This window comes from Somniosus microcephalus, unplaced genomic scaffold (assembly GCF_052327205.1).
Source record: "Somniosus microcephalus isolate GS21.2 unplaced genomic scaffold, FLI_Smic_1.0 unresolved_chr8, whole genome shotgun sequence".
Lineage (NCBI taxonomy): Eukaryota > Metazoa > Chordata > Chondrichthyes > Squaliformes > Somniosidae > Somniosus > Somniosus microcephalus.
This window is the reverse complement of record NW_028225186.1, coordinates 20597563-20669234: the sequence shown is the minus strand read 5'-3', so window position 1 is coordinate 20669234 and position 71672 is coordinate 20597563.

Below are 71672 nucleotides of genomic sequence, written 5' to 3'. Positions count from 1 at the left end.
TTCAAAGAGGTAGGTTTAAGGAGCGTCTTAAAGGAGGAAAGAGCGGTAGCGAGGTGGAAAGATTTAGCTAAGTAATTCCAGAGCTTAGGACCCAAACAGCAGAAGGCACGGCCACCAATGGTTGAGCGATTAAAATCAGGGGTGTTCAAGAGGGTAGAATTAGAGGAGCACAGATACCTCAGAGGGTTGTGCGGCTGAATGAGATTTCAGAGATATGAAGGGACGAGGCCAGGGAGCGGATTTCAAAACAAGGATGACGATATTTGAATTGAGGTGCTGCTTAACCGGGAGCCAATGTAGGTCCGCGAGCACAGGGGTGATGAATGAACAGGACTTGGTGCGAGTTAGGACAAGGGCAGCAGTGTTTTGGATGACCTCAAGTTTACATAGGGTGTAATGTGGGAGGCCAGCCAGGAGTGTGTTGGAATATTCAATTCGAGAGGTAACAACGGCATGGATGAGGGAGTCAGCAGCTGATGAGCTGAGGCAAGGGCGGAGACAGGCGACATTGTGGAGGTGGAAGTAGGCGGTCCTTGTTATGCTGTGGATATGTGGCCAGAAGCTCATTTCAGGGTCAAATATGGCACCAAGGTTGTGAATAGTGTGGCTCAGCCTCAGACAGATGTTAGCGAGAGGGATGGAGCTGGTGCCTAGGGAATGCAGATTGTGACGGGGACCGAAACCAATGGCTTCGTAATTCCCAGTATTTAATTGGAGAACATTTTTAAGGAATCCAAGGGAACTCCCTTTCGACTGTATACCACTGTGCCGCCAACTCTGTTTGTTCTGAAATTCAAGTGCGACAAGATACACCCAGGGACAGTGATGGAGGATTCTTGGACGTAGGCTGACAGGTGTGATTCTGTCGGAATGACTGTGTCAGTCTGTAGCTTGAATAGTCTCTGGGGCAGCGCTACTAATTGTGGCATATTTCCCCAGGTGTTAGTGAGGAGGACTTTGCAGGGTTCACTTCCGAATCTGGTGCTGAGGTCGATGCCACGTGGTCCATCTGCTTTAATTCCTGTTGTTTTTCCTAGCAGTTTTGTTACGACTGAATGGCTTGCTAGGCCATTCCAGAGGACACTTAAGCATCAACCACGTTTCTGTATGTCTGGAGTCAAATACAGGCCAGGCCTGATAAGGACGACAGATTTCTTTCCCTGAAGGACATTAGTGAACCATAGAAACATGGAAGATCTGAGCAGGAGAAGGCCATTCGGCCCCTCGAGCCTGCTCCGTCATTCAATGCGATCATGGCTGATCATCCAAATTCAGTACTCGGTCCCTGCTTTCTCCTCATACCCCTTGATCCCCTTAGCCTTAAGAAATATATCCAACTCCTTCTTGAATATATTTAATATATTGGCCTCTACTGCCTTCTGTGGTAGAGAATTCCACAGGTTCACCACTCTCTGGGTGAAGAAATTCCTCCTGATTTCTGTTCTAAATGGCCTACCCCTTATCCTTAGAATATGACCCCTGGTTCTGGACTCCCCGACCATCGGGAACATCCTTCCATCATCTAGTCTGACCAGTCATGTCAGAATGTTATAAATATTAATGAGATCCCCTCTCATTATTCTAAACTCCAGCGAGTACAAGCCCAATCGACACAATCTCTCCTCATACGTCATTCCTGCCATCCCAGGTATCAGCCTGGTGAATATTCGCTGAACTCCTTCCATAGCAAGAACATACTTCCTCAGATAATGGGACAAAACCTGCACACAATGCTCAAGATGTTGTCTCAACATGGCCCTGTATAACTGCAGCAAGTTCCTGTACTCAAACCCTCTCGCTACGAAGGCCAACATGCCATTTGCCTTCTTAAACGCCTGCTGCACTTGCATGCTTACCTTCAGTGAATGGTGCACAAGTACACCCAGGTATCCTTGCACTTCCCCTTCTCCCAATCTATTGCCATTCAGCCATTGCCTTCGTGTTTTTGCCCCCAAAGTGGATAAGCTCGCATTTATCCACGTGATGTTGCATCTGCCATGCTTTTGCCCAATCACCCAACCTGTCCAAATCATCATGGAGTTTCTCAGCATCCTCCTCACAGCACACACGCCCACCCAGCTTTGCGTCGTCTTCAAATTTGGAGATATTACATCTAGTTCCCTTGACTAGATCATTCATATATATTGTGAATAGCTGGGGCCCAAGGCCCGATCCCTGCGGTACCCCACTAGTCACTGCCTGCCACTCGGAAAAAGACCCGTTTATTACAACTATTTGCTTTCTGTCTGCCAACCAGTTCTCTATCCATCAATACCTTGCCCCCAACCCAATGTGTCTTAACTTTATACGCTAATCTCTTATGCGGGACCTTATCGAAAGCCTTCTGAAAGTCCAAATACACCACATCCACTGGTTCTCCCATATCTATTTTACCAGTTACACCCTCAAAAAAGATGGATTTTAGTTGCAATCCTGTAGGTCCATGGTCACCATTAATGATACTAGCTTTTTATTCCAGATTTATTTAATTAACTGAATTTAAATTCCACAGCTGCAGTGGTGGGATTTTAACTCATGTCTCCGGATCATTATTCCAGACCTCTGGATACAGGGACCAGCTTCTATTGCTGGATGGAACATCAACACATCAACTCTCAGGGAAATCTGATCTCTTTGACGCTTTTGTGTTTGTTCGGGTATTTTCCTTGTTTTTTTCCCTTCCAGTTATACTGGTGGCGATTGTGATCCTGTGTCGAGGAAAGTGCGATCTCTCCAAATGCATCACTCGCCACCTGGTGGCCATGGCAGCGGCCGATTTCCTGGTCGTTCTCTCCGATGTGATATTGTTTAGGGTCTGTTATTATTATGCCGGTTCTTTACTGGATTCCACTCCCATATGTTGACTCAATGAATTCCTGCGTTATGGAGCCACGGCGGTATCGGTCTGGTTAACGGTCGCATTCACCTTTGATCGGTTTGTAACTATATGCTGGCAAAGCCTAAAAACAAGATATTGCACCGAGAGAACGGCGGCCGTGGTGATCGGCACGGTGACTGGGCTGGCCTGTCTAGAGTGTGTCCCCTGGTACTTTCGGTTTGAACCTCGCTTTGTCATTAATAACGTCCCCTGGTGATGCAGCACGGCACTTAACTTGTACATTACCCTCTCGTGGACCGTGTTCAAACTCTTTCACCGCATTCTGGTTCCTTGTGTCCCCTTCGTTCTGATATTGCTGCTCAATTCTCTGACCGTCAGATACATTTTAGCGGCCAGTCGAGTCCGCAGGGGCCTGCGGGGCCGCAGCAATGGAGAGGATCATAAAGATCCAGGGATGGAGAACTGAAGGAAGTCGATGATTTTACTCTTCACCATATCGGGCAGCTTTATAGTGCTCTGGATGACAGACATGGTGGTGTTTTATCTCTATCAGCGAATTAGCAAGCTGAATTATTACACTGCGTATGACCCAGCCTATATTACGGCCTCTGCAGGAGCAATGCTGCAGCTCCTCAGCTCCTGCACCAACACCTGTATCTATGTAGTGACCCAGAGTAAATTCAGAGAGGAGCTGAAGAACGCCGCAAAATACCCACTCAGTCTCATTGTGAAATTCATTAGATAAGCAACTGAAGCTCTTTCAGAATCAGAAACCCATTTCGGGTCCCTCCCCCCACACAAACTCCATGGCTTCTGAATGGGAATCGCTACCTTATCCCCATCGTCACTGAGCATTCACTATCAGTAAAGGTCACAATATCGGGTAAAGCAGGTGTGAACAAAACAAGCACAAGACTGAGATTAGGCGGACTGTTCATTTAATTGTCAAGATATTTCAATAAAGGAAAGAATAAAAAGCAAACAGCCAAAATCGTCGACTCTAAAATCAAACGTATAATAGTGACGGATGTTAGCACAAGTGAAACCTTCATCCCGGCTGTGCTCCTCCCAGTCAGGCAGTGGTCTGCAGTTAGGCCCTGCTCACTGCTTGAGTTAACGTTCAGGGGGAAGTTAGCCGATTCAGCGATGCAGTATTGCAGTTTAACATAAGAACATATGAACATAAGAAATAGGAGCAGGAGTCGGCCAATCGGCCCCTCGAGCCTGCTCCACCATTCAATAAGATCATGGCTGATCTGATCCTAACCTCAAATCTTCTATCACTCTCCATCCACCCGAACCCATGTGATCTCCCGGGAGAGGCGAAAAACCAGATAAAAGACCCAATGGCCAATTTGGGAGAAAAAAATCTGGGAAATTCCTCTCCGACCCATCTCGGCGACCGACATTCTTCCAGGAGAGCACTCTGTCTCTATATTTTCTACAGTACTTACCTTCTGTAAAGGCGATCTCCACCCCAGCCAGGAACAGGAATAAAACGATCTACTGAAATCTAACACTGAATTAGAACACAGTAGGAGCAGAACCAGGCTACACGGCCCCTGGGCCCACTCCACTACCCATAGGGCCATGATCATTCCGAACCTAGACTCATGTCCAATTTCCTGCACGCTCCCCGTAACCCTTAATCCCTTTACTTCTAGGAAACTATCTATTTCTGTTTTAAATTTATTTAATGATGTAGCTTCCACAGTTTTCTGGGGCAGCAAATTCCACAAACCGACCACCCTCTGAGTGAAGAAGTTTCTCCTCATCTCAGTTTTGAAAGAGCAGCCCCTTATTCTAAGATTATGCCCCTAGTTTTAGTTTCACCCATCATTGGGAACATCCTCACCGCATCCACCCGATCAAGCCCCTTCACAATCTTATATGTTTCAATAAGATCGCCTCTCATTCTTCTGAACTCCAAAGAGTAGAGTCCCAATCTACTCAAACCTCTCCTCATATGACCACCCCCTCATCCCCGGGATTAACCGAGTGAACCTTCTTTGTACTGACTCGAGACTGTATGCAGTATTCCAGGTGCGGTCTCACCAATACCTTGTACAACTGCAGCAATACCTCCCTGTTTTTATATTCCATCCCCCTAGCAATAAAGCCAACATTCCATTGGCCTTCTTGATCACTTGCTGCACCTGCATACTAACTTTTTGAGTTTCGCGCACCAGGACCCCCAGATCCCTTTGTACAACAGTACTTTCCAGTTTCCTGCCATTAAGATAATAACTTGTTCTATGATTTTTCCTGCCAAAATGCATAACCTCACACTTTCCAGTATTGTATTCCATCTGCCAAATCTCTGCCCACTTACTTAGCCTGTCTATGTCCCTTTGCAGGTTTTTTATGTCCTTCTCACTCATGACTTTCCGTCCCATCTTTGTATCATCTGTCCCAGTTTAGCCTCTCTTTGCCCAGTGTGCCTCAGAATGGATCGGCCTGGAGTTGATTCCTCTGCTCTAAACGCTCGCGTTCTACCCTCTCTCTCTCGTTATAGGCCTCTCGCTGAACCAGTACACGCCATTCAAAGCTGTAACTTAGTAGAATGCATCTACAACTCTCTGCTGCCTGGCTGGCTGGGGAGCCTGAAATTTGGGACCAAGTGCTTGCAGAGATATTTCTTTTTAAATCCAGCGAAACCGTTCAAAATCATGCAAGGTTTAGTTAGAGTAAATGAGGAGAAACTGTTACCACTGGCAGAAGGATCGGTAAACTGAGGACACCGATTTCAGGTAAGCGGGAATAGAACCTGAGGTAAGATGAGGAGATATTCCTTTATTCAGCGAGTTGTTGTGTTCTGCAATTCAGTGCCTGAAATTGGGGTGGAAACAGGATCAATAGTTACTGTCAAAAGGAAATTTTAGATATACATCAAAAGGAAACATTTGCAGGGGATTAGGACTAATTGGAGAGATCATTCAGAGTGCCAGCACAGGTGCGATGGGCCGATTGGCCTTCTTCGCTGCTGTGACATTTTATGATTCTACTAGTGACATCTTTCTGATACTGCCGGTCATCACAGGTCAAAGGGATAACCAACTGACGTTCTCTACACAGGAAAACATGCTTTGTGTGAAACTCATGGATTTGCGATTACTTCAAGTGTTTATCATTCTACTTAATTCCAGGAGCCCAGCATTATATCACAAGGAGAGAGTTTGTTGTCGAACTGCAAGTGGCAAAGCATCTCTGAGGCCTCGTTTGTGAATTCGAACAAGCTCCCACAACCAGCAAAGTCAAAATGGCCAGATGATCTGATTTTGATATAGAGTCATAGAATCATAACGGCACAGAGGGCGGCCATTCGGCCCATCGAGTCCGTGACGGTTCTCTGTAGAACAATCCAGACAGTCCCATTCCCACGCTCTATCCCTGTAGCCCTGCAAGTTTAATTCCCTCAAGTGCCTATCCAGTCTCCCCGTGAAAACATTGAGTGCGTCCTCTTCCACCACTTCCATCAGCAGCGAGGGCAAGGTCCTCACCACTTGCTGCATAAAAAGGTTTATCCTCACATCCCCCTGAATCTCCTGCACAAAGCCTTAAATCTCTGTCCCCTAGTCATTGTACATCAATTAGTGTGAACCGCCTCTCCCCATCCAGCCATCCAAACCCCTCATAATCTTTTACATCTCTCTCAAAACAACCCACAATCTCCTTTTATCTAATTAAAATCTATCTAGCTTCTCCAACCTGTCCTTGTAGCTAAGATCCCACACCACCCGAATTATTCTTGTAAACCTCATCTACACCCTCTAAAGTGACTTCACATCCTTCCTAAATTGTGGTGACCAGAACTCGATGCAGTACTCCAGTTGTGCTCTTACCAGCGTTTTATAAAGTTTCAGCATAACTTCTCCACTTCTGTACTCAATACCTCTGTTTTTGAAGCCCAAGATGCCATATGCTTTGCTAACCTCTCTCAATACTTCCGGCCTCATTCAGGAACTTATGCACATTAACTCCCAAGTCCCTCTGTCCCTGCACACTCTTAAAAACTGTGCCATTAAGGATATATTGCCTTTCCCTGTTCCTTCTGCAAAAATGCATCGCCTCGCACTTCTCTGTATTAAATTCCATATGTCACTTTTCTGTCCAATGTGCTAGCCGTTCTATGCCCTGTTGCAGTCGATTGGTATCGTCCTCACTGTTTGCCACACACCCAAGTTTGGTGTAATCGGCAAATTTAGAAATTCTACACGGAGTTCCAATATCCAGGTTATTTATATATATCAAAAAAGCAGTGGAACCAGCACTGATCTCTGGGGAACACCACTGTCTAACATCATCCAGTCTGAAAGCAGCCATTTACTCGCTGCTTTCTGTCCTTAAGCACATTTCTTAACCAAGCTGCCACTGACCCACCTATTCCATGAGCCACAATTTTGCTAATCATCCTTCCTTGTGGTGCTTTCTCAACTGCTTTCCGAAAACCTATGTAGACAACATGCTTTGCATTCCCTTCATCAATCCTCCCTGTTAATTTATGAAAACATTCAATTAGATTAGTCAAACCTTATCTGCCTTTTACAAATCCGTGATTACACTCCTTAATTAACTTAAATCTTTGCAAGTGCCCGTTAATTTTTTCCTTGATTATTGTTTATAAAACTATACCCAGCACTTCTTTATATTGACCACTTGTAGTTACTAGGATTGTCCTTACACCCTTTCTTGAACAATGGTGTCACATTTGCCACTTTCCAATCATCAGGCACAACCACCACCCCGGCATCTGGGGAAGATTGGAAAATTATGGCATGCCTTTCCACTATCTCCTCCCACAATTCCCTTAACAATCTGGGATGCAAGCCATCTGAACCAGGCGACTTATCCACTCTAAAATACCCAGTCTTTCTAGTAAATTCTGTCTATCAATTTTCACCCCTTCCCATGCTTACAACTTTTCCACTTCTACCGATATTTTGTCAGCATCCACCTCCTTAGTGAACACCGATGCAAAGTATCCATTGAGTATTCTAGCCTTGCCCTGTTCCTCTAAGCATATATTGCTTTATTTGTCCCTATTAGGCCGCACCTCGCCTCTTACTACCCGTTTTCATTTACTGTTTACATGCCGATAGAGTAATTTTGGGATCCCTTTTATGTTAACCGTCATTCTACTCTCATATTCTCCCTTTGCCAATCTTATTTTTTGTCTTCCTTCCCCGCTCAACTTATTGTATTTTGTCTGGTTCTCCCTTGAAGATTATAGATGCAGGGAGGTATAGTGGCTAGGACACCGGGGATAAATCCCCAACTTTTTTTCGAATTATTGCCATGGGATTTTTGACGTCCTGCTGAGAGAGCATACTTTGGTTTAAAGTCTCATCTGAAAGACGGTACCTCCAACAATGCAGCAATCCCTCAGCACTGCACTGGAGTGTCAGCCCAGATTTATATGCGCAAGTCCCTGGAATGGGACTGTAAACCAACAACCTTCTAACAAAGAGGCGAGTTTGCTACCAGCTGAGCCAAAGTTGTCACTGTTTGTTCTCTAATGTTCCTTCAGTAGAACGATCAAACTGTGAGATGTGGCAAGAGTCACCGAGGGTGCAGCTTCAGGCCTTACATCGAGGAGCAGTCAGCATCCGAGTGGATTGTGGGTCTCCAGAATAGGAGAGCTGGCAGCGACAGTCAAGGTGGAAAATCTTCTGGTGCTTTCCAAATTTCTAACTGTCAATCTGAACAGTGTGTGGATCCAGCTTGTTCGGTGAAAAACATTACTTCATATCAATTTCATACTGAGAGTACCAGATGTTTTGTAGAATCGTTTATATAGATGGTGAGTTGTACTTGTTTTAATGCCTTATAAATGATATAACTGTGGAATCTATATATTAAAAACGAAGCGTATCCTCAGTGGCACTAATGTGTATGGACTGTTTCATTGATGGTTTGGAACATAAGACAGAAATATATGCTGACTTTGTTCCCCATGATTCGGTGTTGGGACCAATGATCTTTCTGATATATAGTAATGACCTGGACCTGTGTACACGGGGCATAATTTCAAAATGTGCAGATGACACGAAAGTGGGAAGTGTAGTAAACAAGGAGGAGGTTGGTAACAAACTTCAGGAGGACACAGCCAGTCTGGTGAAACACGCAGACACATGGAAGATGAAAATTAACGCAGAGATATATGAAGTGGAATATTTCGGTATGAGGAATGAGGAGAGGCCATAATAACTAAAGGGTACAATTTTAATAGGGGTGCATGAACAGAGAGACAAGAGAGTGAAGGTACACAAACCTTTGAAGGTGGTCGGGCAAGCTGAGAAGGCGGTTAAAAATGTATTCATGATTCATGTCTTAATTAATAGAGGAATAGATTACCAAGCAAAGGAAGTAATACTAAACGTTTATAAAAGACTGGAGGAACCTCAGTTGGAGTATTCTGTCCAATTCTGCACACCACACTTCAGAAAGGATGTGAAGGTGTTAGAGACGGTGCAGTAAAAATTGACTAGAATGGTTCCAGGGATGAGGGATTTCAGTTAGACTCCGGAGATGCTGCGGTTGTTCTCCTTTGAGCAGACGAGGTTGTGAGGAAATTTGATAGAGGTTTTGACAGCCATGAACAGCTTTGAGAGAGTTAATAAGGAGAAACTCTATTCATTGGCAGAAGGCTTGGTAACGAGATTTAAGGTGATGAGGAAAAGAAGCAACGTTGACATGAGGAAACTTTCTTTTTTGCACAGCGAGCTATGATCGGGAATGCGCTGTCTGAAAGTTTGGCGGCAGCAGATGCAATAGTAACTTTCAAAACATAATTGCATGTCTGTGGCCATAGACGTGACTCCAGGATGGTATGGTGTCTCCCTGGTGACAGGGTCAAGGATGTCACTGAGTGGCTGCAGGAAACTCTGATGGGAGAGTGTGAACAGCCAGATGTCGTTGTCCATTTCGGTACCAACGAATTAGACAGAAAGAGGGATGAGGTCCTGAAAACAGAGTATAGGGTGCTAGAAGAGATATCAAAAAGCAGGACCTCAAAGTTAGTAATTTCCGGATTACTCCCGGTACCACGTTCTAGTGAGTATAGGAATATAAGGATAGGAAAGAAAATGCTTGGTGGAGAGATGGTGCAGGAGGGAGGGGTTTAGATTCCTGGGTCATTGGGATCGGTGGGGTAGTTGGGATCTGTACAAGCTGTACGGGTTACAGCTCATCAGAGCTGGGACTGATATTCTCACGGGAGGGATTGTTAGTGCTGTTGGACAGGGTTTAAACTAGCTAGGCAGGGGAATGGCACCAGCATAAAGGAGTTGAAAAGAGAAAAAGGGTGCATAAAAGAGTGAGTCTGTTGGATAGGACTAGATTAGAAAAGAGTCCGAGAACCGTAAGTTGTACCATATTAGATAGGAGCAGACTAACAATTACTATGAAAAAATCAAAAATGTGTTTAGAATGCATAGACATGAATCACAAAGTGGGGTGAATAAAGTTGGTGAGCTACAAGCACAATTAGCGATGAGGCAATATGATGTCGTGGCAATAACGGGAAAATGGCTTAAAAACGGTGAGGACTTAATATTCAAGGGTACAAGGTCTTCAGAAAAGATAGGGCAGGAAAAATGGGAGATGGGGGGAATTTCTGATTAAGGAAGACATTGTAATATTTGAAAGAGAGGAATTTCTTGATGTTCCCAGGACAGCATCCATTTGTTTAGAAGTGAGTAGAAAAAATGTATGATCACGACATTGGGTGTATTCTATGAGCCTCGAAATAGTGAGAGGGAGGTAGAGGAGCAAATCTGCAGGTAAATCGCCTAGATATTCAAGAGCTGTAGAGTGGTGAAATTGGGGGACTATAATAAACCAAATGTCTATTGGGATATTACTCGGGTAAAGGGAAAGTAGGGGGGAGGAAATTCTTAAATGTATTCAGCACAATTACCTTGAACTGGATGTTCTTGGCCCATCCAGGGAGAACACTTGTGCACGTATCATAAGATTTGGATTAGTAATGGAGAGGAGCAAGGAACAATCTAGAGTGCAACTTCTAAACTGGAATAGTGCTAACTTCAATGGGATGCGAAACGGTCTAGCCATGGGTACAATGGAACTAAAGGCTGACAGGAAAAAATGTAGCGGAACAATGGGTGGTCTTTAAGGAGGAGATGTTCCAACTTCAGGCTAGGCACATTACAACAAGAGAGAACGGTAAGGCAATCAAAGCAAGGGCTCCTTGGATGACGAGGGAGATAGAGAAAGATGATGAAACAAAAAAGAGGGTTTATGATGCATGGCAGGTGAATTCTTCAAGGGAGAACCAGACCAAATGCAATAAGTTGAGAGGGAAAGTGAAGATTAAAATAACATTGTCAAAGAGAGAATATGAGAGTAGAATGGCGGTAATTAAAGTGACCCCAAAATCTTCTGCTGGCATGTAAACTGTAAGCAGGTACTAATGGGCGGGGTGGGGCCTATTACAGACAAAGAAGGTGATGCATGCTTAGAGGTGCAGGGCAAGTCTAGAATACTCAAGGATTACTTTTATCGATGTTTACTAAGGAGATGGATGCTGACAAAATATCGCTAGAAATGGAAAAGAGGGAAGCAATGGAGTGGGGGTAAATTAATAGACAGGACATACTAGAAAGGCTGGGTGTGCTTAGATTGGATAGGTCGCCTGGTCCAGAGAGCTTGCATCCCAGGTTACTAAGGGAATTGGGGGAGGAGATAGCAGAAGGGCTTGCAATAAATTTACGATCTTCCCTAGATGCGGGGGAGGTGCCTGAGGATTGGAAAGTGGCAAAAGTGACACCATTGTTCAAGAAAGCGTGCAAGAACTATACTAATAACTACAAGCCATTCAGTTTAATATTAGTGTTGGGTAAATTTTTAGCAACAATAATCAAGGAAAAAGTTACCAGGCACTTGGAGAGGTTTAATCTAATAAAGCAGAGCCATGCGGATTTGTAAAAGGCAGATCGTGTTTGACTAAGCTAATTGAACTGTATGATGAAGTATCAGGGAGGATTGAAGAAGGGAATGTAATGGTTGTTGTTTACAAATTATCACATGGAAGGCTGGTTAGCAAAATTCAGGCTTATGGAATAGGTGTGTCAGTGGCAGCATAGATAAGGAACTGGTTTAAGGTCAGAAAACAGCGAGTTGTGGTAAATGACTACTTTTCAGACTGGAGGGTAGTAGACATTAGTGTTCCCTAAGGTTCAGTGTTGGTGCCACTGCTTTTTTGATATATATAAATAACTGTGTATTGGAACACAGTGTAGGGTTTCTACATGAACGTATGAATCCAAACCTGGGCGTTTGGCAAACAGTGAGGATGATACAAATCGACCGCTACAAGACATACAGTCTAGCAGTATGTGCAGACAAGTGCAGATGCAATGTTATACAGAGAAGTGTGTGGTGATTCATACTGGCAGAAGGACCAGGGAGAGGTAATATATATTTAATGGCATAGTTTTAAATAGTGTGCAGGGACAAAGGGATAAAACTAGATATTTATTTGCATAGTTCCCTGAAGGTAGCAGGACACTCACGAGAGTTTGGCGGTTCTAAAGGTGAGCGGGTGCCCAGCAGAGCGCGAGAGTTCAGCGCTACTAATGGTGAGCGGGAGCCCAGGAGAGCGCGAGATTTCAGCGCTACTAATGGTGAGCGGGAGCCCAGGAGAGCACGAGAGTTCAGCGCTACTAATGGGGAGCGGGAGCCCAGGAGAGCGCGAGAGTTCAGCGCTACTAATGGGGAGCGGGAGCTCAGGAGAGCGCGAGAGTTCAGCGCTAGTAATGGTGAGCGGGAGCCCAGGAGAGCGTGAGAGTTCAGCGCTACTAATGGTGAGCGGGAGCCCAGGAGAGCGTGAGAGTTCACAGCTACTAAAACTGAAAACCTTTAACTGGACAGTAAGTTCCAGGAGACAGTCACACCCACTAGAGTAATTACTTCCAATTTAGCCCATGGTCAGGGACAGCAGGGCGTGACTACAATCGAGGCAGGTATTGCGATCCATTAGGTAGTGATGAAGGAGCTTCAGCCCTTGGCCTGGTCTAACAGGTACGAGATACTTGCTCCAAGTGTGTGGACGAGGCTGAGACTGCAAGGATGATGAGCAATCTGACCACAGCACCGTGGTACATGGAGACATTCAAGTGGGGGAATAAAAAGAAATGTTGTACTGATATGGGATAGTATAGTTAGAGGAATAGACACTGTTCTCTGCAGCCGAGAGAGTGAGTTCCAAAGGCAGTGTTGCTCGCCAGTTTGCAGCATTAAGGCTATCTCCTCTGGGCTGGAGAGAAACTTGGAGTGGAAGGGGGAGCATCCAGTTGTCATGATTCACGTAAGCACCAATGAGATAGGTAGGACGAAGAAAGAAGTTCTGCTGAGAGAGTATCAGCAGCTAGGGGCTGAATTAAAAAGCAGAATCACAGCGAATATTTCTCTGGATTATTACCTGAGCCACGAGAGAATCTGCACAGGGTAAGTAAGATCAGAGAAATGAACAAGTGGTTCAATGAATGGTGTGGGAGAAATGGGTTTGGATTTGTGGGGCACTGGCACCAGTACTGGGATAAAAGGCAGCTATTCTGTTAGGACGGGCTTCACTTCAACCATCTAGAGTCCTGGAGAATCGAATAGGGCAGTAGAGAGAGCTTTAAAATAAATAGTGGGGTTGGGGTAGGATCCAGGGGAACGGAAATTTAAAAAGTCAATGAGAATTGAGAAAGCAATGGAGGAGGATAGAGATGGGAAATATAATAACCAGATTGTGACAGGAAGGGACAGATTGTTTAAACATAAGAGCGCAACAAAAAATGAGGCCAAGACAAGGAGAAATGGTAATAAAGACAAAGTTCAAAGATTTATATCTGAATGCATGCAGCATTCCTAACAATATATGGTAGCAAAATACAGCGGATGCTGGAAATCCGAAATAAGAACAGAAAATGCTGGAAAAAATCAGCCGGCCAGGCAACATTCGTGGAGAGAGAAATAGAGTCAACGTTCCTGGTCGAAACCGTTCTACAGAAAAATATAGATGAGTTGACTGCAGAAATAGATCTTATTGAAACATATCAAAAAAAACAAGGTGCCACACAAAATATTAAAAAAAACCTGATCGCCGTTACAGAGTCGTGGTTGCAAGGTGATAACATAAGAATATAAGATATAAGAAATAGGAGCAGGAGTAGGCCAATCGGCCCCTCGAGCCTGCTCCGCCATTCAATAAGATCATGGCTGATCTGATCCTAACCGCCAATCTACTATCACTGAACCATCTCCTGAAACTAACAGAATTAGACACACGAAATAGGAGCAGGCTACTTGGCCCCTGGGCCCACTCCGCTACACACAGGGCCATAACCGATCCGAACCTAGACTCATGTCCAAATTCCTGCCCGTTCCCCATAACCCTTTATTCCCTTTACTTCTAGGAAACTGTCTATTTCTGTTTTAAATTTATGTAATGATGTAGCTTCTACAGCTTTTTGGGGCAGCATATTCCATGGACCTACCACCCTCTGAGTGAAGTAGTTCCTCCTCATCTTAGTTTTGAAAGAGCAGCCCCTTATTCTAAGACTATGCCCCCTAGTTCTAGTTTCACCCATCATCGGGAACATCCTCCCCGCATCCACCCGATCCAACCCCTTCACAATCTTATATGTTTCAATAAGATCGCCTCTCATTCTTCTGAACTCCAATGAGTAGAGTCCCAATCTACTCAACCTCTCCTCACATGTCCATCCCCTCATCCCCGGGATTAACCGAGTGAACCTTCTTTGTACTGACTCGAGAGCAAGTATGTCTTTTCTTAAGTATGGACACCAAAACTGTATGCAGTATTCCAGGTGCAGTCTCACCAATACCTTGTACAACTGAAACAATACCTCCCTATTTTTATATTCTATCCCCCTAGCAATGAACGCCAACATTCCATTGGCCTTCTTAATCACTTGCTGCATCTGCATACTAACCTTTTGAGTTTCGTGCACCAGGACCCCCAGATGCCTTTGTACTTCAGTACTTTCCAGTTTCTTGCCATTAAGATAATAACTTACTCTACGATTTTTCCTGCCAAAGTGCATAACCTCACACTTTCCAGTAGTGTATTCCATGTGCCAAATCTCTGCCCACTTATTTAGCCTTTCTATGTCCCCTTGTAGGTTTTTATGTCCTCCTCACTCACTACTTTCCCTCCCATCTTAGTATCATCTGCAAACTTTGATATGTTACACTCGGTCCCCTCCTCCAAATCGTTAATATAGATTGTAAAGAGTTGGGGACACAGCACTGACCCCTGTGGAACACCACTAGTTACTGATTGCCAGTCCGAGAATGAACCATTTATCCCAACTCTATGCTTTCTGTTAGATAGCCAATCCTCTATCCATGCCAAAACATTACCCCCATCCCGTGATTTTTTATCTTAAGCAATAATATTTTGTGTGGCACCTTGTCAAATGCCTTTTGGAAGTCTAAATACACTACGTCCACTGGTTCCCCTTTATCCACCCTATATGTTACTTCCTCAAAGAACTCCAGCAAATTTGTCAAACATGACTTCCCCTTCATAAAACCATGCTGACTTTGTCCTATTAAATTATGATTATCCAAATGTCCTGTTACTGTCTCCTTAATAATGGACTCCAATATTTTACCTACCACAGATGTTAGGCTAACCGGTCTATAGTTTCCAGCCTTCTGTCTGCTGCCCTTTTTAAGTAAGGGTGTTACATTAGCATTACATTAGATTCCAGGGAGTTTTGGAAAATTATTACCAAAGCATCCACAATCCCTACCGCCACTTCCCTCAAGACCCTAGGATGTAAGCCATCAGGTCCAGGTGATTTATCTGCCTTGAGTCCCATTATTTTACCGAGTACCACTTCCTTAGTGATTTTGATCGTGTTTAGCTCCTCCCCCCCTATAGCCCCCTGTTTGTCCAGTGTCTTCTACTGTAAAGACTGATCCAAAATATTCATTCAGTGTTTTTGCCATCTCCATATTTCCCACCATTAAGAATTCAGTATAGCCACTTTTGGGGCGGTAAAGTCGGGCGGGCGCTAAAGTTTGCGCCCGCCGGAAAGTGGAGGCGACTTCACCGATATTCAGTAGCTTTGGCCAAGGAGTTTGCTCGAGCGCTAAAACTGGCGTTGCATGCCTATCTTTAGGCACTAAGCCGGCGGTGCAGACTGATACTGCTGAGGCCGGGCGCAGCGCAGGTGCGGTCATGTTTTGATTGAAAGCAGACACCCTGGCGCCGGCCAGCTCTTAAAGGGGGAAGGGTCGACTTGGACTGCTGCCATGCCCTGGATACTGCAGCCCTCCAGCTAGGCCTAAACACTGCTGCTGGAGAGAAATAGCGCCAGCAAGGATGCAGTGGGCCCGTGAGCGAGCGCAGCGCTTCTCTGCCCATGATTTAAAGGTGTTGGTTAGGGCTTTGGAGAAGAGAAGCCATATCTTGTTCCTGGACAGTGGCAAGAAGCCTCCCAAGAGGCTGTACAGGAGAGCCTGGAGGGAAATCGCGCAGAGGGTCACAGCCAACAGCGATGTCCCCAGGACTGCTGACCAATGCCGGTAAAAGTTTAACGACCTCACTCGGGTTGTCAGGGTGAGTACCCTTTCCAGTGTCCTCCTCATCCTTGCATGTGCACCTCACATTATGGGCAAAGGGACCTCAAAGGCCTAATGGCCAGCCCTCATCCAGCAGCTCTGGCACTGGCATGAACATCAATTGCACTTTCTGCACTTAACACACTGGCCAAGCTATTCGACCATGGGAGGCAGTGCACACAACCACAGGGCACCACACTGGCCAAGCTATTCGACCATGGGAGGCAGTGCACACAACAACAGGGCACCACACTGTACTTAGAAGCCGTCCTTTCTCTTGCAGGCCAAGATGGCCCAGAATCTGAAGAGCTGGACTGACACCGGGGGAGGCCGTGCCCAGTTCCAGCAGCTCAGTGACCTGGAGGAGCACGTGGGTCGACTCATGGGTGCCCGGGTGATTGGCCCCGTTGCAATTGGAGATGCCGACCCTGTGCTGGGCCCCAATGGTAAGGACATGACCGTTTGGACCTCTCTCGTTCCCCGAGCGCTTCAGATCTACATCCTTTGCCACTGTCCGACCAATGCGCAGAATGCCACCACTCATGCCTCCCTCGCTGACGCCCTGTCCTCACTCTAAAGCTACTCTTGTGCCTTCCTGCTTTCAGCTGGTGAGGAGGAGGTCCCTGAAGCTGCGAGTGTCAGTCCCTCGGAAGAGGAGGACGAGGAGGAGCAAGAGGAAGGCGGCACATCGGGGGAACCCTCATCCGTGCCAGGGGATGGCAATGGAGGGGACACATCTTCCCTGGAGGAGGGCCAGGGGGAAGTGTTGCAGGGGGGTGTAGCTTCTGTGCCCAGTGGCGTGCAGCCACCCGGGAAGGGTCGGGCAGCTCGGCGGCCTTCTCCCCAGAGGGGGGAAGTGTTGCAGGGGGGTGTAGCTCCTGGGCCCAGTGGCATGCAGCCACGCGGGAAGGGTCGGGCAGCTCGGCGGCCTTCTCCCCAGAGGGGGAGTCCGGCCTCCAGTCAAGAGACGGTCCTCGCCCAGGAGGTGCGCCTCTTTGATCAAATGTCCGCAGACTCGGGTCGTCGGCACACCGAGTTCATGGGGGTTGTGGCACGGTTGCCTGAGGCCATTGAGTCCCTGGCTCATAGTGTGGCCGATTTCGGGGCCTCACAGGCCAGGGGTTTCGAACAACTCGTGGCAGCACAGGCCAGGGGTCTCGAACAATTCGGGGCATCACAGGACGCTAGTCGGGCACAATTCGGGGCATCACAGGACGCGAGTCGATCCGAATTCAGGGCATCACAGGACGCGAGTCGGGCCGAATTCAGGGCAGCACAGGCAGCGAGTGGAGAGATGATCAGTGGTGCCGTGCAGTCACTGGCTGGTCTGATGCGGGCACAGACCAGGGCAGTACGGGCACTCACTGCTGCCACACTCGCTGTGTCATGCACGCATCACCAGGGCACCCGCCGTGCTGCTGCAGCACAGCGGTCTGGCCTTCACCAGATTGCTGTGCTTGCTGCAGTGCCAGCCCGGCCGAGTGCCAGTGCCTCTGGCGACCAGCGAGCGCCTGGCATCAGCCAGCTTGCCCCCATTGCTGCAGCCGCCACTGCCACTCCCCCAGCAAAGCTGTGACGAGCTGCTGGAGAGACTGATGCTGCCCAGCCACAGCTGCAGCAGTCAGCAGCCGGCCCCTCGAGGGCCGGAGCTCGTCTAGGCCGACCCCCAAGGGCATCTGCCATCACGCAATGTGCCCCTCAGGAGCCTTCCCCCAGCCTTGCAACACCCACAGGGCCCAGGTTGAGGCGGAGCAGCAGGTCGGCCAGGGGCCGGAAAAGCCTGCACAAGGACTCGCCCTCTCGGCAAACCAAGTAGAGTGTGTTGCCAAATGTTTTTTTATATGGGGGTGGTTGTGTTCTCTATGGGGGGGGTTTCTTTTGGTAAGGCCGAGGATGAAGGCCATTTGGATGGACAAGTTTTGTTATTCCTCCCCAGGTTGTGGGAGTGAGATATGTTTTTGACTGTTTTTTGGGGGTGTTGTCTTTTTTTGGGTTTCATGTGGGAAGGGCCCTGAGTTTGTTGAATAAAGCTTTTTATTTATTCAGCTTGTCCATGTGTGATGTTTCAAGTGGTTGTTGCGTTAACCGGCTGAGGGCTTGCGGAGCAGCTGCATTCATGTGCCTTCATTGCCGCAAGCCATTCCCTGACAGGGGGCCTAGAAGTGTCGTTCAATAAGCCACCGACGGATGGCCCTTGGACCTTGTGGCTCCCTCCTGGGCTGGTACTCCTCCTCCTCCTCCTCCTCCTCCTCATGGTCCTCCTGCTCGTCCTCCTGAGGTGGTGGTCCAACGTGAGGTGGCAGTGCCTGAGTCCTGCAGATAGCCAGGTTGTGCAGCATGCAGCAAACGACGATGAACTGGGAGACTCTATCCGGCGAATACTGGAGAGATCCGCCGGAGCGATCCAGGCAGCGTAACCATTGCTTGAGGACACCAATCGTTTGCTCTATGATGTTCCTTGTGGCTTGATGGTTTTCATTGTAGGCCTCCTCAGCAGGGGTCCTGGGCGCGTGGAGCGGGGTCATGAGCCATGTACACATAGGATAGCCTTTGTCCCCGATAAGCCATCCTCTTAGGGGAGGCTGTGCCTGGAACATGTCAGCCACAGTATTCTGGCGCAGGATAAATGCATCGTGGCTGCTGCCTGGAAAGCGGGCATTGAGAGTAGGATGCGCTGCCTGTGGTCACACACCAGCTGTACATTGAGGGAATGGTAGCCCTTCCGGTTGTGGTAATCCTTGGCATTGTTGATAGGTGCCCGCATAGCCACATGCGTGCAGTCAATGGCGCCCTGCACCATGGGGAAGTCGGCGATCCTCGCAAATCCGACTGCACGCTGCTCCTGCCTCTCCAGGGTCATGGGGAAGGAGATGAATTGATGTCTCCTTGTGAAAAGGGCATCACAGGAGGATCACAATCTGCGAGCAGAGTGTGATCCCCCAGCCTGGAGAATGTATAGAGGGGCACAGGAGGATCACAAGCTGTGAGCAGAGTATGAACCCCCAGCCTGGAGAATGTACGGACGGACACAGGAGGATCACAAGATGCGAGCAGAGTATGATCGCCCAGCCTGGAGAATGTATAGAGGAGCACAGGAGGATCACAAGCTGCGAGCAGAGTGTGATCCCCCAGCCTGGAGAATGTATAGAGGGTCACAGGAGGATCACAAGCTGCGAGCAGAGTGCGATCCCCCAGCCTGGAGAATGTATAGAGGGTCACAGGAGGATCACAAGCTGCGAGCAGAGTGCGATCCCCCAGCCTGGAGAATGTATAGAGGGGCACAAGAGGATCACAAACTGCGAGCAGAGTGTGATCCCCCAGCCTGGAGAATGTATAGAGGTGCACAGGAGGATCACAAGCTGCGAGCAGAGTATGATGCCCCAGCCTGGAGAATGTATAGAGGGACACAGGAGGATCACAAGCTGCGAGCAGAGTGTGGTCCCACAGCCTGGAGAATGTATAAAGTGGCACAGGAGGATCACAAGCTGCGAGCAGAGTCTGATGCCCCAGCCTGGGGAATGTATAGAGGGACACAGGACGATCACAAGTTGCGAGCAGAGTGCGGTCCCCCAGCCTGGCGAATGTATAGAGGGACACAGGAGGATCACAAGCTGCGAGCAGAGTGCGATCCCCCAGCCTGGAGAATGTATAGAGGGGCACAAGAGGATCACAAACTGCGAGCAGAGTATGATCCCCCAGCCTGGAGAATGTATGGAGGGGCACAGGAGGAGCACAAGCTGCGAGCAGAGTGTGACCCCCCAGCCTGGAGAATGTATAAAGGGGCACAGGAGGATCACAAGCTGCGAGCAGAGTGTGATCCCCCAGCCTGGAGAATGTATAGAGGGACACAGGAGGATCACAAGCTGCGAGCAGAGTATGATGCCCCAGCCTGGAGAATGTATAGAGGGACACAGGAGGATCACAAGCTGCGAGCAGAGTGTGGTCCCACAGCCTGGAGAATGTATAAAGTGGCACAGGAGGATCACAAGCTGCGAGCAGAGTCTGATGCCCCAGCCTGGAGGATGTATAGAGGGACACAGGACGATCAAAAGCTGCGAGCAGAGTGTGGTCCCCCAGCCTGGAGAATGTATAGAGGGACACAGGAGGATCACAAACTGCGAGCAGAGTATGATCCCCCAGCCTGGAGAATGTACGGACAGACACAGGAGGATCACAAGATGCGAGCAGAGTGTGATCGCCCAGCCTCGAGAATGTATGGAGGGACACAGGACGCTCACAAGCTGCGAGCAGAGTGTGGTCCCCCAGCCTGGAGAATGTATAGAGGGACACAGGAGGATCACAAGCTGCGAACAGAGTATGATCCCCCAGCCTGGAGAATGTATAGAGGGATACAGGAGGATCACAAGCTGCGAGCAGAGTTTGATCCCCCAGCCTGGAGAATGTACGGACGGACACAGGAGGATCACAAGATGCGAGCAGAGTATGATCGCCCAGCCTGGAGAATGTATGGAGGGGCACAGAATGATCACAAGCTGCGAGCAGTGTGTGATCCCCCAGCCTGGAGAATGTATAGAGAGTCACAGGAGGATCACAAGCTGCGAGCAGAGTGCGATCCCCCAGCCTGGAGAATGTAGAGAGGGGCACAGGAGGATCACAAGCTGCGAGCAGAGTTTGATCCCCCAGCCTGGAGAATGTATAGAGGGACACAGGAGGATCACAAGCTGCGAGCAGAGTATGATCCCCCAGCCTGGAGAATGTATAGAGTGTCACAGGAGGATCACAAGCTGCGAGCAGAGTTTGATCCCGCAGCCTGGAGAATGTATAGAGGGGCACAGGAGGATCACAAGCTGCGAGCAGAGTGTGACACCCCAGCCTGGAGAATGTATAAAGGGGCACAGGAGGATCACAAGCTGCGAGCAGAGTGTGATCCCCCAGCCTGGAGAATGTATAGAGGGACACAGGTGAATCACAAGCTGCGAGCAGAGTATGATGCCCCAGCCTGGAGAATGTATAGAGGGACACAGGAGGATCACAAGCTGCGAGCAGAGTGTGGTCCCCCAGCCTGGAGAATGTATAGAGGGACACAGGAGGATCACAAGCTGCGAGCAGTGTATGATCCCCCAGCCTGGAGAATGTACAGAGGGACACAGGAGGATCACAAGCTGCGAGCAGTGTGTGATCCCCGAGCCAGGAGAATGTATAGAGGGACACAGGAGGATCACAAGCTGCGAGCAGAGTGTGATCCCCGAGCCAGGAGAATGTATAGAGGGACACAGGAGGAACACAAGCTGCGAGCCGAGAATGATCCACCAGCCTGGAGAATGTATAGTGTGACACAGGAGGATCACAAGCTGTGATCAGAGTGTGAACCCCAGCCTGGAGAATGTATAGAGGGGCACAGGAGGATCACAAGCTGCGAGCAGAGTGTGATCCCCCAGCCTGGAGAATGTATAGAGTGTCACCGGAGGATCACAAGCTGCAAGCAGAGTGTGATCCCCCAGCCAGGAGTATGTATAGAGGGGCACAGGAGGATCACAAGCTGCGAGCAGAGTATGATCCCCCAGCCTGGAGAATGTATAGAGGGACACAGGAGGATCACAAGCTGCGACCAGTGTGTGATCCCCCAGCCAGGAGAATGTATAGAGGGTCACCGGAGGGTCACAAGCTGCGAGCAGAGTGTGATCCCCCAGCCTGGAGAATGTATAGAGTGACACAGGAGGATCACAAGCTGCGAGCAGAGTGTGATCCTCCAGCCTGGAGAATGTATAGAGTGTCACAGGAGGTTCACAATCTGCGAGCACAGTGTGATCCCCCAGCCTGGAGAATGTATAGAGTGTCACAGGAGGATGACAAGCTGCGAGCAGAGTGTGATCCCCCAGCCTGGAGAATGTATAGAGGGACACAGGAGGATCACAAGCTGCGAGCAGAGTATGATCCTCCAGCCTGGAGAATGTATAGAGTGTCACAGGAGGTTCACAATCTGCGAGCAGAGTATGATCCCCCAGCCTGGAGAATGTATAGAGGGACACAGGAGGATCACAAGCTGCGAGCAGAGTTTGATCCCCCAGCCTGGAGAATGTATAGAGGGACACAGGAGGATCACCAGCTGCGGGCAGAGTGTGATCTGCAAGCCTGGAGAATGTAGAGAGGGTCACAGGAGGATCACAAGCTGCGAGCAGAGTGTGTTCCCCCAGCCTGGAGAATGTAGAGAGGGTCACAGGAGGATCACAAGCTGCGAGCAGAGTGTGAGCCCCCAGCCTGGAGAATGTAGAGAGGGTCACAGGAGGATCACAAGCTGCGAGCAGTGTGTGATCCCCCAGCCTGGAGAATGTATAGAGTGACACAGGAGGATCCCAAGCTGTGATCAGAGTGTGAACCCCAGCCTGGAGAATGTATAGAGGGACACAGTAGGATCACAATTTGTGGGAAACTATATAATCCCTGATTTGGGAAAGTATAAATGTGCACATGGGTATCCTAGCCTGGGTGACAGTATGATATCGAATTGGAGAATATATCGAAGGGCACAAGGGGATCCTAGGCTTTGCCCACCGTTTGATCTTAGACTGTAGAAAGTAGAGAGAGGTTAAAGGGGATCCCAGCCTGGGGGCACAGTGTAATCTCAGACTGTAGAAAGTACAGAGAGGCTAAAGGGGATCCAGCCTGGGGGCACAGTATAATCTCAGACTGGAGAAAGTACAGAGAGGCTAAAGGGGATCCAGCCTGGGGGCACAGTATAATCTCAGACTGGAGAAAGTACAGAGAGGCTAAAGGGGATCCAGCCTGGGGGCACAGTATAATCTCAGACTGGAGAAAGTACAGAGAGGCTAAAGGGGATCCAGCCTGGGGGCACAGTATAATCTCAGACTGGAGAAAGTACAGAGAGGTTAAAGGGGATCCAGCCTGCGGGCACAGTATAATCTCAGACTGGAGAATGTACAGAGGGGTTAAAGGGGATCCAGCCTGGGGGCACAGTATAATCTCAGACTGGAGAAAGTACAGAGAGGCTAAAGGGGATCCCAGCCTGCGGGCACAGTGTAATCTCAGACTGGAGAAAGTACAGAGGGGTTAAAGGGGATCCAGCCTGGGGGCACAGTGTAATCTCAGACTGGAGAAAGTACAGAGAGGTTAAAGGGGATCCCAGCCTGGGGGCACAGTGTAATCTCAGGCTGGAGAAAGTACAGAGAGGTTAAAGGGGATCCCAGCCTGGGGGCGCAGTGTAATCTCAGACTGGAGAAAGTACAGAGGGGTTAAAGGGGATCCCAGCCTGGGGGCACAGTATAATCTCAGACTGGAGAATGTACAGAGGGGTTAAAGGGGATCCAGCCTGGGGGCACAGTGTAATCTCAGACTGGAGAAAGTACAGAGGGGTTAAAGGGGATCCCAGCCTGGGGGCGCAGTGTAATCTCAGACTGGAGAAAGTACAGAGAGGTTAAAGGGGATCCCAGCCTGCGGGCACAGTGTAATCTCAGGCTGGAGAAAGTACAGAGGGGTTAAAGGGGATCCAGCCTGCGGGCACAGTGTAATCTCAGACTGGAGAAAGTACAGAGAGGCTAAAGGGGATCCCAGCCTGGGGGCGCAGTGTAATCTCAGACTGGAGAAAGTACAGAGGGGTTAAAGGGGATCCCAGCCTGGGGGCACAGTATAATCTCAGACTGGAGAATGTACAGAGGGGTTAAAGGGGATCCAGCCTGGGGGCACAGTGTAATCTCAGACTGGAGAAAGTACAGAGAGGCTAAAGGGGATCCCAGCCTGCGGGCACAGTGTAATCTCAGACTGGAGAAAGTACAGAGGGGTTAAAGGGGATCCAGCCTGGGGGCACAGTATAATCTCAGACTGGAGAATGTACAGAGGGGTTAAAGGGGATCCAGCCTGGGGGCACAGTGTAATCTCAGACTGGAGAATGTACAGAGGGGTTAAAGGGGATCCAGCCTGGGGGCACAGTATAATCTCAGACTGGAGAAAGTACAGAGAGGCTAAAGGGGATCCAGCCTGGGGGCACAGTGTAATCTCAGGCTGGAGAAAGTACAGAGAGGTTAAAGGGGATCCAGCCTGGGGGCACAGTGTAATCTCAGGCTGGAGAAAGTACAGAGAGGTTAAAGGGGATCCAGCCTGGGGGCACAGTGTAATCTCAGACTGGAGAAAGTACAGAGAGGCTAAAGAGGATCCCAGCCTGGGGGCACAGTGTAATCTCAGGCTGGAGAAAGTACAGAGAGGCTAAAGAGGATCCCAGCCTGCGGGCACAGTGTAATCTCAGACTGGAGAAAGTACAGAGAGGTTAAAGGGGATCCAGCCTGGGGGCACAGTGTAATCTCAGACTGGAGAAAGTACAGAGAGGCTAAAGGGGATCCAGCCTGGGGGCACAGTGTAATCTCAGACTGGAGAAAGTACAGAGAGGTTAAAGGGGATCCAGCCTGGGGGCACAGTGTAATCTCAGACTGGAGAAAGTACAGAGGGGTTAAAGGGGATCCAGCCTGGGGGCACAGTGTAATCTCAGACTGGAGAAAGTACAGAGAGGTTAAAGGGGATCCAGCCTGGGGGCACAGTGTAATCTCAGACTGGAGAAAGTACAGAGGGGTTAAAGGGGATCCAGCCTGGGGGCACAGTATAATCTCAGACTGGAGAAAGTACAGAGGGGCTAAAGGGGATCCAGCCTGGGGGCACAGTGTAATCTCAGACTGGAGAAAGTACAGAGAGGCTAAAGGGGATCCAGCCTGGGGGCACAGTGTAATCTCAGACTGGAGAAAGTACAGAGAGGCTAAAGGGGATCCAGCCTGGGGGCACAGTGTAATCTCAGACTGGAGAAAGTACAGAGAGGCTAAAGGGGATCCAGCCTGGGGGCACAGTGTAATCTCAGACTGGAGAAAGTACAGAGAGGCTAAAGGGGATCCAGCCTGGGGGCACAGTGTAATCTCAGGCTGGAGAAAGTACAGAGAGGCTAAAGGGGATCCAGCCTGGGGGCACAGTGTAATCTCAGGCTGGAGAAAGTACAGAGAGGCTAAAGGGGATCCAGCCTGGGGGCACAGTGTAATCTCAGGCTGGAGAAAGTACAGAGAGGCTAAAGGGGATCCAGCCTGGGGGCGCAGTGTAATCTCAGACTGGAGAAAGTACAGAGAGGCTAAAGGGGATCCAGCCTGGGGGCACAGTGTAATCTCAGGCTGGAGAAAGTACAGAGAGGCTAAAGGGGATCCAGCCTGGGGGCGCAGTGTAATCTCAGGCTGGAGAAAGTACAGAGAGGTTAAAGGGGATCCAGCCTGGGGGCACAGTGTAATCTCAGGCTGGAGAAAGTACAGAGAGGCTAAAGGGGATCCCAGCCTGGGGGCACAGTGTAATCTCAGGCTGGAGAAAGTACAGAGAGGTTAAAGGGGATCCAGCCTGGGGGCACAGTGTAATCTCAGGCTGGAGAAAGTACAGAGAGGCTAAAGGGGATCCCAGCCTGGGGGCACAGTGTAATCTCAGACTGGAGAAAGTACAGAGAGGCTAAAGGGGATCCCAGCCTGGGGGCACAGTGTAATCTCAGACTGGAGAAAGTACAGGGAGAATACTGAGGGTCTAAGCCTGCGGGTGCATCATAATGTCAGACTGGAGAAAGTATAGAGGGGCTATAGAGGATCCCAGCCTGCGGGCACAACATAATCTCTGTCTGGAGAAAGTACAGAGAGGCTAAAGGGGATCCCAGCCTGGGGGCACAGTATAATCTCAGACTGGAGAAAGTATAATGGGGCAGCATTTGCACGAACAGATAAGGTTCCACACCGGACAGTGCCACAGGGCGAGGGTTAGGGTTAGAGGGCCTTTCCCAGGTACCGTAATGTGAGAACGGAGCTAGAAGGATCACCCCACATAGCGGAGTGTGAGAGCAGGGCTAGAAGGACCTCCCCAGATACTGATGTGTGAGAACAGGATTACACAGACCTCCCAAGATAGTGTATTGTTAGAGCAGCGTTAGAGGCACTTCCACAAATTCCATAGTGTCTGAGCGGGTCTAGGACGAACTCCCCAGATAGTGGAGTGTGAGAACAGGACTAGAATTACCTCCCCAGATATTGGATTGTGTGAACGGGATTAGATTTACCTCCCCTGACAGTGCAGTGTACGAGCGGAGATAGAGCGAACTCCACAGATGCCATAGTGTGTGGGCGGTGCGAGAAGGATCTCCGCAGATACCGGAGTGTGTGAGCGGTGTTGGAAGAATATCCCCAGATACCGGAGTGTGAGAGTGGGGTGAAAGCAGCTGCCACAGATACTGGAGTGTGAAAAATGTCTTTGCGCAGCTTTTGCTAATTCAGCAATTGAAAACTCGGGTACAGGAGCCTTTCCAGATACAAAATGAGAAGAAGTACAACTTTGGCTGCGGACAGTGAGTTGGGCCGATAGAAAATGTTGAAAGGGTTGTCGGCACCTCCAAAGATACCAGATTGTTAAAGTCATGGAGTCATAGAGTTATATAGCACAGAAAGAGGCCCTTCGTCCCATCGCGTCAACGCCGGCCATCAAGTCTGTCTAATCTAATCTAATTTTCCAGCATTTGGTCCGTAGCCTTGTATGCTATGGCATTGCAAGTGCTCATCCAAATGCTTCTTGAATGTAGTGAGGGTTCCTGCCTCTACCACCCTTTCAGGCAGTGAGTTACAGATTCCAACCACCCTCTGGGTGAAAAAGATTTCCCTCAAATCCTCTCTAAACCTCCTGCCCCTTTCCTTCAATCTATGCTCCCTTGTTATTGTACCCTCTACTAAGGGGAAATGTTCCTTTCTATCTACCCTATCTATGCCCCTCATAATTTTGTACACCTCAATCAGGTCACCCCTCAGCCTTCTCTGCTCCAAGGAAAACAACCCCAGCCTGTCCAGTCTTTCCTCATAGCTGAAGCGCTCCAGCCCAGGTAACATCCTGGTAAATCTCGTCTGCACCCTCTCCAAAGCAATCACATTCTTCCTATAGTGTGGCGACCAGAACTGCACACAGTACTCCAGCTGTGGCCTTACCAGCGTTTTGTACAGCTCCATCATAACCTCCCTGCTATTATATTCTATGCCTCGGCTAATGAAGGCAAGTATCCCATATGCCTTTTTAACCACATTTTCCACCTGTTCTGCTGTCTTCAGGGATCTATGTACATGCACACTAATGTCCCTCTGATCCTCTGTCTTTCCTAGGTTCTTTCCATTCATTGTGTATTCCCTTGCCTTGTTAGACCATCCAAAATGCATCACCTCACACTTTTCAGGGTTAAATTCCATTTGCCACTGTTCCGCCCATCTGACCAACCCATCTATATCGTTCTGTAGCCTGAGGCTTCCCTCCTCCCTATTTACCACCCCAGCAACTTTGGTGTCATCTTATTGATCATACCTGTGCCGGAGCAGATGTGTCTGTTTAGGAGCTCGCTGTGTCTGCGAAAGGCGCTGTTTGCGTCTGTGAAGGAGCATACATGGTTTGTGTAAGAGTTGTCCCGTTCTGCGTAGGAGCTGTTTGGATTTGTCTAGGTGCTGCCTGAGCCCGTGTCGGACCTGTAAGGGTCTATTTAGGAGCTGTCTAATCTAACTTAGCAGCGGCTGTGTCTGTGTCATTGCATTTTGGGTTTGCGTCGAACATGTCCGTTTTGTGTATGAATTTCTGGATCTATGCAGGTGCTGCTGGGCCTCTGTGGGATCTGCCTGGCTCTGTTGAATGAGCTTTCTGAGTATGAGAATGGAGCTGTCTGGGACTTTCTAGGAGCAGTCTGAGCCTTTCTGGGAACTTTCTGGTCCCGTGTACAACAATCCTTCTCTATGAAAGAGGTCCTGGGCCGGTATAGTTGCTCCCTGGATCTGTGTAGGAGAGTCTGTGACTGTCTTGCAGACCCTGGTGTCAAGGTTGGAGCTGTCTGAGTCCATGTAGCAGCTGCCTAGGTCTGTGTAGGATCAGCTGGATCTATTTAGTAGCTTCCTGTGTTTGTGTAGGAGCTTAAGGGGTCTTTAAAATGAGCTCATTGAGTTTTTTTAGATGCAGTATGGTTCTGTGTAGTTGTCTGGGTCTTTGCAGGAACTTTCTGAGTTTCAGTAGAAGCTGTTTATGTTTGTGTCAAGGAGCTGTCTAGGTCTGTAAAAGTAGCTGTTTGGGCCTGTGAACATAGCTGTCTGGGTATGTTTAGGACCGGTCTAGCTCAGTGTAGCAGGGGCTGAGTCTGTTTTGATGCCCCCTGCACCTGTGAAGGAGCCATCTGGGTTCGTGTAGGACCTGTCTCGTTCTGTGGGAGATGTCTGGCTGGATGCAGGAAATGCTTACTTCTTTATGTGAGCTCCTGTGTCTGTATAGATGCATCTTGTGTCTGTGAAAGGAACGGGCTGTGTCTGTGTGTGTGGGAGCTGTGTAGGCCTATCTAATAACTGTCTGGCTCTTTCCAGCAGGTTTCTAGCTCTGTGTAGAAGCTGTCTGTGACTGATTAGGAGCTCTCTGACGCTGTGGCAGCAGCTGTCTGGGTCTGTGGAGAAGCTGTACTGGTCAGAAAAATGCATTGTCTGTGACTTTCTAGATGCTGTCTCGGTCTGCGTTCGTGTGGTCTCTGTCATTATAGCAGTTTATTGGGGTTGTGCAGGAAATGTCTGTTTCTGTTTAAGATCTCGCTGGGTCTGTGACAGTTGTTGAATGTTATCTGTTGAAACTGATCTGTTTAAGTAGCTGTTTGGGATTGTATTGAGGTGTGGGTTTGTGCATGACCTGTCTGGATCTGTTTTGGAGCAGTCTAGGACGGTGTAGAATCTGCTGCACCTGTCTTGGAGCTCCCAGTGTCTGTGCAGGAGATCCCTGTCTCTATATAGGTGCTCACTGTGTCAGTGTAGTACCAAATTGTGTCAGAATAGGAGCTCCCTGTGTGAGTGTAGGAGAACCCTGTGTCAGTGCAGGAGATAACTGTGTCAGTGTAGGAGCTCCCTGTGTAAGAGCTGGACCTCACTGTGTCTGTGTAGGAGATTCCTGTGTCTGTGTAGGAACTATGGCCTAGAAATTCAGTTGTTTGCACCAGCCGCGAGCGCCTTAGTAGGAGGAGATGTGGGGCGCTAGGTGGCTAGTGGCCGTGCGCTGCACGATCTGCGCCTCTCTCCAACTTCAGTAAAGATTTAGCGAAGGCGCAAAACCTTTGCATGCGCTCAGCTGCGCGCACAGATCCTGACATCATTTCATCATGCAACGCCCTTTGTGCGCCCCAAACCGGAAATTCAGTGGTGCCGGCCTATTGCGCGCCTGGCGCCCCTAGCGACTGGTGGAGGGGAATGGTTCCCAGTCGCTGCGGGGCGCGGGGGGCGCTAATTAAAGGGCACTCCTCCTGCAGTAGAAATGGCAGCCATTTTGCAACACTCCTTCTTTGTGAGAGACGGTTCTTTGCAGAGAGGCAAAGGTAGAGAGCTTTCTGGTTTGGCTCAACACTCGCACAGGTACTTGTGGCTTCAGGCCACAGCTTTGCACTTGTCTTTAACTTCAGAGCCATAGCATTGATTGGAAACATATAGGGCCAGAAATTCGCGGCCAAAGGCGTGAGTGCGCTCGGGGTACTCACGCATCTGGCCATTGGAAATGCCGGCGTTCAGCATGAACAGCGCATGCGGGGAACGCCGGCATTTCCAGACCTCGAGCGCGTGCAACTGCACAGGCAGCGCTTGCGCAGTGAACTTCGTAGATTTCATTCATGAAATCCGTGAGGGTAAGTCCTCAGAAGTTACACTTGAAAAAAGCAAGTGTAAAGTGGTTCATTGGCTGCGGAGGAAGAAACATTTTATCATGGAGCTTCTGAAATGCAATATTTTTGTTTGGGAAAGGGAGGGAAGTTATTTAAGAAATTTTAAGTAAGTTTTAAAGTTAAAAATTTTTTTATTAAAAGGGTTTTCAGAACGGTAGGTAGAAGGAGCAATTGTGGCTGTGTGAATGGAATTTGAGAGTGAGTTATGTATGTATGTCCACATATATTCCTTTACGTATATGTATGTATGTTTTATATTCCTTTACTAATGTGTATGAATGTATGTTTTTAATTATGATTTTCCAATAAGTTACTTTCTCTGAAAGTCATAATTAAATAATACATTCATACACATAAGTAAAGGAATATATACATAACACGCAAAGGAATATATACAGACATACATACTTTCAGAAACTCCACGATAAGAAATAACTTCCTCCGCAGCCTCTGGAGCAACTGTACCCATGCTTTTTTCATGTGTAAGTTGTAAGGACTTGAACTCACTGAAAGCAGTAATGAAAGCGGCGAATTATACTGCGCACGCGCTGCCTGTGCAGTCGCACGCGTTCTGCCTCTGAACCCCTTCGTTCAGAGGACAGGAAATGCCGGTTTTCCCCAAAAGCACTGTGCATGCTGAAAACCGGCATTTCATCCGGCCAGATGCGTAAGTACCCCGACCGTACTCGCGCAGTTGGAAGGGAATTACTGGGCCAACATTTATCATGTCAATAAAATGAAAAATTTAACAATTGCACGACTTGCCCCCTTGCATGTGCGACTGAGGGTCCAAGGAGGTGCATTGCGCAAGAGGTCATTATCGTACGTATCCTCACACTGTTCCCTTTGGGGAACTGTATGAAGTGGTGGAAGGATTATGGCCGTGATTAACGCTCATTCCGTGACCGTAACCATTTTTGAACCAGCCATTAGGGTGGTTAGTCCTATGGTGGGAGGGTTTTACGACCTCCCACAACCCATCTGAGGGGGCAGGGCCACCAACACCCACGGACGCAAGTATCCCGCTGGATGTCCACCCAGAATTTAAAGTTGGAACTTCGACTCCACTTGCCGGGACTGTCTGGAGTGGGGTTCAAAACCCTACTCCTTCTGGCCCAGCGGCGGGGATGCTTACTGCTATGCAAAAGGCCCACTCCGCACAAAAGGTGACACCCATATGTTTCCTGTGCCTTTTCCCTCCCCGTGACTGGAGCCCTATGCTGCCATTTCACGTTGCTAATCAGATTGGGCCTTTGTCATAGCGGTAGGATCCCCGCCGCTGGGCCAGATCAGGGTAGGGTTTCGAACCCCGCTCCAGACAATCCCAGCAAGTGGAGTCGGAGCTCCGGCTCTAAATTCTGGGTTGACATCCAGTGGGATATTTGCGTCCGTGGGTGTGGGTGGCCCCCCCTCCTTGTATAGCTTGTGGGAGCCTGTAAAAACCCCCCGCCTTAGGACTAACCGCCCTAATGCCTGGTTCAAAGATGGTTATGGTCACGGAATGAGCGTTAATCATGGCCATAAATCCTTCCACCACTTCATACAGTTCCCCAAAGGGAACAGTGTGAAGACACGTATGACGACGACATTGCTAAATAAATAAATGGAATTAAAAAAATTCTTTTAGGGCTTTTAAAAGTCTTTAAATTGCTTTAATTCTGTTTAAAACTACTTCAGATTACTCAAAATAATGTAAACATTTTAAAAAGTTTATAAAAGTTACCAAAATCTTCAAAAAACTTCCAAAAACCTATTTAAACTGCTGCTTTGCATGTAAAAGTGCTTAGCAGCTTGACAGAAACATTGGGGGCGTGTCCAGTGAAACTGAGACCTCAAGGGGCGTGTCTCACTTGCACTGCACGCTCTTGGCTTCGCGCTGGCTGCACTCCTGGGCGGCGTGACGTCATACGCTGCCCGGGATTCTTCTTCTGGAAACACCAATTCCAGGCGTCCCTGGAGCTGATCGGCAGTAGCGCGGGGTAAGTGCAGAAACGGGGCTGCAAGCCCCGTTCACCAATTTCTGGCCCAGAATGGGGGCTGCAATGGGTGCAAACGTTGGCCTTCTCCATTGCATTCAAAGGGCTCAGAGATGCCGTGAGAGAGTGGCAGTCATGGCCAGAGGGAGAAGGGGCAACAGGTGTCGGCTAAGGAGGCCTTACCCACCCAGGGTATACCGCCAGCAGTTCTCATATTTGAACATGTCTGACGAGCAGTATGTTCGGAGGCTGCGATTCCGAAGGGCGGTGGTCACTGCGATCTGCCTCCTGCTTCGCAGAGATCTGCAGCCACAGCTGAGGAGCAGGACGTCTCTGTCGGTGGCAGTGAAGGTGACGGTGTCTCTCAACTTCTATGCCACCGGCTCCTTCCAATCCGCTGCTGGGGACATTTCCAACATCTCCCAGTTTGCCGTACATTGATGCATCCGCCAGGTGACCAATGCCCTTTTCAGAAGGAGACGTCAGTTCATCTCCTTCTCCATGGCCCTTGTCAAGCAGCAACAGCGAGCAATGGGCTTTGCAGCATTAGCGGGCTTCCCCATGGTGCAGGGCGCCATTGACTGCACGCATGTGGCTTTGCAGGCACCTCTAGAGCATACCGAGGATTACCACAACCAGAAGGGCTACCATTCGCTCAACATGCAGTTGGTGTGTGACCACAGGCAGATCATCCTAGCTGTCAATGCCCGCTTTCCAGGCAGCAGCCACGATGCCTTCATCCTGCGCCAGACTTCTGTGGCAGATATGTTCCAGTCCCAGCCTCATCCACGAGGATGGCTTCTCGGGGACAAAGGCTATCCTTTGTGCACCTGGCTGATGACCCCGCTCCGTGCGCCCAGCACCCCTGCTGAAGAGGGATACAATGACAGCCATCAAGCAACCAGGAACATCATTGAGCAAACAATCGGCGTCCTGAAGCAACGGTCCTGCTGTCTGGATCGTTCCGGAGGAGCCCTACAGTACTCGCCTGAGCGAGTCTCCCATTTCGTGGTCGTGTGCTGCATGCTGCACAACCTGGCTATCCGCAGGACTCAGCCACTGCCATCAGACATTGGAGGACCACCAGAGGAGGAGGAGGAGGAGGAGGAGGACCAGCACAGGAGGGAGGCAGAAAATGCAAGGGCCGCCCATCGGCGGCTTATTGAACGTCGGTTCTAGGCCCCCTCTCAGGGAATGGAATGGCACAAGATGAATGTAGCCGCTCCACAAGCCCTCAGCCGAGCAGGGCAACCAGGAATTCCAAAAGAAAGCATGGACAGTGCGATTTAAGAACATTTATTACTTTGATACCTCTGTGCCCTTCCCACATAACAAACTAATGGAGAGAAGCCCCCCGCAAAAACACAAATCGAGCAGTCTCGGCCTTTCAAAAAACACAAATACAGCAGTCTCGGCCTTTCAAAAAAACAAATCCACCCTGCCCCTTTAAGAGCTCACCGGCGCCAGAGTGTCTGCCATCAATCAGCAACTCGCCGCACCTGCGCTGCGCCCGCCCTCGGGGATTTCGCCCCGGGCCGCCGGTTTAGCGCCTAATGATAGTCATGCATTGCCTGTTTTAGCGCAGCAGCAACCTCTTGGGGCGATGCCACTGAATATCGGCGAAGGTGGCATGAAGTTGCGCTGGGCGCAAACTTTAGCGGCCGCCCCGCTGTAGCGCCCCAAAAGTGGCTACACTGAATTTCTAGGCCCATATCTGTCAGTGGAATAGCTAACTCTGTCTGTGTAGGATCTCGCTGTGTCAGTGCAGCAGCACCCTATGTCTATCTAGGAGCTTTTGTCTTTCTAATAGCTCACTCTGTCAGTGTAGGAGCTCGCTTTTTCTGGGTAGGAGCTCCTCTTCTCTGTGTAGGAGCTCACTGTGACTGTGTAGAAGCTCCCATTAGCAGTGTTGGAGAAAACTGTGTCTGCGTAGCAGCTCACTGTGTCTCTGTAGGAGCTCCCTTTATCAGTGTAGGAGCTCCCAGTGTCTGTGTAGGAGCAAACTCTGTCTGTGTAGGCGATCCCTGTGTCAGTGTAGGAGCTCCCTCTGTCTGTGTAGGAGCTCCCTGTCTCTGTGTATGATCTCCCTTTATCAGTGTAGGACCTTCCTGTGTAAGGATATGAGCTTACTGTGTCAGTGTAGGGCCTCCTTGTTCAGTTTAGTAGCACACTGTGTATGTGTAGGAGCACACTTTATCAGAGTACGATTTACCTGTGTCAGTCTAGGAGTTCCCTGTGTCAGTGTAGGAGCTCACAGTGTCAGTGCAGGAGCTTCCTGTGTCAATGTAGGAGATCAATGTGTATGTGCAGAAGCTCGCTCTGTCAGTGTTTTAGCTTATTTGTCAGTGTAGGAGCTCCCTGTGTCAGGGTAGGAGCTCCCTGTGTCAGTGTGGGAGCACATTGCGTCACTGTAGGAACTCGATGTGTCTGTGTAGGAGCTCCCTATGTCTGCATAGGATCTTGATTTGTGAGTGTAGGACTTCCCTATATCAGTGTAGCATCTCTGTGTGTTTGTGTAGGAGATCCAACGCCATTGCAGGAGCTCCTGTGTCTGTGTAGGAGCTCCCTGTGTCAGTGTAGGAGCTCACTGTGTCAGTGTGGGGGCTCCATGTGTCAATGTAGCAGCTCCCTCTGTCTGTCTGGGACCCCCATTTGTCACAGTAGGATCGCCCTGTTTGATCACCTGTGTCTGTTTAGAAGCTCCATGTGTCAGTGTAGGAGTTCCCTGTGTCAGTGTAGGAGCTCACTGTGTCAGTGTGGGGGCTCCATGTGTCAGTATAGGAGCTCCCTGTGTCAGTGACGGAGCTCCCTGTGTCAGCGACGAAGCTCCCTGTGTCAGTGTTGCAGCTCGTCTGTCAGTGTAACAGCTCTCTGTGTCAGTGTAGGATCACTCTGTGTCAGTGATGGAGCTCCCTGTGTCAGTGACGGAGCTCCCAGTGTCTGCGTAAGAGCTACCTGTGTCTGCGTATGGTCTCCTTTGACAGTGTAGAAGTTCCCTGCTTCAGTGTAGGAGCTACCTGTGTCTGCGAAAGAGCTCCTGTGTCTGTGTAGGAGCACCCTGTTTCAGGGTAGGAGCATGCTGTGTCAGTGCATGAACTCCCTTTGTCAGTGTGGGAGCTCCCATGTCAGTGTTGAAGGCCCTTGTGATAGTGTAGAAGCTCACTGTGTCTAGGTAGGAGCTCCCTGTGTCTGTGTGTGGTCTCCTTTGACTGTGCAGTAGCTCCCTGCATCAGTGTAGGAGCTACGTGTGTCCGTGTAGGAGCTGATGTGACTGTGTAGGAGCTCTCTGTGTCAGTGTATGAGCTCCATGTGTCTGTGTAGGAGCTCCGTTTGTCTATGTGGGAGATCCATCTGTCCGTGTAGGAGGTCCCTGTGTCTGTGTATGAGCTCACGGTGACAGTGTAGGAGCTCCATGTGTCAGGGTAGGAGCAGACTGTGTCTGTGTAGGAGCTCCCTCTGTCCATGTAAGAGCTCCCCATGTCTGAAGATGTTCCGTCTGTCAGTGTAGGAACTCCCTGTGTCTGTGTAGGAGCTCCCTGTGTGAGTGAAGGAGCTCCTTTTTCAGTGTATGAGCTCACTGTTTCTGTGAAAGAGCTCACTGTGTCTGTGTAGGAGCTCTCTGTTACATTGTAGGAGCTCCCGGTGACAGTTCAGGAGCTCCCTGTGTCTGTGTAGGAGCTCAGTGTATCTTTGTAGGTGCAGGATCGGCAAAGTCAACATGGATTTACAAAAGGTAAATCGTGCTTGACTAGTCTACTGGAATTTTTTGAGGATGTAACTGATAAAATAGTTAAGGCAGCATCCCTGGATGTGATGTATTTAGACTTACAAAAGGCTGTCGATAAGGTCCCGCATAAGAGATTAGTGTGTAAAGCTATGCACATGGGATTGGGGGCAAGGTATTGACTTAGATAGAGAACTGGTTGGCAGACAGAAAGCAAAGTGTTGGAATAAACGGGTCTTTTTCCGAGTGACAGGCAGTGACAAGTGGGCCCCAGCTATTCACAATATATATTAATGATCTAGACGAGGGAACGAGAAGTAAAAGCTCCAAGTTTGCAGACGACACAAAGCTGGGTGGGCGTGTGTGCTGTGAGGAGGATGCCGAGAAACTCCAGTAAGATTTGGACAGGTTGCGTGATTGGGCAGAAGCATGGCCGATGCAATATCACGTGGATAAATGTGAGGTTATCCACTTTAGTTTCAAAAACAGGAAGGCAGATTATTATCTGAATGGCAAGAGATTGGGAGAAGGGGAAGTGCAACGAATACTGGGTGCCCTAGTGCACCAGTCGCTGAAGGTAAACATGCAGGTGCAGCAGGCGGTTAAGACGGCAAATGGTATGTTGGCCTTCGTAGTGAGAGTGCTTGAGTACAGGAACAAGGATGTCTTGCTGCAGTTGTACAGGGCCTTGGTGAGACCACACCTTGAGTAGTGTGTGCAGTTTTGGTCGCCTTATCTGAGGAAGGATGTCCTTGCCATTGAGGGAGTGCAGCGAAGATTCACCAGGCTGATACCTGGGATTGCAGGAATGACGTATGAGGATAGATTGGGTCAATTGGGCTTATACTCGCTGGAGTTTAGAAGAATGAGACGGGATCTCATTGAAAATAATAAAATTCTAACAGGACTAGACAGACCAGCTGCAGTAAGGATGTTCCCGATGGGCGGGGTGTCCAGAACCAGGAGTCACAGTCTAAAGATAAGGGGTAAGCCAATTAGGACAGAGATGAGGAGGAATTTCTTCACCCAGAGAGTGGTGAACCCATGGAATTCTCTACCACAGAAAGCAGTAGAAGCCAATTCATTAAATATACTCAAGAAGGAGTGGGATATATTTCTTAAGGCTTCAGGGATCAAGGGATATGGGGAGAAATCAGGGACAGGGTACTGAATTTGAATGATCAGCCATGATCTCATTGAATGGCGGAGCAGGCTCGAGGGGCCGAATGGCCAATTCCCGCTCCTATCTTCTATGTTTCTATGTTTCTATGTTTCACCCTGTGTCAGGGTAGGAGCTCAGTGTGGCTGTGTAAGAGCACACTTTTTTAGTGTAGGACCTCATGTGTCAGTGAAGGAGCTCCCTGTGTCTGTGTAGGAGCTCCCTGTTTCAGTGTAGGAGCTCACTCTGTCAGATGTGGATCTCCCTGTGTCAGTGATGGAGTTTACTGTGTCTGCCTAGGAGATCTCTGTGTCAGTGTCGGAGCTCACACAGTAAGTGTGGCATCTTTCTGTGTCATCGTAGGCGTCCCCTTTGTCACTGTAGGAGCTCACTGTTTCTGCGTAGGACCTCCCTGTGTCAGTGATGGCGCTCACTTTGTTAGTGAAATAGCTCTCTGTGTCAGTGAATGAGCTCGCTGGTTCTGTGTAGGGGCTCCCTTTGTCAGAGTAGGAGCTCCCTCTGTCAGTGTAGGAGCTCCCTGTGTCAGTGTAGGAACTCCCTGTGTCAGATGTGGAGCGCCCTGTCTCAGGGTATGAGCAGGCTGTGTCAGTGTTGGAGCTCAGTGTGTCAATGTAGGAGCTCCCTGCGTCAGTGACGGAGAAGCCTGTGTCAGTGATGGCGATCCCTCTGTCTGTGTATGCACTAACTGTGTTATTGTCGGAGCTCCGAATGTCATTATAGGAGTTCCCTTTGACTGCGTAGGAGCTCTCTGTTTCAGCCTAAGAGCTCTCTGTGTCAGGACATGATCTCACACTGTCTGCGACACAGCTCCCTGAGTTAGTGTAGGAGATCAATCTGTCAGTGTAGAAGCGCAGTCTGTCAGTGTAGGAGCTCACGGTGTCTGGTTAAGTGCTCACTTTGTCAGAGTAGGAACTCCCTGTGTCAGTATAGGAGCTCACTGTGTCTGTGCAGGAGCTCACTATGTCTGTGTCGGAGCTCCCTATGTCAGTGTAGGTGCTCAATCATTCAGTGTAGGAGCTCAGCGCATCAGTGTAGGAGCTCACTGTGTCAGTGTATGAGCGCCCTGTGCCAGTGTCGGATTTTACTATGTCAGTGTCGGAGCTGCGTGTGTCAGTGTTGGAGCTCAGTGTGTCAGTGTAGGAGCTGCGTGTGTCCATGTAGGAGCTCCGTGTGTCAGTGCTGGAGCTCCCTCTGACAGTGTACAAGCTCAGTGTCTCAGAGTATGAGCTCCCTGTGTACTGGCCCAGAAATTCAGGTCTCCACGGGTGAGTGCGCATGGGGTACTCACCCGTAAGCCCAATGGAAGTGCCGGTTTCCTGCATGCACTGCGCATGCGTGGGAAACCGGCACTTCCGTTCCTCTAAAAACAGGGGTTCAGAGATCGAACGCGTGCGCGGGGGAAGCAGCGCGTGCGCATCAAACTTATTATTTTTTTTACAGGGTTTTCTGTGTGGTTAAGACAATACAAGGTAAGTGCTCAATTAATTAATATTAAAACACTTTTTCCACAGATTTATTATTTTTAAATACTTTAAAGCTAGCTAAGTTTATTTTTAGCCCAGTAAGAATATAATTTTATTTGTCAAAAATTTTAATTTTTGTTTAAAATAGTTATTTAATGTAATTTGTAGATTATTTAAATAATGTAATAAAAAAAAATTGTTTGAAGATTTTGTGCTATTTTGGGGCCGTAGTATTTATAAGTCTTACAGCACTTCCTGTCAAGACTTATGAATGGAGCATTCGCTGCTCTGATTGGCTCCCTATGGCCCACGTGCTCCCAGGGGCCGCATCGAACTAACTGCGCCCCTGGGATAAGCAAGCATTGCGCGCCGGCAGCTGGGCCAGGCCCCGGATCAGAATCCCACGGGGCCCTACATCTCAACTGCCGATGCACAAGGTAAGTGCAGGTCGGGGGATAGCACCCGCTGGAAGCACCTGACCCGAATTTCTGGGCCAATGTGTCTGTGTAGGAGCTCACTGTGTCGGTGTCGGAGCTCTCTAAATAAGTGAATGAGCTCGCTGTTTCTGTGTAGGTGCTCCATTTGTCAGCTAGGAGCTTACATGTAAGTGTCGGAGCTCCCTGTGTCAGTGTCGGAACTGCATGTGTCCATGTAGGAGCTACCTTTATTAGAGCAGGAGCTCTATATGTCTGTGTAGGTGCTCCCTGTGTCTGTGTAGGAGCTCCTTTTGTCTGTGATTGAGCTCCCTGTGTTTGTGTAGGAGCTCCCTGTGTCAGTGTTGGAGCTCACTGTGTCTCTGTAGGAGATCCCTCTGTCAGTGTCGGAGCTAACTTTGTCTGTGTATGTGCTCATTTTGTCAGTGCAGGAGATCCCTGTGTCTGTGTACGAGGCCACTGTGTCAGTGTAGGAGCTCCCTGTGTCAGAGCTGGAGCTCACTGAGTCAGTATAGGAGCTCTCTCTCTCAGTGTTGGAGCTCACTGTGTCTGTGTAGGAGCTCACTGTGTCTGTGCGGGAGCACACTGTGTCTGTAGGAGCTGCCTGTGTCAGTGTAGGAGCTCTCTGTCTCAGTGTGGGACCTCGCTGTGTCAGTGTAGGGGTTCATTGTGTCAGTGCAAGAGTTCAGTGTGTCTGTGTAGGTGCTCCCTGTGTCTGAGTATGAGCTCACAGAGTCAGTGTAGGATCTCCCTGTGTCAGGGTATCGGCTCCCTTTTTCAGTGTATGAGCCCCCTGTGTAAGGGTAGGAGCGCCCTCTCTCTGTGTAAGAGCTCCCTGTGTCATTGTAAGAGTTCACTGTGTCAGTGTCGGAGGTTCCTGTGTCAGTGTAGAAGCTCCCTGTCTCAGTGTGGGAGCTCTCAATAGCAGTGTAGTAGCTCCCTGTGTCAGTGTAGGAACTGTCTGCGTCAGTGTGGTTGCTCCCTACGTCTGTGTAGGAGCTCGCCAAGTCAGTAAAGGTGCTCAATTTTATAGCTCAGGTGCTCTCTGTGTCAGTGTAGGAGCTCCCTATGTCAGTGTAGGAGCTTCCTGTGTCAGTGTAGGAGCATTCTGTGTCACTTTAGGAGCTTGCTCTATCAGTGTAAGAGATCACTGTGTCTGTGAAGGAGCTTCCTGTGTCTTTGTAGGATCTCGCTGTGTCAATGCAGGAGCTGCCTGTGTCTGTGTTGGAGCTCCATGTCAGTGAAGGAGCTCTGTGTATCAGTGTCCGTTCTACCATTGTCAGTGTTGGAGCTCAATGTGCCGGTGTACGGGCTCACTCTGTCAGTGTAGGAGCTCACTGTGTCGGTGTAGGAGCTCACTTTGTCAGCGTAGAAGCTCACTGTGTCAGTGAAGGAGCTCCCTGTGTCAGTGTAGGAGCTCACTGTGTCGGTGTAGGGTCGACCTGTGTCAGTGTAGGAGTCCACCCTCGGTGTAGAGGCTCCCTGTGTCAGGTTAGGAGCACCTGTGTCGATGAAGGGTTTCCCTGTGTGATTGTAGGAGCTCACTGTGTCTGTGCAAGAGCTCCCTGTGTCTGTGCAGGAGCTCTCTGTGTTAGTGTAGGAGCTCACTCTGTCAGTGTAGGAGCTCACTCTGTCAGTGTAGGAGCTCAAAGTGTCATTGTTGGAGCTTCCTGTGTCTGTGTATGAGCTCCCTGTGCAAGGTTACGAGCTCCCTTTGTTTGGTTAGTTGCTTCCTGTGACATTGTAGTAGATATTTTGTCTGTGCCGTAGCTCCCTGTGTCTCTGTAGGATCTCCCTGACTGTGCATTAGATACATGTGCAAGTATTGGAGATCCCTGTGCTTGTGTTGGAGATTCCTGTGACAATATAGGAGCTCTCTGTGTCTGTATAGGAGCTCCCTGTGTCAATGGTGGAACCTCAAGTGTCTGTGCATCTGCTTCCTATTTCAGTTAATGAGCTCCCTGTATCTGTGCCGGAATTCCTTTCTCTGTGCATGATCTCCCGGTGTCCTGGAGATTCCTGTGTCTGTGTTGGAGATTCCTGTGACAGTGTAGGAGCTCACTGTGCCAGTGCATGTGCTCTCTATTTCAGTGTAGGAGCTCTCTGTTTCTTTGTAGGAGATGCCTGTATCCGTGTAGAATCTCCACGTGTCTGTGTGGGAGCTGCCTGTGTCTGTGTAGGACCTCAGGATGTCAGTGCAGGATCTCCCAGTGTCATTTTAGGAGCTTCCAGTGTCTGTTTAGTAGCTCCCTGTGTCAGTGTAAGATCTCGCTGTGTCAGTGTAGAAGCTCACATTTTCCTTGTAGGGGCTCCCGGTGAAGTGTAGGAGCTCATTCTGTCAGTGTAGCAGCTCTCGTTGTCAGTGTACGAGATCCCTGTGTCAGTGTACGAGCTCCCTGTTTCATTGTAGGAGCTCATTGTGAATGTTGTAGGAGCAACCTATGTCAGTGGATGAGCTCCCTGTGTCTGTGTAGGAGCTCACTCTGTCTGTGTAGCAGCTCTCTGTGTCAGTGTAGGAGCTTCCTGCATCTGTGTAGGTGCTTCCTGTGTCACAGTAGCAGCTCCCAGTGTAGGAGTTCCCTGTGTTAGTGTACGAGCTCACTTCGTCAGTGCAGGGGCTACCTATGTCTGTGTTGGATCTCACTGTGTCAGTGTAGGAGCTCCTTGTGTCAATGTAGCAGCTCTCTTAGTCAGTTTACGAGATCCGTGTGTCAGTGCAGGAGCTCCCTGTGTCATTGTAGGAGCTCGCTGTGACTGTTGCAGGAGCTCCCTGTGTCTGTGTAGGAGCTCTCTGTGTCAGTGTAGGAGCTTCCTGGCTCTGTGCAGGGGCATCCTGTGTCACTCTAGGTGCTCCCTGTCTCAGTGTAAGAGCTCACTGTGTCAGTGTAGGAGTTCCCTATGTCTGTGTATGAGCTCCCCTTGTCAGTGTAGGATTATCTGTCTCTCTGTTGGAGGTCACTTCATCAATGGTGGAGCTCACTGTGTCTGTGTAAATACACCATGTGTCTGTGTAGGAGATCACTTTGTCACTGTAGGAGCTTCCTGTGTCACTGTAGATAGTCCCTGTGTCTGAGTAGGAGCAGACTTTGTCCACGTAGGAGCTCCCTGTGTCAGAGGAGGGTCTCCCTGAGTCTGTTTAGGACCTCAATGTGTCAGTGTAGAAGATCCCTGTGTCAGTGTAGGAGCTCATTGTGTCAATGTAGGAGCTCCCAGTTTCATTTTAGGAGCTCCCTGGGACAGTGTTTGAGCTCATCACTGTGTCAGTTTACGAGCTCACTGTCTCAGTGTTCAAGCTCACTGGTTCACTGTCGGTGCTCACTGTATTTGTGCCGGAGCTCCCTGTGGATGTGTAGGAGCTCCCTGTGTCTGTGTATTAGCTCCTGTATCACTGCATGAGTTCAATGGATTTTTGTAGGAGATCCGTGTCTCTGTGCAGGAGCACCATGCGTCTGTGTAGGAGATTCCTGTGTCAGTGTAGGAGCTTCCTGTGTCAGTGTTTGAGACCATTTTGTCTGTGCACGAGCTCCCAGTGTCTGCGTATGGGATCCCAGTGTCAGTTTAGGAGCACCCTCTCTCAGTGAACGAGCTTCCTGTGTCAGTGCAGCTTCTCCCAATTTCAGTGTATGAGCTCAATTTGTCTTTGTAGGAGCTCCATGTGTCAGTGTTGGACCTTCCTGTGTCTGTGTACGATTCCACTTTCTCTGTGTAGGAGCTCACTGTGTCATATAGCATCTCCCAGTGTCAGTGCAGGATCTATCTGTGTCAGTGTATGAGCTCGCTGTGTCAGTGTAGGTGCTCACTGTGTCTGTGCAGGTGCTCTCTATGTCTGTGTAGGAGCACCCATGTTCTGTGTCGGAGCTCTCTGTATTCGTGTAGCCGCTCAATGTGTCTTTGTAGGATATCCCTTTGTCTGCGCAGAGGTCCCTGTGCCAGTGTACGAGCTCCCTGTGTCAGTGCAGGAGCTCACTGAGTCTGTGTAAGGTCCCAATTGTCAGTGTAGTAGTTCCCTCTGTCAGGGTATGAGCTCCCTGTGTCAGTGTAGTAGCTCCCTGCGTCAGTGAATGAGCCCACTGTGTCAGTGTAGGAGCTCCATGTGCCTCTGTAGGAGCTCCCACTAACTACGTAGGATCGCCCTGTGTCAGCGAAGGAGCTCCATTTGTCAGTGTAGGAGATCACTCTGTAAGTGTTGGTGCTCCCTTTATCAGGGTAGAAGCTCCCGGTCTCTGGTTGGAAGCTCACTGTGTCAGAGCAGGGGATCTGTGTGTAAGTGTTGGAGCTCCTGTGTTTTTGTAGGATTTCACTGTGTTAGTCTAGGAGCTCCATGTGTCAGTGTAGGAGCTCCCTGCCTCTGTGCAGGAGCACCCTGTATCTGTGTAGGAGCTCACTGAGTCAGAGTACGTGATCTCTGTGTATGTGGTGGAGTTCCTGTATCAGTGTAGGTGCTCCCTGTGTCAGGGTAGAAGCACCCTGTGTCTGCGTACGACCGCCCTGTGTCCGTGTAGGAGCTCGCTGTGTCGGTGTAAGAGCTCCCTGTGTCTGTGTAGGAGCTCCCGGTGTCAGTGTACGAGCTCCCCGTGTAAGTGTAGGAGCTCCCTGTGTCTGTATAGGAGCTTTCTGCGTCTGTGCAGGGTATTCCTGTGTCACTGTACGAGCTCCCCGTGTAAGTATAGGAGCTCCCTATGTCACTGTACAGGCTCTCTGTGTCTGTGTCGCATCTCACTGTGTCAGTGTAGGAACTCCTTCTGTCAGTGTAGCAGCTCTCGTTGTCAGTGTACGAGATCCCTGTGTCAGGGTAGGAGCTCAATATGTCTGTGTAGGAGCTCTCTGTGTCAATGTAGGAGCTTCCTGCGTCTGTGCAGGGGCTTCCTGTGTCACTGTAGGAGCTCCCTGTGTCAGTGTATGAGCTCCCTGTGTTAGCGTACGAGCTCACTGTGTCAGTGCAGGGTCTACCTTTGTCTGTTTCGGATCTCACTGTGTCAGTGTAGGAGCTCCTTGTGTCAGTGTAGCAGCTCTCTTTGTCAGTGTATGAGATCCCTGCGTCAGTGCACGAGCTCCCTGTGTCATTATAGGAGCTTACTGTGACTGTTGCAGGACCTCCCTGTGTCTGTGTAGGAGCTCTCTGTGTCAATGTAGGTGCTTCCTGCGCCTGTGCAGGGCCATCCTGTGTCACTGTAGGTGCTCCCTGTCTCAGTGTAAGAGCTCCCTGTGTCAGTGTATGAGTTCCCCTTGTCTCTGTTGGAGGTCACTTCATCAATGGTGGAGCTCACTGTGTCTGTGTAAATACAACATGTGTCTGTGTAGGACATCACAGTGTCAGTGCAGGAACTTCCTGTTTCAATGTATGATCTCCCTGTTTCTGTGTAGGGACTCACTATGTCTGTGTAGAAACTGGGTGTGTCACAGCAGTGCTGGGACTAGAGTCCTGGCGGATCATATAACTAGGGCTGTAGAGACGGCTTTAAACTAACTAGTGGGGGGGAGGTTCCTAGAGAGAAAATAATAAAAATGACAACAGAGAAGGTAGCAGTGGGGAAATTAAAAACCAGAGCGTGTCAGGAAGGGGCAGAAGGTATGGAGTAAAAGGTAAAGTAATAAAAAGGGCAAAAGCAGGAACTAAGTGTCACAAAACATATTTGAAAGTTCTCTATCTGAATCCACGTAGCATTCGTAACAAAATAGACGAGTTAATGGCACAAATAAGTACATATGGGTATGATCTTGTGGCCATTGCAGAAACATGGCTGCAGGGTGACAATGCCTGGGAATTAAACATACCAGGTTATTTAACGATCAGGAAGGACAGGCAGGGACGAAGGGAGGGTGGGGTGGCTATGTTAATAAAGGAAGGAATCACTGTAATACAGAGAAATGATATTGGGTCAAAAGATCAGGATAATGAAACAGTTTGGGTGGAGGTAAGGAATAATAAGGCGAAAAAAACACTAGTGGGCGTAGTCCCTAGGCCTTCAAACAGTTGCAACTCTGTTGTACGGAGTATCAATCAGGAAATAGTTGAGGCTTGTAATAAGGGAGCATCTATAATTATGGGGGATTTTAACTATCATATTAATTGGACAAATCAAATTGGGCAGGGCTGCCTTGAGGATGAGTTCATTGAGTGTATTAGGGATGGGTTTCTTGAGCAGTATGTAACTGAACCGACCAGGGGGCAAGCAACCTTAGATCTGGTCCTGTGTAACGAGACAGGATTAATTAAAAATGTCCTAGTAAAGGATCCCCTTGGAATGAGTGACCATAACATGGTTGAATTCCATATTCAATTAGAGGGTGAGAAGGTTGGATCTCAATCAAGCGTGCTAAGCTTGAATGAAGGAGACTATGAAGGTATGAGAGTGGAATTGAGTAGAGTGGATTGGGAAAATAGATTAAAGGGTAAGACGATATATGATCAGTGGTGTACATTTAAGGAGTTATTTTACAACTTCCAAAAAATATATATTCCACTGAGAAGAAAAGGGCGTAAAGGAAAAGACAGCCATCCGTGGCGAAGTAAAGAAATTAAGGATAGTATTCGACTAAAAACAAGGGCATATAAGGTAGCCAAATCCAGCGGGAGGATAGAGGATTGGGAAAACTTTAAAAGACAGCAAAAAATAGCAAAAAGATTGATTAAGAAAGGGAAGATAGATTATCAAAGTAAATTAGCAACAAATATAAAAACAGATAATAAGAGTTTTCCCAATCCTCTGTCCTCCCGCTGGATTTGGCTACCTTATATGCCCTTGTTTTTAGTCTAATACTATCCTTAATTTCTTTACTAGTTATATAAAAAGAAAAAGGGTGGCTAAAGTAAATGTTGGTCCCTTAGAGGATGAGACCGGGAAATTAATGGTGGGAAATATGGAGATGGCAAAAACACTGAATGAATATTTTGTATCAGTCTTTACACTAGAGGACACTAAGAATATCGTAACACTGGACAAACAGGGGGCTATAGGGGGGAGGAGCTAAACACGATCAAAATCACTAAGGAAGTGGTACTCGGTAAAATAATGGGACTCAAGGCGGATAAATCACCTGTACCTGATGGCTTACATCTTAGGGTCTTGAGGGAAGTGGCGGTAGGAATTGTGGATGCATTGGTAATAATTTTCCAAAACTCCCTGGACTCAGCAAAGCTCACGGCAGACTGGAAAACTACTAATGTAACATCCTTATTTAAAAAGGGCAGTAGACAGAAGGCTGGAAACTATAGACCGGTTAGCCTAACATCTGTGGTAGGTAAAATTTTGGAGTCCATTATTAAGGAGACAGTAACAGGACATTTGGATAATCATAATTTAATAGGACAAAGTCTGCATGGTTTATGAAGGGGTAGTCACGTTTGACAAATTTGCTGGAGTTCTTTGAGGAAGTAACATATAGGGTGGATAAAGGGGAACCAGTGGACGTAGTGTATTTAGACTTCCAAAAGGCATTTGACAAGGTGCCACACAAAAGATTATTGCTTAAGATAAAAATCACGGGATTGGGGGTCAATTTCTGGCATAGATAGAGGATTGGCTATCTAACAGAAGGCAGAGAGTTGGGGAAAATGGTACATTTTCAGACTGGCAATCAGTAACTAGTGGTGTTCCGCAGGGGTCAGTGCTGGGTCCCCAACTCTTTGCAATCTATATGAATGATTTGGACGAGGGGACCGAGTATATATCAAAGTTTGCAGATGATACTAAGATGGGAGGGAAAATAGTGAGTGAGGAGGACATAAAAAACCTGCAAGTGGACATAGACAGGCTAAGTAAGTGGGCAAAGATTTGGCAGGTGGAATACAATACTGGAAAGTGTGCGGTTATGCACTTTGGCAGGAAAAATCGTAGAGCAAGTTATTATCTTAATGGCAAGAAACTGGAACGTTATGAAGTACAAAGGGATCTGGGGGTCCTGGTGCACGAAATTCAAAAGGTTAGTATGCAGGTGCAGCAAGTGATTAAGAAGGCCAATGGAATGTTGGCTTTCATTGCTAGGGGGATAGAATATAAAAATAGGGAGGTATTGCTTCAGTTGTACAAGGTATTGGTGAGGCCGCACCTGGAATACTTCATACAGTTTTGGTGTCCATACTTAAGAAAAGACATACTTGCTCTCGAGTCAGTACAAAGAAGGTTCACTCGGTTAATCCCGGGGATGAGGGGATGGACATATGAGGAGAGGTTGAGTAGATTGGGACTCTACTCATTGGAGTTCAGAAGAATGAGAGGCGATCTTATTGAAATATATAAGATTGTGAAGGGGTTGGATCGGGTGGATGCGGGGAGGATGTTCCCGATGATGGGTGAAACTAGAACTAGGGGGCATAGTCTTAGAATAAGGGGCTGCTCTTTCACAACTGAGATTAGGAGGAACTACTTCACTCAGAGGATGGTAGGTCCATGGAATATGCTGCCCCAATAAGCTGTAGGAGCTACTTCATTACATAAATTTAAAACAGAAATAGGCAGTTTCCTAGAAGTAAAGGGAATTAAGGGTTACGGGGAGCAGGCAGCAATTTGGACATGAGTCTAGGTTCGGATCGGTCATGGCCCTGTGGGTAGTGGAGCGGGCCCAGGGGCCGTGTAGCCTGATCCTGCTCCTAGCTCGTGTGTCTAATTCTGTTAGATTCAGGAGATGGTTCTGTGATAGTAGATTGGTGGTTAGGATCAGATCAGCCATGATCTTATTGAATGGCGGTGCAGGCTCGTGGGGCCAATTGGCCTACTCCTGCTCCTATTTCTTATGTTCTTATGATCTGATGTATGTAGTCCTGGTGTCTGAGTAGGAGCTGTCTTTGTCCGTGTAGGAGCTCCCTGTGTCTGAGGATGATCTCCCTGAGTCTGTTTAGGACCTCAATGTGTCACCGTAAGATGTCGCTCTGTCAGTTCAGGAGCTCCTTGTATCAATGTTCGAGCTCACTATGTCAGTGTAGGAGCTCCCTGAGCCAGTGTTTGTGCTCCCTGTGTCAGTTTACGAGCTAACTGCGTCAGTGTGCAAGCTCACTTTTTCACTGTCGGTGCTCAATATATCTGTGCAGGAGCTCCCTGTGTCAGTGTACGAGCAGCTCCCTTTCTCAGTGTAGGAGCGGGCTCTGTCTTTGTAAGAAGTGCCCCGTAGCATTGCTAAGCTCCCTATGTCAGTGTAGGAGCATCCCTCTGTCAATATAGGAGCTAACTTTGTCTGTGTGGTAGCTCCCCGTGTCACTGCATGAGCTCAATGTGTCTTTGTAGGAGCTCCGTGTGTCTGTACAGAGGACAATGTGTCTGTGTAGGAGCTCCCAGTGTCGGGGCACGTGCACCCTGTGTCACTGCATGAGCTCAATGTGTCTTTGTAGGAGCTCCGTGTGTCTTTGCAGGAGCACCAAGTGTCAGTTCAGGAACTCACTGTGTCAGTGTACGAGCTCCCTGTGTAAGTGTAGGAGCTCCCTGTGTAAGTGTAGGAGCTCACGGTGTCAGTGTAGGTGCTTCCTGTATCAGTATATGAGCTCACTGTGTTAGCGTAGGAGCTTCCTGTGTCAGTGTAGGAGACCATTTTGTCTGTGCAGGAGCTCTCTCTGTCTTCGTATGGGATCACAGTGTCATAGTTGGAGCTCCCTGTGTCAGTGAACGAGCTTCTTTTGTCAGTGTAGCATCTCCCAGTGTCAGTGTATGAGCTCAATTTGTCTTTGTAGGAGCTCGCTGTGTCAATGTTGGACCTTCCTGGGTCTGTGTACTGGTATTCTGTCTCTGTGTAGGAGCTCATTTCGTCAGTATACCATATCCCAGTGTTTGTGCAGGATAAGAGCTTAAGAACATAAGAAATACGAGCAGGAGTAGGCCAATCGGCCCCTCGAGCCTGCTCCACCATTCAATAAGATCATGGCTGATCTGATCCTAACCGCCAATCTACTATCACAGAACCATCTCCTGAATCTAACAGAATTAGACACACGAAATAGGAGCAGGGTCAGGCTACAAAACCCCTGGGCCCGCTCTGCTACCCACAGGGCCATGTCCGATCCGAACCTAGACTCATGTCCAATTTCCTGCCCGCTCCCCGTAACCTTTAATTCCCTTTGCTTCTAGGAAACTGTCTATTTCTGCTTCAAATTTATGTAATGATGTAGCTTCTACAGCTTCTTGGGGCAGCATATTCCATGGACCTACCACCCTCTGAGTGAAGACGTTCCTCCTCATCTCAGTTTTTAAAGGGCAGCCCCTTATTCTAAGACTATGCCCCCTAGTTCTAGTATCACCCATCATCGGGAACATCCTCCCCGCATCCACCTGATCCAACCCCTTCACAATCTTATATGATTCAATAAGATCGCCTCTCATTCTTCTGAACTCCAATGAGTAGAGTCCCAATCTACTCAACCTCTCCTCATATGTCCATCCCCTCATCCCTGGGATTAACCGTGTGAACCTTCTTTGTACTGACTCGAGAGCAAGTATGTCTTTTCTTAAGTATGGACATCAAAACTGTATGCAGTATTCCAGGTGCGATCTCACCAATAGCTTGTACAACTGAAGCAATACCTCACTATTTTTATATTCTATCCCCCTAGCAATGAAAGCCAACATTCCAATGGCCTTCTTAATCACTTGCTGCACCCGCATACTAACCTTTTGAGTTTCGTGCACCAGGACCCCCAGATCCCTTTGTAATTCAGTACTTTCCAGTTTCTTGCCATTAAGATAATAACTTGCTCTACGATTTTTCCTGCCAAAGTGCATAACCTCACACTTTCCAGCATTGTATTCCATCTGCCAAATCTCTGCCCACTTACTTAGCTTGGCTATGTCCCCTTGCAGGTTTTTTATGTCCTCCTCACTCACTACTTTCCTTACCATCTTAGTATCATCTGCAAACTTTGATATGTTACACTCGCTCCTCTCCTCCAAATCGTTAATATAGATTGCAAAGCGTTGGGGACCCAGCACTGACCCCTGCGGAACACCACTAGTTACTGATTGCCAGTCTGAGAATGAACCATTTATCCCAACTCTCTGCCTTCTGTTAGATAGCCAATCCTCTATCCATGCCAGAATATTACCCCCAATCCCGTGATTTTTTATCTTAAGCAATAATCTTTTGTGTGGCACCTTGTAAAATGCCTTTTGGAAGTCTAAATACACTACGTCCACTGGTTCCCCTTTATCCACCCTATATGTTACTTCCTCAAAGAACTCCAGCAAATTTGTCAAACATGAATTCTCCTTCATAAAACCATGCTGACTTTGTCCTATTAAATTATGATTATCCAAATGTCCTGTTACTGTCTCCTTAATAATGGACTCCAAAATGCTACCTACCACAGATGTTAGGCTAACCGGTCTATAGTTTCCAGCCTTCTGTCTACTGCCCTTTTTAAATAAGGGTGTTACATTAGCAGTTTTCCAGTCTGCCGGGACCTTTGCTGAGTCCAGGGAGTTTTGGAAAATTATTACTAATGCATCCACAATCCCTACCGCCACTGCCTATCTCACTGTGTCAGTGTAGGAGCTCACTGTGTCAGTGCAGGAGCTCACTGTGTCTGTGTAGATGCTCCCTGCGCCTGTGCAAGAGTCGCTGTGCCAGTGTAGGAGCTCTCTGTGTCAGTGCAGGAGCTCACTCTGTCTGTGTAATGTCCAATTTTGTCAGTGTAGGAGCTGCTTGTGTCAGTATATGAGCTCCCTGTGTCAGTGTATGAGCCCACTGTGTCAGTGCAGGAGCTCCATGTGTCTCTGTAGGAGCTCCCACTAACTACGTAGGAGCACCCTGTGTCAGCGAAGGAATTCCAATTGTCAGTTTAGGAGATCACTGTATACGTGTTGGACCTCCCTTTATCATGGTAGGAGCTCGCGGTGCCTGTGTAGGAGCGTACTGTCTCAGAGTAGGGTATATGTGTGTAAGTGTTGGAGCTCCCTGTGTTTTTGTAGGAGCTCACTCTGTTCGTCTAGGAGCTCCATTTGTCAGTGTAGGAGCTCCCTACCTCTGTGCATTAGCACCCTGTATCTGTGTAGGAGCTCACTGTGTCAGAGTAGGAGACCTCTGTGCATGTGCTGGAGTTCCTGTATCAGTGGAGGATCTACCTGTGTCAGTGTAGGAACTCTCTGTGTCACTGTAGGAGCTCCCTGTGTCATTTTAGGAGCTCACAGTGTCTGTGTAGGAGCACACAGTGTCAGTGATTGTGCTCCCTGTGTCTGTATAGGAGCTCACTGTGTTAGTGTAGAAGCACCCTGTGTATCTGTGTAGGAGCTCTATGTGTCCGTGTAGGAGCTCCCTGTGGCTGGGTAGGAGCTCCCTGTGTCAGTGTAGGAGCTCCCTGTTTCGGTGTAGGATCTCCCTGTGTCTGTGTAGGAGCTCCCCGTGTCTGTGCAGGAGCTCCCTGTGTTGGTGTAGGAGATCATTGTGTACTGTGCAGGAGCTCACTGTGTCGGTGTAGGAGCTCACTGTGTTTCTCTGGGAGCTAACTGAGTCTGTGCAGGAGCGCCCTGCTTCTGTGTAGGAGCTCTCCGTATTCGTGTTTGAGCTCAATGTGTCTTTCTAGGGTATCCCTGTATCTGTGCAGGAGTTCAACGTGTCTTTGTATGAGGTACCTGTGTCAGTGTAGGAGCTCACTGTGTGGGGTGCAGGAACTTCCTGTTTCAGTGTAGGATCTCCCAGTTTCTGTGTAGGGGCTCCCTGTGTCTGCGTAGAAACTCACTGTGTCACAGCAGGAGCACACTGTTTCACTGTAGGAGCACACTGTGACCTTTTAGGTGCTCCTTTTGTCAGGGGAGGACCTAATTCTGTCAGTGTACGAGCGCCCTGTGTAAGTGTAGGAGCCCCCTGTGTCTGTGTACGGTTCCTCTGCCTCTTTGTAGGAGCTCACTGTGTCAGTATAGCATCTCCCAGTGTCAGTGCAGGATCTCCCAGTGTCAGCGAAGGAGCTCCATTTGGCAGTGTAGGAGCTTCGTGTGTAAGTGTAGGAGCTCCCTCTTTCAGTTTATGAACTCCCTGTGTCAGTATAGGAGCCCCCTATGTCTGTGTAGGAGCTCACTGTGTCAGTGTAGGAACTTCCTGTGTCAGTGTAAGAGACCATTTTTTCTGTGCAGGAGCTCCCTCTGTCTGCGTAGGGATCCCAGTGTCGGAGTAGGAGCTCCATGTGTCAGTGAACGAGCTTCCTGTGTCAGTGTAGCATCTCCTAGCGTCAGTGCATGAGCTCAATTTGTCTTTGTAGGATCTCCCTGTGTCAGTGTTGGACCTTCCTGTGTCTGTGTACGAGTCCTCTGCCTCTGTGTAGGAGCTCACTGTGTCAGTATAGCATCTCCCAGTGTCTGTGCAGAATCTCCCAGTGTCAGCGAAGGAGTTCATTTCTCAGTGTAGGATCAACTTTGTAAGTGTTAGAACTCCCTTAAACAGGGTAGGATCACCTGGTGTCTGTGGAGGAGCTCACCATGTCAGAGTAGCGGATCTGTGTGTAAGTGTTGGAGCTCCCTGTGTTAGTCAAAAAGCTCAATTTTTCAGTGTACGAGCTCCCTGCCGCCTCTGTGCAGGAGCAACCTGTACCTGTGTAGGAGCTCACTGTGTCAGAGTATGTGATCTCTGTGTATGTGCTGGAGTTCCTGTATCAGTGTAGGAGCTCCCTGTATCAGTGTAGGAGTACCTCTATCAGTGGAGCACCTCCCTGTGTCAGTGTAGGAGATATCTGAATCAGTGTAGGAGCTCCCTGTGTCATTGTCGGAGCTCAATGCGTCTGTGTAGGAGCACACAGTGTCAGGGATTGTGCTCCCAGTGCCTATATAGGAGCTCCCTGTCTCAGGGTAGAAGCACTCTGTTTCTGTCTAGGAGCTGCCTGTGTTCGTGTAGGAGCACCCTGTGTCCGTGTAGGAGCTCCCTGTGTCTATGTAGGAGCTCTCTGTGTCTGTGTAGGAGCTCCATGTCTCAGGATAGAGGTCTCTGTGTCAGTGTAGGAGCTCACCGTGTCAGTGTAGGTGCTTCCTGTGTCAGTATAGGAGCTCACTGTGTCATTTCAGGAGCTTCCTGTGTCAGTGTAGATGACGAATTTGTCTGCGCAGGAGCTGCATCTGTCTTCGGATGGGATCCCAGTGTCAGAGTAGGAGCTCCCTGTGTCAGTGAACGAGCTTCTTTTGTCAGTGTAACATCTCCCAGTATCAGTGTATGAGCTCAATTTGTCTTTGTAGGAGCTCCCTGCGTCAATGTTGAACCTTCCAGGGTCTGTGTACGAATCCTCTCTCTCTGTGCATGAGCTCATTGTGTCAGTAAAACATATCCCAGTGTTTGTGCAGGATCTCCATTTGTCAGTGTAGGAGCTCACTGTGTCAGTGCAGGAGCTCACTGTGTCTTTATAGGAGCACACACTGTCAATGTAGGTTACTCCTGTGTCAGTGTAGGATCTCGCTATCTCTGTGTTGGACCTCACTGTGTCTGCGTAGGCTCTCGTTGTGTCTGTGTAGAAGCTCCTTGAGTCAGTGTAGGAGCTCCGTTTGTCTCTGTAGAAGCTCCCTGTGTCAGTGTAGCAGCTCCCTCTGTCAGTGCAGGAGCTCCCTGTGTCAGTGTAGCAGCTCTCTGTGTCAGTGTAGGAGCAAATTGTGTCAGTGTAGGAGCTCCCTGTGTCAGTGCAGGAGCTCCTTCTGTCACTGTAGGAGCACATTGTGTCAGTGTAGGAGCTACCTGTGTCAGTTTAGCAGCTCCCTGTGTCTGTGTAGGAACTCACTGTGTCTGTCTAGGTGCTCTCTGTGTCAGGTTAGGAGCTCTCTTTTTCTCTGTAGTAGCTCCTTGTGTCTGTGAAGGAGCACCCTGTGTCTGTGTAGGAGCTCCTTGTGTCAGTGTAGAAGCTCCGTGTGTCTGTGGAGAAGCTCACTGTATCAGTATAGGAGCTCTCTGTGTAGGAGATTCTCGTTTCAGTGTAGGAGCTCCCTTTGTCAGTGTAGGAGCTCCCTGTGTCTATGTAGGAGCTCACTGTGTCTGTGTAGGAGCTTCCTGTGTCAGTGTAGGAGCTCCCTGTGTCTATGTAGGAGCTCCCTGTGTCTATGTTGGAGCTCTCTGTGCCAGTGCAGGAGCTTCCTGTGTCAGTGTAGGAGCTCTCTGTTTCTATGCAGGAGCTCTTTGTGCCAGTGTAGGAGCTCACATTCAGTGTAGGAGCTCCCTGTGTCTATGAGGGAGCACTCTGTGCCAGTGTAGGAGCTTCCTGTGTCAGTGTAGGAGCTCCCTGTGTCTATGTAGGAGCTCTCTGTGCCAGTGTAGGAGCTCACATTGTCAGTGTAGGAGCTCCCTGTGTCTATGTAGGAGCTCTCTGTGCCAGTGTAGGAGCTCACTGTGTCAGTGTAGGAGCTCCCTTTGTCTATGTAGGAGCTTCCTGTGTCAGTGTAGGAGCTTCCTGTGTCAGTGTAGGAGCTCCCTGTGTCTATGTAGGAGCTCTCTGTGTCTATGTAGGAGCTCCTTCTGTCAGTGTAGGAGCTCCCTGTGTCAGTGCAGGAGCTCACTGTTTCAGTGTAGGAGCTCACCTTGTCAGTGTAGGAGCTCCCTCTTTGTGAGTAGGAAGTCCCTGTTTATATGTAAGAGTTCCCTGTGTCAGTGTAGGAGCTCACTGTGTCAGTGTAGGAGCTCCCTGTGTCACTGTAGGAGTTCTCCGTGTCTGTGTAGGAGCTCCCTGTGTCTGTGTACAGTTCCCTGTGTCAGTGTAGCTGCTAAGTCTGTCAGTGTAGGAGCTCACTGTGTCTGTGTAGGAGCCCACTTTCTCTGTGTAGGAGCTCCCAGTGTCTGTGTAGGGGCTCACTGCTTTAGTGTATGAGCACCGTGCGTCAGGTCAGGAGCTCCCTGTGTCAGTGAGAAAGATCCCTGGAGCAGTGTAGGAGCTCGCTGTGTCACTGCAGGGGCTCATTGTGTCTTTGTAGGAGCTCCCTTTGACTGTGTAGGAGCTCCCTGTATCAGTGTAGGAGCTCCCTGTCATTGTAGGAACATCCCTGCGTCAGTGTAGGAGCTAACTTTTTCTGTGTAGCCGGTCCATTTTTCTGTGTACGAACTCACTGTTTCTGTGTAGTAGCTCTCTGTGTCTGCAGGAGCTCGCTTCATCAGTGTAGGAGCTCGCTGTGTCAGTGTAGGAGCTCCCAATGTCCGTGTAGGGGCTCACTGTGTATGTGTATGAGCTCCCAGTGTCTGTGTAGGGGCTCACTGCTGGAGTGTTGGAGCTCCGTGTGTCTGTGTAGGAGCTTCCTGTTTCAGTGTAGGAGCTCGCAGTGTCAGTGTAGTTTATTTCTATGTCAGTGTAGGAGCTCACTGTTTTTGTGTAGGAGCTCAATGTGTCTGTATGGCTTCTCCTAGTGACAGTGCAGGGTCGCTCTGCATCAGTGTAGGAGTACACTGTGTGAATGCAGGAGTTCCTAGTGTCAGTGTAGGAGCTGCCTGTGTCAGTATGGAGCTCACTGTTTCATTGTTGGAACCTCCCTTATACTGTTGGAGCTCCATGTGTCTGCGTCAGTTAAGGAGCTCGCTGTGCCAGTGTAAGAGATTGCTGGAGCAGTGTAATAGCTCACTGTGTCAGTGTAGGAGCTTGCAGTGTCAGTGTAGGAGCTCTCTGTGTCTGTGTAGGAGTTCTCTGTCCCGCTGTAGCAGCTCTCTCTCTCCATGTAGGAGTTCACCATGTCAGTGTAGGAGCTCCCAGTGTCAATGTAGGAGCTCCCTGTGTCTGTGTAGGAGCTCCGAGTGTCAATGTAGGAGCAACCAGTGTCAATGTAGGAGCTCACTGTGTCTGTGCAGGCGCTCCCAGTGTCAATGCAGGAGCTCCCTGTGTCAATGTAGGAGCTCCCTGTGTCAGTGTAGGAGCTATATTTTTCAGTGTAGACGCTCCATTTTTCTGTTTACGAACTCCCTCTGTCTGTGTAGGAGCGCACTTTGTCAGTGTCGGAGCTCACTGTGCCAATGCAGGAGCTCTCTGTATCTGTAGGAGCTCACTGTGTCAGTGTCGGAGCTCACTGTGTCTGTGTAGGAGCTCACTGTGTCAGTGTCGGAGCTCACTGTGCCAATGCAGGAGCTCTCTGTATCTGTAGGAGCTCACTGTGTCAGTGTCGGAGCTCACTGTGTCAGTGTATGAGCTCAGTGTGTCAGTGTAGGAGCTGCCTGTGTCAGTGTAGGTGCTCCCTTTTTCTATGTAGCAGCTCACCGTGTCAGTTAGGAGCTTCCAGTGTCGGGGTAGTAGCTCCATGTTTCAGTGTAGGAGATCCTTTTTTCTGTGCAGGAGCTCGCTATGTATGTGCAGGAGCTCACTGTGTCAAAGTAGCATCACCCTGTGTTAGTGTAGGATCACACGGTGTCAGGCTAAGTTCTCCCTATGTCAGTGTAGGAGCTCCCTGTGTCAGTGTAGGTGTTCCCTTTGTCACTGTAGGAGCTTCCAGTGTCAGTGCAGCAGCTCCCTGTGTCAGTGTACGAGCTCACTGTGCCTGTATAGGAGCTCACTGAGAAAATCTCTGTGTCAGTGCAAGAGCTACATTTATCAGTGCAGCCGTTAACTTTTTCTGTGTAGGAACTCACTGTTTCAGTGTAGGAGCTCACTGTGTCAGTGCAGTAGCTCCCTGTGCCCATGTAGGAGCTCCCTTGGTCTATGCAGTAGCTCCCTGGACACGGGTAGCAGCTAACTGTGTCTTTGAAGGAGCTGACTGTGCAAGAGTCGCAGCTCCCTGTGTCTGTGGAACAAATCCCTGTATCAGTGCAGGAGCTCCCTGTGTCAGTGTAGTAGCTCCCTTTTGGAACAGAGATGAGGAGGTATTTCTTCACCCAGCGAAGGCAGTAGAGGCCAATTCATCTATCTATCTATATATAAAAGCAGTCGATCTGTCTGTCTGTCTGTCTGCCTGTCCGGCTATACACTCTAAAGTTATAGAGCGTACCTACACTTGCGTTACATCAAAAGAAAGATTACGATTCCAGAACGGTCATAAGCGTATTTACGTTTTGGCGAGACATAAATTGCGCCCGCGGTATCCAAAATACGTTCAAAATTCTGCTCATTATATGCTCATTAGCATCGAGTGATGAGAAGGTCGACCAATCGTCCGGTCGAGCGACCCGACGGTCGAACAATCGCTGCATCGCGGGGGCGGGTTCATCGCGCGTGCGAGCGGGCCCTCGTAGAGTCAAGTGAGAGGATCATTAACCAATCCTACGCTGCGGTGACATGACGGTTGACCAATCGGTCCGTGTGTGGGCGGGCCTTATCGTTCTGAACCGAGGTGAGTGGCCGCCATCTTGATTCCAAACTGTTCATTTCTTTTTCCCACTTTCTGCGTGTTTCTTTTCAAATCTACATTTCCAGCAAATGAAAAGTTGCTTTTAAAACACAAATTGTTTTTTAAAAAAGTTAATTAATTTGTAAATCTTTTCTCTAAACTCTATAATTTCCCTACCTTTCACCGTTTTTCCAGGCACGGGGCCTAGGCTTCTCCAACTGCCAGCAGGGCAACTCCAGTCCCAGGCTCCCGGCCTAGACAGGGACCAACACTGGCAGAGGGGAGAGGGTGTGCTGCCTCAACTCCATTCCCGGGGTCGGTCGGTGGGGAGGCTTAATAAGCAACTGGGGTAGGCCGCAAGCCCCGAATAATAATCTGAAGATCCTGTGTTTGCAGCTGAGGGAATTTCTTCTGCTGACAGCCCCAGGTTAACGGCAGCCATCTTTGTCAAGGAGGGCAAAAAGTTTCAGTATGACGCCATTTTGATTCAGTGTGTAACAGAGTGCATGCGCGGCCATCTTAGTACAGGAAAATAGAGTGGGTGGGGCTTCAGTGCTCCCAATCGGGTCCTGGTGACCGGGACAGACAATCCACTGTGTGGGCGGGGCCTAATCTTGCCAACTGAAAAGCAAGCGGTGGCCATTGTTCGTGATAGAACACACTGGCAGGTGAGGACCCCTTTTTTAATAGAAAGATTGGTGAGGTTGTAAAGTGTATGTTATAGAAAGATTTACCAAAACTGTTTTATAACTTTCATGTTTCAAGCTATTGAAAGGTAGGCTGGGCCATGTCAGTGCAGGGGCCCCAGGCCGAGGCCTAGGCTTCTCCAACGGCCAGCAGCGCAACTCCAGTCCCATGCTTCCGGCCCAGACAGTGACCAACACTGGCAGAGGGGAGAGGGTCTGCTGGCTCCCCTCACTCCCTTTCCCCCCTTCCCCCACTCCCCTCCCTCTCCTCCCTCCCTTTCCCCCCCTTACCCCCCACACCCCCATCTCCCCACCCCCCTTCACCCCCACACGCCCCCACACCCCGTTCCCCCCACACACCCCCTTCCCCCGTCAACCCCTCCCTCCCACCTCCCCTTCCCCCTTCCCTCCCCCTCACCCCCTTTTACCCACACCCCTTCCCTACATTCCCCCACCTCCACTTTCCCTTCCCCCAACCCCCCTTCCCCCCACCCCTTCCCTTCACCTTCCCCCACTCCCACTTCGCCTTTTCGCACCCCCTTCCCCTTCCCCTCCCCCCACCCCTTCCCCTTCCCCCACCCGCCTTCCCCCACCCCTTCTCTCCTACCCCCCTTCCCTTCCCCCCCACCCCAACTTCCCCCCACCCCTCCCTTCCTTCCCTCCCCACCCTCTTCCTTCCCTTCCCTCACCCCCCTTCCTTCCCTTCCCCCTTCCTTCCTTTCCCCCACCCCCTCTTCCCCCCACCCACCCCTTTCTCCCACCCCACCCACTCACCCCTTTCTCCCACGCACCCCTTTCTCCCACCCCACCCCACCCACCCCATTCTCCCCACCCAACCCACCCTTCTCCCCCACCCACACCACCCACCCCTTTCTCCCCCACCCCTTGCTCCCCCACCACTTGCTCCCCCACCCCTTGCTCCCCCACCCCTTTCTCCCCCACCCCTTTCTCCCCCACCCCTTCCTCCCCCACCCCTTCCTCCCCCACCCCTTTCTCCCCCTCCCCTTTCCCCTTTCTCTCCTTCCCTCTCTGTCTCTCTCTCTCAATTCAATTCAATTCAAATCGCTTTATTGGCATGACAAGTTACACCTTATGTTACCAAAGCATCGATAAACATTCATGTTTATACACAAAAATACAGATCTATCCATGCAGTGTATAAACAGATATATCCCTGAGTGTATAAATATACTTTCATATAATTTATATATACTCTTTTCTTATATTTAGTCGTTGTCCCTCTGTCTATGGCAAGCTGTAACATAGTGTGCCGCTAGTCACAGAATCACCACAGTGCAGATAGAGGCCATTTCGGCCCATCGAGCCTGCACCGACACATATCCCACCCTATCCCCGTAACCCCACGTATTTAATCCCCTAACACTGAGGGTCAATTTATCATAGCCAAATCAACCTAACCCGCACATCTTTGGACTGTGGGAGGAAACCGGAGTACCCGGAGGAAACCCATGCAGACACAGGGAGAATGTGCAAACTCCACACAGACAGTCGCCCGAGGCTAGATTCGAACCCGGGTTCCTGGCGCTGTGAGGCAATAGTGCTAACCACTATGCCACCGTGGGTAGGTATGGGAGTTTTTGGTCGTCCTTCAAATTTCTGAATTCTGGGCATAGTTTTGTGAATTTTGGGTAGAAATTCTCCCTTATGCCCTGATATTTTCTACAAGCTGTGAGGAAGTGCATCTCTGTCTCCACCACCCCCTGACTGCAGTGAGAGCATATCCTGTCCTTTCTTGGTAGCCGGGTCTGCCTGTGTCTACCTTTTTCGATCGCCAGGCTATGTTCACTAACTCTGTACATTGTCAAGGTTTTTCTCAGTTTGCTATCCTTTACCATGGTCAGGTAATCAGCCACGTTGTATTGTCTGTTTAGGGCCAAGTAACAATTGAGTTTGCTTTGGGTTTCTGTTGTTTCTGCCCAATATGACAGATATTTTTCCTTTTGCTTAGCGACGATTGAGTTGGGTCGAATTCTTTGTGTTACACTGTCACTGTCCTGGGGCTGGTTATTGTTAGTAGTGTTAGTAGTTACTTCACTGAGTCCCAGGACTAGTTGACTGAGGGTATTCTTCTTTATGGTCCTCTCTTGGCATTTCAGGGCTTCGTAATGATAGCATTGGGGGTTGCTCATTTCTAGGTGTTTCCAAAATTTGATGGCTCTTTTTTGGATAGTGATTATTAATGAATATTGGCCTAGTTCTGCCCTGCATGCATTGTTTACTGTTTTCCTTTGAGTCCGGAGGATACTTTTACAGAATTCTGCATGTAGGATCTCAATTGGGTGTTTGTCCCATTTTGCAAATTCTTGTTGTGTTAGCGGTCCCCACACTTCACTGCCAAGAGTGCAATTGGTTCAATTACTGATTTGAAAATTTTGAGCCAAATGCTAATTGGGATTTATATTTGGATTGATTTTTTAATGGCATAGAAAGCCCTTCTTGCTTTCTCTTTCAGTTCATTCACAGCCAGTTTGAAATTTCTCGTAGAACTGATTTTTAAGCCCAAGTATGTGTAGTTAGTGGTATGTTCAATTTTGGTTGTTCCTAGTGTGAAATTTATTTTGGGTCCCTGATGTCTGGATCTTTGCTGGAACACAAGGAGTTTGTTTTTTGGGGGATTTATTGTCAGGGCCCAAGTCTGGCAGTACGACTCCAGCAGATCCAGGTTCTGCTGTAGACCCTCCTTAGTTGGTGACAGCAGAATCAGGTCGTCTGCATAGAGGAGGAATTTAACCTTGGATTCATATAGGGTGAGGCCGGGTGCTGTAGATTGTTCAAGTACTTTTGCCAATTCATTTATGTAAATATTAAAGAGTGTCGGTGAGATTGGCGAACCCTGCGTCACCCCCCGGCCCTGTGGGAAGTATTTTTTTTGTTTGTCTCCAATTTTAACTGCACATTTGTTGTTTGTATACATTGATTTAATTACATCATATGTTTTCCCCCCTACCCCGCTTTCGATAAGTTTCAGGAATAAACCGTCGTGCCAGATGGAAACGAAAGCCTTCTGGAAATCTATAAAGCATGCGTAGATTTTGCTTTTGTTTTGATGAACGTGTTTGTCAATTAGGGTCTGTAGGGTGAAGATATGTTCTGATGTTCTATAGTTTGGCTCTGTAGTTTCCCTCTGTTTCCCTCTATAGTTTCCCTCTGTCTCTGTCTCCCTCTCTGTCTCCCTCTCTCTCTCCCTCTCTCTCTCTCTCTCATTTCCTCTCTGCCTCCTTTGCTCTCTGCCTCTCTCTCCTTCCCTCTCTCTCTCCTTCTCCCTCTCCTTCCCCCTCTCTCTCCTTCCCTCTCTCTTTCCTTCCCTCTCGCTCTCCTTCCCTCTCTCTCTCTCTCTCTCCCCTCTCTCTCTCTCTCCTTCCCTCTCTCTCTCCTTCCCTCTCTCTCTTTCCTTCCCTCTCTCCTTCCCTCTCTCTCTCTCTCTTCCCCCGTGTCTCTCTTCCCCCGTCTCTCTCTACCCCCTGTCTCTCTCTTCCCCCCGCCTCTCTCTTCCCCGTCTCTCTCTTCCCCGTCTCTCTCTTCCCCCAAGTCACTCTCTCTCTTCCCCCCAGTCGCTCTCTCTCTTCCCCCCAGTCACACTCTCTCTTCCCCCCCAGTCGCTCTCTCTCTTCCCCCCAGTCGCTCTCTCTCTTCCCCCCAGTCGCTCTCTCTCATCCCCCAGTCGCTCTCTCTCTTCCCCCAGTCGTTCTCTCTCTTCCCCGCAGTTGCTCTCTCTCTTCACCCCAGTCGCTCTCTCTCTTCCCCCCAGTCGCTCATCCTCTTCCCCCAGTCGCTCTCTATCTTCCCCCCAGTCGCTCTCTCTCTTCCCCCCAGTTGCGCTCTCTCTTCCCCCCAGTCGCTCTCGCTCTTCCCCCCAGTCATGCTCTCTCTTCCCCCAGTCGCTCTCTCTTCCCCTCAGTCGCTCTCTCTCTTCCCCCCAGTCGCTCTCTCTCTTCCCCCCATTCGCTCTCTCTCTTCCCCCCAGTCACGCTCTCTCTCTCTTCCAACAACAACATACCCTTAAAAAAGCCTCGGCACCGCCGGGCACTTCAGCTAGTCTATATATATAAAAGAAATTGTCTGTTTGTCTGTCTGTCTGTCTATCCAGCTATACATACAAATGTTATAGAGCGTACCTTCACATATGTTATATCAAAAGAAAGCTTATCATTAGGGGTGTCTATAAGGCGTATTTACTTTTTGGTCAGGCAAAAATTGTTCGGACAGTATACAAAAACCTTTCAATAATACTCAAAAATCTGCTCATTAACGGTTGACCAATCCTACCTCTCATTAGCGTTGAATGACGGGCTGCTTGACCAATCCTACAGTTCAGTGACCTGATGATTGACCAATCGGTGCATCACGGGCAGGACCCAATCCTCCAAGCCTCCGGAAACTTCGCCGCATTTTTTTTCATCCCCACAGCGACAGCACCACCCAAACAAAGCCCCACATTGCGGCTCTGGGAGCGGCAGGTGAGTTGGGGTCATTCGCGCCGCAACTCACAACCGCTCGGCCAGAGACACACAGCGGGTGGTGTAGCGGCATCGGACGCCAGTCAACCGCATGACCCATGGGGGAGCTCAGCAACGGTCCGTCTCGGCCCAAGAGCCCGGCCGGGCCTGAAGCGCTAGGCCCCGCACGTCTGGTATCACAACGCCACCGGGCCTCACGCGCTAGTCAGGGAGAGGGGCGGCAGGGAAAGAGAGAGGGGGAGGGAGGGAGAGCAGAGCGGCAGAGGGAGGAAGAAATACAGGCGACAGACAGGGTCACAGAGACCGCGTGGCCCAAAATTGCCCTGGCAACGCCGGGCACCCCCAGCTAGTTAAATATATTCAAGAAGGAGTTAGATATATTTCTTAAGGCTAGGTGGATCACGGGATATGGTGTGAAGGGTGCTGAATTTGGACGATCAGCCATGATCTCATTGAATGAGGCTCGAGGGGCCAAATGGCCTATTCCTGCTGACTATCTTCTATGTTTCTATGTTTCTATGTTTCTATGGTTGTCTATGTAGGAGCTCCCTGTGTCAGTTAGGAGCTTCCTGTGTCGGGTTAGGAGCATCATGTTTCAGTGGAGGAAATCTTTTTTTCTGTGCAGGAGCTCGCTATGTTTATGTAGGAGCTCACTATATCTGTGCATGAGCTCTATGTGTCAGTATAGGAGCTCTCTGTGTCACTGTAGGTAGTCCCTATGTCTGTGTAGGATCTCCCATTGTCAATGTACGTTCTCCCTGTTTCATTGTAGGAGCTCACTGTGTCGCTATAAGAGCTGCCTGTGTCTGTGCAGGAGATCACTATGTCAGAGTAGCGTCGCACTATCTCATTGTAAGATCTCCCTGTGTTAGTGTAGGATCACACGGTGTCAGTGAAGGAGCTCACTGTGTCAGTGTAGGAGCTCCCTTTGTCAGTGTAGGAGCTTCCAGTGTCAGTGTAGCATCTCCCAGTGTCAGTGCAGGAAGTCCTTGTGTCATTGTATTAGCTCGCAGTGTCAGTTTTGGAGCTTCATGTGTCTAATTAGGAGCTTCCTGTTTCAGTGATTGAGCTCCCTGTGTCTGTGCAGGAGCGCCAAATCTCTGAGAAGGAGCTCACTGTCTTAGTATAGCATCTGCCTAAGTCAGTTGACGAGATCCCTATCAGTGTAGAAGCTCACTGTTTCATTGTAGGAGCTGCCTGTGACTTTCGGAGCTCTCTGTGTCAGTGTAGGAGCTCAACGTGTCTGCGTCGGAGCTCACGGTGTCAGTGGAGGATCGCCCTTTGTTAGTATAGGACATCACCATGTCAGTTTAGGAGCTCCCTCTGTCAGCGTACGTGCTCCCTGTGTCAGTGGAGGACCAATCTTTGGCAGTGCAGGAGCTCCCTGTGTCAGTGTTGGACCATCTGTGTCTGTGTAGGAGCTTCCTGTTTAGTGAATGAGCACACTGTTTCTGTGCAGGAGCACCCTGTCTATGTGTTGGCTCTCACTGTGTCAGGATAGCATCTCCCTTTTGTTCTTTCCTATCCTCCCCACGTTCCCAGACTCTTCAGTTGCTTAAAAATCTGTTCCATTTCCTGCCTATTTCCAGCCCTGAGGAAAGGTCATCGACCTGACAGGTTAACTCTGTTTCTCTCTTCACAGATGCTGCCTGACCTGCTGATTTCCTCCAGCATTTTCAGTTTTTATTTAAGATTTCGAGCATCTGCAGTATTTTATTTTTGTATTAGTATCTCACAGTGTCAGTGCAAGATCTCACTTTGTCAGAGTAGGATCTCGCTGTGTCAGTGTAGGACCTCCCTGTGTCTGTGCAGGAAACAGGAACATAGAGGATAGGAGCAGTAGTAGGCCATTCGGCCCCTCGAGCCTGCTCCACCATTCAATGAGATCATGGCTGATCATTCAAATTCAGTACCTTGTTCCTGACTTCTCTCCATATCCCTTGATCCCTTTAGCCTGAAGAAATATATCCAACTCCTTCTTGAATATATTTAATGAATTGGCCTCTACTGCCTTCTTTGGCAGAGAATTCCACAGGACCACCACTCTCTGGGTGAAGACATTCCTCCTCAGCTCTGTCCTAAATGGCTTACCCCTCATCCTTAGACTGTGACCCCTGGTTCTGGACTCCCCGACCATCGGGAACATCCTTCCAGCATCTAGTCTGTCTAGTATTGTTAGAATTTTATAAGGTTACATGAGATCCCCTCTCATTCTTCTAAACTCCAGCGAGTACAAGCCCAATCGACCCAATCTCTCCTCATACGTCATTCCTGCCATCCCAGGTATCAGCCTGGTGAATCTTCGCTGCACTCTCTCCATGGCAAGAACATCCTTCCTCAGATAAGGCGACCAAAACTGCACACAATGCACTATAATCATGTAAAAGAGCACTCAGCATGAATTTTGCGTGCTACTTAGACCACTTTTTTCCAGACGCAGCTAGGTAGCGCTGGGCCATGTCTCCGTCCGTTTTCGGGCCATATTCGATTTCTTGGCCCGTGTTCCTCAAAGCCCCTTTGGTTCTAGTGGCAGGGCTCCCACTCATCTCTGAACACGCTGCCAGGCGCTTCCATCCGCCTCTGACATAATCACCCCTTATTGTTAAGGCTGTCATTGCTGCTATTGACCCAGGATAAGGCAAAGGTACAGACACACAATGTAAGCACAGAATAAAGCCTTAACCATCTGGCCCCCGCATGTCGGCTCACTGTCGTCTATCCATCCAACATCTGCTGGAATCTGGGCCAGACTGATGGAGTGAACGACTCCTCGGTCTGTGGCAATCTGACACTGGTGGACATCAATCCACAGCAAAAGACTGTCCACACTGGAGCCCAACATGAGATCTCACTCACACTCCCAGTGGCTTGAGGACCGGGCAGTGTGAGAAATCCAGTTAACAAACCTTTCATATTATCCGCTAATTTTGATACAATTCTGGCTACCATGACAGGATAGCCCTGGTGGAAAACATTGCAGGTAATTCCAGGATATACCTGGAGGGACAGTGATTACAGGAAGTGCCCAGATACCCCACGTGGGACAGTGATTACTGGTAATGCCCGGATACCCCTGGTGGGATGGTGTTTACAGTAAAATGCAAGATACCCCTGGTGTGACAGGGATTACAGGAAATGCCAGGATAACCCTGGTGGGACGGTAATTACAAGTTAATGCCCAGACAGCTCTGGTGTGACAGGAAATGCGCCGATACCCTTGGTGGGACAGTGATTACAGGTAAATTCCCAAATACCCCAGGTGTGACAGTGATTACTGGTAATGCCCAGATACCCCTGGCAAAACGGTGATTACAGGTAATGCCAAGATACCCCTGTTGTAAAGGTGATTACAGCTAACGCCCAGATACACCTGGTGGAACAGCGATTAAAGGTAATGCGCCGATACCCCTGGTGGGACGGTGATTACAGGTAATGCGCCGATACCCCTGGAGGGAGAGTGATTACAGGTAATGCGCCGCCACCCCTGGTGGGAGAGTGATTATAGGTAATGCCCAGACACCCCTGGTTGTACGCTGATTAGAGGTAATGCCTGGAAACCCTTCGTGTGAAGGTGATTACAGGTAATGACCAGATAACCCTGGTGAGAGAGTGATTACTGGTAATGCCCAGATACACCTGGTGGGACAGTGAATGCTGGTAATGCCCGGATACCCCTGGTGTACAGGTGATTACGGGTAATGCCCAGATACCCCTGGTGGGACGCTGATTAAAGGTAATGCCCAAATACACCTGGTGGGATAGTGATTACACGTAATGCCCAGATACAACTGGTGGGACGGTGATTACAGGAAATGCCCAGATACCCCTGGAGAGACAATGATTACACAAAATGCTGGATACCCCTGGTGGGACGGTGATTAGAGGTAATGCCCAGAAACCGCTGGTGGGACAGCGAATACAGGTAATGCTCGGATACACCTGGTGGGATGGTGATTATAGGTAATTCCTGGATACCCCTGATGGGCTGGTGATTAAGGTAATGCCTGGATATCCCTCGTGTGAAGGTGATTTCCGGTAACGACCAGCTACCCCTGGTCGGCCAGTGATTACAGGTAATGCCCAGATACCCCTGGTAGGATAGTGATTACAGGTAAGGCACAGATAACCATGGTGCGATGGTGATTCGATGTAATGCCTTGCTACCCCTGGTGTGAAGGTGATTAAAGGTAATGCCCAGATACCCCTTGTGGGAAAGTGATTACAGGTAATGCCCAGATACAAGTAGTGGGACAGCGATTACAGGTAATGCCCAGATACACCTGGTGGGACAGTGATTAAAGGTAATACCCGGATACCCCAAGTGAGACGTTGATTACAGGTAATGCCCGATACCCCTGGTGGGAGAGTGATTATAGGTAATGCCCGGATACCCCTGGTGGGACGGTGATTACAGGTAATGCCCGGATACCCCTGATGGGACGGTGATTACAGGTAATGCCCTATTAGCCCTGGTGGGAAAGTGATTACAGTTAATGCCCGGATATCCTTGGTGGGAGAGCGATTACAGGAAATGCACAGATATCCCAGCAGCGATGGTGATTACAGGTAATGCCCGGATACCCCTGGTGGGACGGTGATTACAGGTAATGCCCCAATAGCCCTTTTGGGACAGTGATTACAGGTAATGCCCAGATACCCTTGGTGGGAGAGCGATTACAGGATAAGCCCAGATATCGCTGCAGCGAGGGTGATTACAGGTAATGCCCGGACACCCCTGGTGGGACAGCGATTACAGGTATTAGCCGGATACCACTGAAGGGACGTTGAATACAGATAATGCCTAGATACCCCTGGTGGGACGGTGATTAACGGTAATGCTCAGATACCACTGGTGGGACATTGATTACTGGTAATGCCCCAACCTCCCTGGTGGGACGGTGATTTCAGGTATTGCCAAGATACCCCATTGGGTCAGTGATTACAGGTAATGCCCAGATACCGCTTGTCAGAAGGTGTTTACAGGTAATGCTCGGATAGACCTGGTGGGACAGTGATTACAAGCAATGCACGGATACCCCTGGTTTGAAAGTGATTACAGTTAATGCCAAGATACACCTGGTGGGACAGTGATTGCAGTTAATGCCTGGATACCTCTTGTGTGACGGTGATTACAGTTAATGCCCATTTTCCCCTGGTGGGACAGTGATTACAGGTAATGCCCAGATACCCCTGGTGGGACAGTGATTACTGGTAATGCCCGGACACCCCTGGTGTGAAGGCGATTGCAGGCAATACCGTATAACCCTGGAGGGGCTGTGATTACAGGTAATGCCCAAATATCCCTGGTAGCACCGTGATTACAGGTAATGCCCACATACCCCTGGTGGAACGGTGATTACAGGTAATGCCCCAATAAACCTGGCGGGACACTGACTACAGGTAATGCCCGGATACCTCTGGAGGGACGGTGATTACAGGTAATGCCCAGATAACCGTGGGGGGAAAGCGATTACCGCTAAAGCCGGGATGCCACTGGTGGGACAGTGATTACTGGTAATGCCCGGATAAACCTGGTAGGACGGAGATTACAGGTAATGCCGGGATGCCCGTGGTGGGACGGTGATTACAGATAATGCCCGAAAACCCTGGTGGGACAGCGATTACAGGCAATGCCCGGAAATTCCTGGTGGGACAGTGATTACAGGGAATGCCCGGATACCCCTGGAGGGACGGTGATTACAGGTAATGCTGGATAACCCTGGTGGGATGGCGATTTCAGGTAATGCCCGGATACTACTGGTGAGACAAATATACTGGTAATGCCCCGATACCGCTTGTGGGACTGCAATTACAGGTAATGCCCGGATATCACTGGAGGGACGGTGCTTACAGGTAATGCCGAGATACCCCTGGTTGGAAAGTGATTTCAGGTATTTCCCAGAAACCCCTGGTGGGAGAGTGATTACAGGTAATGGCCGCTTACTCCTGGTGGGACAATGATTAAAGTTAATTCTGGGATACCCCTGGTGGGACAGTGATTACAGGAAATGCCCAGATACCCCTGGAGGGACAGTGATTACAGCTAATGCCTGGATACTCCTGGTTGGACTGTGATTACAGGTAATGCCCAGATACACCTGGTTGGATAGTGATTGCAGGTAATGCTCAGAATCACCTGGTGGGGCAGTAATTAAAGGTAATTCCCAGATACCTTGAGGGGAAGGTGATTACTGTTAATGCCAGGATACCCCTTTTGGGACAGTGATTACAGGTAATGCCGGCATAACACTGGTGGGACAGTGATTACAGGTGATACCGGGATACTCCTGTTGGGACGCTGATTACAGGTAATACCGGGATACTCATGGATGGGTGGTGATTGCAAGTAATGCCCGGATACTCCTGGTTGCATAGTGATTACAGGTAATGCCTAGATATCCCTGGTGGGACGGTGATTACAGATAATGCTGGGATGCCCCTGGTGGGACAGCAATTACAGGTAATGCCCAGATAACACTGGTGGGACTGTGATTCAGGTAATGCCCAGATACCCCTGGTGGGACAGAGATAACAGGTAATGCAAAGATACCCCTGGTGGGAGAGTGATTACCGGTAATGCCCAGATACCCCTGGTGGGAGAGTGTTTACAGTTAATGCCAGATACCCCTGGTGGGACTGTGATTACAGATAATGCCCAGATACCCCTGGTGGGACAGTGATTAGAGGTAATGCCCGGAATCCCCTCGTGGGACAGTAATTACATGTAATGCCCGGAGACTCCTGGTGGGACGATGATTACAGGTAATGCCCAGATACACCTGGTGGGACAGTGATTACTGGTAAGTCCCAGAAAACCCTGGTGGGACAGTGATTGCTTGTAATGCCCGGTTACTCCTGGTGGGACAGTGATTACCGGTAATGCCGGAATCCCTTGGTGGCACAGTAATTACAGGTAATTCCCAGATACCCCTGATGGGACGGTGATTACAGGTAATGGCTAGTTACACCTGGTGGGGCCGTGATTACAGGTAATGCTCGGAATCCCCTGGTTGCACAGTAATTACAGGTAATTCCCAGATACCCCTGATGGGACGGTGATTACAGGTAATGCCCGGATGCCTCTGGTGGAACAGTGATTACAAGTAATGCCAGGGCCACCTGGTGGGACAGTGATTACTGGTAATGCCCAGCTACCCCTGGTGGGACAGTAATTCCGGTAATGCCTGGAAACCCCTGCTGGGACAGTGATTACAGGTAATGCCCAGATACCCATGGTGGGACAGCGATTGCAGGTAATGCCCAGGTACACCTGGTGGGACAGTGATTACAGGTAATGCCCGGATACACCTGGAGGGTCGGTGATTACAGGAAATGCCCAGATACCCCTGGTGGGACTGTGTTTACTGGTAATACCGGGATACTTATGGTGGGACGGTGATTACAGGTAATGCTGGTATACTCATGGTGGAACGGTGATTGCAGCTATTGCCCGGATGCCTCTGGTGGGACGGTTATTACAGGTAATGCCCAGATACCCCTGGTGGAACGTTAATTACAGGTAATGCCGTCTCTGTGGAATGAAGTACTCTGTCAGCCCCATGTCTTTCCTCAGATGGTTGTGAGCTGTCCCCCGCCCACCCCTGCAATATGGCCCTCCTGCCTGGTGCACAGCGAGTCAGTCGCAGATTAAGAGGCGACAACCCATCGAGGACCGAGCATTTGGTCGGCAGCTCACCAGGCCGTCTTCCACTTCTGTGGGATCCAAAGAATGGAGGAAAGGCTGCCGAGACAGCAGAGGAGAAATGAGCCCAAGGCAATGATTAAGCGGGCACTGTCAATGCTGACAGCGGCAGGACAGAACCAGTGCCCTCAGCCATTACATTTATAGCACTGCACTGTCTACCGGATGCCAATGGCTGGCAGCATTGACTGACAATGGGGAATATGACACTGAACTCCACACACCCATCACTGTGTTACAAAAACTTTTTAATAGACTTGCATTTCCATACCAACTTTCACCACCTCAGGACGTCCCAAAACAGTTCACAGCCAATGAATTACTTTTTGAAGTGTAGTCACTGCTGTAATGTAGGAAAAGTGGCAATCAATTTGCGCACAGCAAGATCCCAGAAACAGCAACGTGATATGGCCAGAAAAGCTTTTTTTAGTCACGTTGATTGAGTGATAAATTTTGGCCCAGGACACCAGGGAGAATGACCCTGCTCTCGCTCCAATAATGGCAGTGACATCGTTTACATCCAGCTGAGAGAGCAGACTAATGTCTCAGTTTAACATCTCATCCGAAAGACGGCACCTCTACAGTGCAGCGCTTTCTCAGTACTGCCCCTCCGACAGTGCGGCGCTCCCTCATTATTGCCCCACCAACAGTGCAGCAACCCTCAGTACAGCCCCTCCGAAAATGTGGCGCTCCCTCAGTACTGCCCCTCCAACCATGCGGTGCTACCTCATTACTGCCCCTCTGACAGTGCAGCGTTCCCTCAGTACTGACACTCCAATAGTGCAGCGCTCGCTCTGTGTTGCCCCTTCGACAGTTCAGCACTCCATCAGTACTGGCCCTCCGACATTGCAGTGCTTCATCAGTACTGATGCGCCAATAGTGAAGTGATCCCTCAGTACTGCCCCTCTGACAGTGCAGCACTCCCTCAGTACTGCCCCTCCAACAGTGCAGCTTTTCCTCAGTACTGCCCCTCTGACAGTGCAGCGCTCACTCAGTACTCCCCCTCCAACAGTGCAGCACTACCTCAGTACCGCCCCTCCGACAGTGCAGCTTTTGCTCAGTACCACACCTCCAACAGTGCAGCACTCCCTCAGTACCACCCAGCTGACAGTGCAGTGCTCCCTCAGTAGCGCCCCTCCGACAGTGCAGCACAACCTCATTACCGCCCCTCCAACAGTGCAGTGCTACCTCAGTACCGCCCCTCCAACAGAGCAGCGTTCACTCGGTATTGCACTGGGAGTGTCAGCCTGGATTTTTAGGTTCAATTCTCTGGAGTGGGACTACGAACCCACAACCTTCTGGCAGAGAAGCGAGATTCCGACCCACTGAGCCACAACTGACTCAATCCAGATCATCCTATGCAAGAAGGGTAATATACCCTGGGCCGTTCTTAGGCACGTTCCCATCATTACTGGTAGGTGAATCACGCTGTCCAGTTTGGAAGTCCCACCCGCTGGTCTCTCCATCCAATCCCCCTCAGTTTCTCGGGCTTTCTGCCGGAGTGTCTGCAGGAGACCAGCGATGATCCCTCAGGATCTTGGGACCTGAGTGTGTCAGCGCAGCACACGCACTGCTTGAAATCGCAAGAGACCCTGCCTCGATATTCATTAAATAGTTCAGTGTTTGGATTGCGACGTATTCCCTTTTGAAGTGCTGGACAGGAGGGTGGGCAGTACAAGGCTTCAGACTGCTGAAATATATCAATGGACTGGTTAGGTGGGCATTACAGAG